We start from the raw sequence: 72089 nt of genomic DNA on the forward strand, positions 1-72089 counted from the left end.
TCCCATGGGCTTTTGAAAGCTTTCCTTCCTGTCTGTGGCTGCCTTTTTGTACCACTGTACCTCTAAGTAGCATCCTTAGAAACCAATCGTGCTCCCTTTTAAAAAAGATGTGTTAAACATAAAAGTAAAAAACTCTGAAATACATATTGATAAGCTAAAAAAAAAAGACAAGGCAGAAAAGTACCTTGCAGGCAGTGTTAAAAAAAAAGTAGTAGAAGAAACCTTTAGATCTGTTTCTTTCATCCAAGCTCCCATTGAAATGACTGAGAAACCTTTCTCATTCATGTCAATGCAAATATGTGACTGTCATGTTTGAATATCAAACAGCTGATTTTCTTTTTCTTTTTTTCATGCCAACAAGAATCAGATGTACTTTACTATTTCTGAGACGTACTGTTAGTACTGTACAGCTACAAAACAACAGGAAAATTAAATTTTGACACTAAACCTAAGGGCCAGATTCTTCCCTCTACTTTATATGACTATTTCTTCTGGTTACTAGAGGAGCAAGGCACTAGCCATCACAAATTGTCTGGTCTGATCACATCAAACACCCAGAACACTGTAGGCGTAGTCCAACCATCAATTGCAGGGAATATGTTTCGAGTCTGAACAACTTTGTTTTTTCTAGCCATATTGGGAACTAAAGCAAGTAATGTTCAAAAGCCATGAGGTTCTGTGTCCTCTCTGTGTTTAAGCCTAAATGCACACTGGGGATTCTGGGTATCTGGGACTCTGATCCAACATTCGCTTGGTGTCAATATGTGCAAGTGACCACAGGAGACACCTTCATAGCCCAGCAGAGATGCATCTGGCATCTGAACTATCTGAGAGCAGTTGAACAGATTTGAGGCATTAGACCAGCTTGCAATGGTCTCTGTAACTGCTGCCTTTCCAGAAGCAGCTGTGAGCCTGTCCACTGCTTGGTACAAAATGCATTTGTCACATGACCTAGGCTGAAAGATGTCAAACAGAGTAAAAATCTCTTGTCTGTAGCTTCAAGCAAAAGGGAGGTAACTGCTTATTTCTCCTTTCCTGATGCTGATGTGAACACGGCATGTACTATTCGTAGGTGGTGACTGATAAGAAATCTGTGGTAGGGCTCCTTAAGTGAGGTGAAGGTTTTTATTGTAACACAAGGCAAGCAAACAATATTAGAGGGATGGTTTTCAGATTGGAGTGCTTGCAGCTATCTTAGCAAAACCTATTAAAACAAAATACTTGGGGAAGGAGGGAGGGAGGAAGTGGATTTCAGCCTAGTCTGTTAGAGGGGTTGAGCAAAGCTCTTCCCTTCCCAAGTGTTGTGAGTGAACCATGGCTCTTTCGGGCTCTTTGGCTGTTTGGAGAACATTGGGCATTACTAAGTTAGGCTATGGGCTAGTCAGGTGGCTATATGGACGATCAGCTGGCAAGAGTCATGACCCAAAATTTTTAGTGAAAGTATATCGCCAGGTAGTATTTCTGATTTTTTTCCTACTTTGGCTCTTTGCGTTTGTAGAATGATTTTGGGGCAGATGAAATGCCACAGTGCACATGACTGAAATGTGTGAAAACTTAATTAACAGAATAATTACACAGTAGAAATGAGATCTTGTCTCAGTGAAAATCTGGCAGGAAGCTTGGGCCCTATGGAGTATGATTCCAAATATTTAGTCAGTGGAAAAGCCATTAGTCACAAAGAAGCTGCATCTGCTGGAAAGAGTTAATCAGGTTGCTAACTTCAGAGAACAAAATATGCCTTAAAATACCCTTCTCTGAGCTTCTCAGGCATGCTGTAAATGAATATATGATTTTTCTCCCATCTACCTGGGTAAATCTTCATAGCTGAATTACCTTCAGTTGATTTATGCCAGTTACACCAACAGAAGATCTGGACAGAACCTAATAGCAGCTGTACATCTAATAGCCCAGCACGTGTATGAAGATGGGGCATTATTCTGCATCAGCCATCCTTTGCAGCCAGGTTGAATAGCAGAAGGATTTGCGGTTTAGTAAATGAATTCCTTTTCTACAGAGTTGAATCTACTTCTTCCCTTGAGTTTCTATGCTGGCAGGCCATGTGTTTCTTCTATGTAGAATATATTTTCTGTGAAAAATATTAAGATAATCAGACATGCAGTGTAATTTTCTTGATATCTGGTTAGAGACACATTGCCTAATCATTTTACTCTTATCAATAAAAATTTGCATCATGCTAGAAATTGATCACCTTGCTTTTTTCTTCCTAGTTTCTTAAATGATTTTATTTTTTGTGTGTTGGACAAATTTAAATCCTATGAATTAATTTAAAAATAAATTAGTTTAGATATTAGTTGCAGTTCATTTTTTAAAGCAGACTGTGGGGTATAGATCTGGTTTTTTAATATTCCTCTTTCATTTTATTTTTCATACAGGGCAATATTTAGGCCACTGAGTTGAAGCAAATCTTGCAGTGTGATTATCTTCTCATTGAAATGCTCTCTATTGTGCCTATTTGTTTGATGTGTTTTTCTTGTACGTTGTATTTCTGATGGCTTTGGGGTAAAATAATCATTATATGTCACCCATACTATCTCTTTTAATCTCCCAAAGATTAAGCATGTTTATTTAAAAACCCCTTTGATAGTGTCTTCAACAACTCAGCTATTTTATAAAATTGGAAATAATGAATCAGTGAGATGCAATTTTGATAATGCCATTTACACAACTCCTATGAGGCTAGCTAGCAAAATAACTGGAGATATGAAAGTCTGACATACATACAGTGAGAATGGGAAAAATATTATAATTTCATGTAGGTTATGAGGTGCTGGAAAAATACAGTCAGCAGAAGAGCAGTTTAGTTAATGAATCACATTCTTCAGGGACTGGTGGATTCAGGAGATGGTTAATGGGATCAGGAATGGTTCCTTTAATCTCTGGGTCACCAATTCAAATCCAATATGGATAGGTGACAGAGGTGTCTGAATGGACAGTCACCAGTGGTGTTCTCTAAACCAAAGACTATATACACTATTGGGGATTCCACAATACTCACCTGCAATTACAGCTCTTGCCTGGTGCTCAGCTGGGTCTAGGCATGCCCCTGGGACACCACTCCTCCTCACTGGTCTGGAGGAAGTTGGTATGATCCTGGGCACCAGGAGCTCTCTTAACACACAGCCATCCCTCTGACATCTGGTAAAGATAGGGCATGCTTTATCCTGCAGGCCTCCCAACCATCAGGTAATCACTCAGTGGTATGAGGATCAATGTTGCCCATCACCAGTCTGGAGTTTCAGACCACAAGAGGGGAATGGGAGGCCCCAGTGCCCCTGTGGTTTGCGGTGTTGAAGATATCCTGAAGGAGGGGTGCAGATGAGGCCATGTGAGTGGAAAGGCACATACAGGGCATCACCTGCCAGTCGGTGCTGCAGCAGGCTACAAGAAGTTGTGCTGTAGAATGGTAGTTTAAACTAAATCTGTAAGGCTGAAGTATACTCAGGTTGTACAGATGAACTGCTTATACCTGGCACTCAGGAATTTAATTATTTTTTTTCTTTCTTTCCCCCCTGTCAGTGCAACATCAGATGGAGACACTCCTGAGTGCCAGTCACAGGTCACACTGTGTGCTTTCCCAAAAAACAGTTCTTGGCAGGAGACATACCAGCTGGCGCAGGACAATGTTTTTTGATGTTCTATACCTTTGTTTTTCTGAAACTTTGTACAGTTTTAGTCTGTAAAACCAAATTATCTGGAATTTGTATAAGACTATGGAAGGAGCCTTTGTTTTTGGGAAGGACAGGGTTCTGTAGCAGCTAAATCAAAGTCTGAAGAGACGGATCTATTTCAGCCATCTGAAACTGTGATTTGGCATATAGTGAGAACAGCTGGGACAGTGGGGGAAATTTCACACAGATCCCATCCTGCTAGCTGTTAAAGCAATTCCATTTGCACTCTGCACGTTGTTTCCTAGAAAATAAACTCACCAAGATACCCAGATTAGCTGGTCTCAGAAAACTGAGGTTATTTTTAAGATAATAGATATTCTTATTCCCAAGGATAAGAAAAAAAAGGAAGAAAAAATGACACTCGGACGAATAGAAAAAGAGGAATTAGATATACCATGATTTAAATACCCCAGTCCTTGCCTTGGTCCAAAAGCTAATAAGCTATCCTCATAGCAGGGAAAAAAAAAAAAAAAAAAAAACAAAAACAAAAAAACCACAAAACTGGCTTGTATTCAGATATATGAAAACATGCAATTTCCAATAAGCGAGACATATCTCGCTGGGCTCTGGGAAGGCTTTCCACAAATGACCTGTGTAATTAAAATCTTCATTGCCTTCTTGGCCCAAGAGAAGTTAATGGCAAAACAGCTGCTAGCATCCAATAACTTTATTTAAGTGTTGTTTATAGGGAAAGATTTAGGTTCCCTTTGGGCACTGAAAATTAAGATATAAATACATGTTAGTCACTATCAACATACATCCTTGTAACACACCACCTTCAGGGATTGAAAGCTAAAGTCACATATTTCAGGTGTCACTGATAAGCATATGTGTTAAAAGAGCAGCCTATCACAGGAATATGTTCCTGCATTTGTATGGAAAATGGGGCCTTCACTTAACAACCAAGTTTTTGGACCTTTCAGTTTTGTTGCTTAAAACATCAAAACATTGACATTTTCAATTATTTTCACTTCAGGGAATTAATACGGACCTTTTTAATTTTTTTTTTTTTTTTTCCATTATAATTTTGTTTTGGAAATGAAGGATTTTAATTTTCTTCTTTCTCCTAGAAATTTTATCTTGTTTCTCCTCTGATAAAAGATTCCCTTTAAGTCAAAGCTTACTTTTAACTAAGTCCTCTTTCACAAGCATTCTTTGCTTTTGGAAAACTTATCAAGCATCAGCCACAGACCTTCATGGTCCCTTTTTCCATTTGGAAACTTGTTCCTAGGGTGAGTTTTGAAACACTATGAGTGGAGAAAGAAAGGAAATTGGAGGAAAGGGAAAATTACATGCCTTTCATTTTTGTAATACATTTAGGGATAGAAAATAAAAAAAAAGTGTAAGGAAAAGGGGAAAAGTAGTTCTCTAAACTGTAGATTTAGTGTGGCTGTTTTACCATGGATTTGAATTTGTGGTTGTTTATTGCTCTGATGGAAAATCTCCAAGTGTTGAAACATTTTATAATGTCTGTTTCTTGCATGCAATCTTTGATGTGTAATAGGTGAACTTCCATTGCTGCCTCTTCTTCCCCGAACTGTTGAGAGGGTCTCACTCTTTCTGCACAGCCACTTGAAGGCTATTCTGAAGATAGTCAAGAAATCTGAAGCCTTCATTATTTCTGAGGACTCTGTATCTTTGCCAAATTTGTCTGAACTCAGTCAAGACATTCAACTTTAAGGAAGGAAAATACAAGCTGACATGCAAGCAGCATGATTCTAGAAGTCACGAGTTTCCATGAGTAAAATGTTTTCATGAGTTAGAATGAAATTAAAATTTCCATTTGAAATGGCATTCAGTGTTTCAATTTCACTTCAGATTTCTTTTAAAATTTAGCCAAAATGTAGTCAAATGCCATGTTATAGTGAGTTATTTTGGGGGGATAGGAGCATTTTCTTCTGTCATAAAGTTCAGCCCATTCTTCTTTCAGAAAGCAGAGAGACAAAGAAATGTTCCTGCCTCCTGTGGCCCCAATGCAGACCTCTTGTTTGGCCTCTCTTGAGTTGACCTTGCATGGTATGGGCTAGCAAGGAACCCCAGCTCAGTGCTCTTGTTGGCACCACTGAGAAGTAGTTTGTGTCTTTTGCCGCAGAGGTCAGAATGTCTCCCCAGACCTAGTGCTGGTCTATAAGCATAGATGGGAATGAGCTGTTTACTACCAGGTAGCAACTAACATTGATGGAGATATACGAAATATCATTTGCTTTTGACTATCACTGAGGAAAACTTAGTTCCTTGTTAATTCAGCTGTACCTTGTAAACCATCTTTTTCAGCATGGATCTTCTCTGTGGTGTAGGCAAAACAAATGAATTCTGAGACAAATCCCTGCTTCTGCCTCTCTACACATAAATGTTCTCCTTGCTCCTTCCCAGCACTGAAGGTTGCTCTGCCAAGAATACAGAAAGTAATAGGATTCACATGACTATCATTCCACAGAGAAAGCCAAAGCAAAGAGCTACTTGACTTATTAGTACCATCACTCCTTATAAAGTAGTAAATTGTTGCAGAGACAAGATGATAAGGAAGTGTATCTAAGACATAGGAGGCAAGTTTAAAGGTCTTCTCTCTTACCAAAGATATAAGCAGGCCTGGCATCTGCTTCAACATCTCTTCCTATGGACACAGATATCAAGCAGTGGATCTTTCATAGTGTCTTAGTAGCTGGCGGCAATGCATCTGTCTCTCGCCTTTTGCTAATTTTCATGTTAGCTTAAACTCTGAAGTAAAGCAGCCTGGTTTTCCTGACACACTTGGTACAAAAGCTTCCCCTGCTGAGGTTCCTGCCAAGACAATACAGGAGACCAACCCACACCAGAGGGATGTTGCAACTGGGCTGGTGAGAAGAGTGATGCCTCTGCTGGGTTGGCATGGACTGCTTTGGGGTGGCTTCCTGAGGCAGCAGAGATGTTAGTAGAGAGGCATCCATGTGCTCGTTGCTCTGGTAGATGGGGGTTATCCTCCTTCCTGCCACTGCAGCTGTCCTCAGTTTGACAAGGGCTGCCAATTTCTGTTTCCCAAGTATACCATGGGAAAATATAATGAGCTAGGAAAGAAAAGAGGGCAGTTTTGGGTTTCACTAAAACACCTGCTCCTTCAGTATCAGAGATGGGCAAAATCATGTGAATGCAATGAGGATTTTATATCAATACATCTATATTAGTATGGATAATTAAAGAAATGACATATGTATGTATATATGAAATTACTTCAGGGTAAGTCTCTTCCACTTAGACCATGAGTTTTTGGCACATGAAAAGAACAAACAGGCATTATGTGGGGCCAGAAAACACAAGCAACCCTTTTAGCACAAGTGTTTCCTTGCAAAGAGGACGTCACCATGGGTGACCTCTTGGGCCCCAGGGTGGAACTGGTCTCCCTCTGCCATTCCAATGCCCTCAGGGTGGGAGGGTTCTTACCAGCCCCAGGTAGTGGGAACATCTGTGCTTCTGCCTCCCTATGCTTGGAAAGGAGGCATGGGTTCTGACATCCAGATTGGCCAGAAAACAGCCAAATCAAGCCTGAGGATAACATAGAAAAGAGAGAAGCATCAGATCCAGACAGTAAGAAGCCTTTGTTGTTCTAGGTATGTATGAGTAACCAGTGGGTGTTAACAAATACACCGAGTGATACAAAAACCCCAATGTTCAAGTGCCTTCCGACATGTAAAATAAATATATCATGGTATTGCCTGTAGTTGTTGGCAACAATAGATGAAAACTGGCTCTCCGTTAAAAGTGTGGTTTCACATAAATCAGAGCATTATGAAAAAGTTAAATTCTTGACTTTTTATGAGGAAAATTCAAATTATAATGATGGAGCATTTATTTTTGATGGGTTATTTAAGGTATTGTAAATGATTGCTATATATTATCTGTGTATGATATTAGGCATATTAAGGTTGTACTATTACAACACTGAATGTCATATAAAACCAAAGTGAAATGATTCAGAGCAAAATATTTTAAAATGGTATTTTACTGATATTTTTTTAAAGAATTAGCAATTGCAGAAAATGGTTATATTAGGAATAGCTTTTGTTCTAACTGGGGACTGGAATTACTGAAATGTATAATAGACTGCAAACAAAAATTTCATTTCCTAGCTGGCTCTGCCCACTGGCTTTTTGACTTATTTTGGACACTGCTGAAACAATCCATGGCAAAGGCAGTAGATAGCTCTAGGAATTTGTGCAGGCTATAGAGTCAGTCGTGGGTTGCTGGTTCAAATCCAGAGAGCCTTCATGGGAACAAAGAAAAGTTGATAGCATGACTTCAGCTGTGTGGTATGAGTTTACCTCCCTGGGTGTAGGTGACAGCAACAGAAATAGCATTAATTAGTCCACTTCGGCATCTCAGCCAAAGTCTGACATGGCAAAGCAGGGAAGCCTACTGTGTTGCAGGCTGAGCTGGGCTTGTTCCATGGATAAAAATATAGGTTCCATGTTCTAGGTCCAATCTAGTTTTTATTAGCACTGTTGCTGTGATGGCAAAGGAAAAGCTAAGAGAGCTGCTTAATAACTAACAAGAATAACAACAAAGCATCAGACTTGGTAATTGGTTAGAGATAGTATCTTGGGAAGACGGGGACAAAAAGCAGTGAACTGTAACCAGCCGCACGATCCAAGGTAACAAGCAGTCAGCACTGGATTAGCAACCACAGCAACATTAATAATTTAACTATAGCATTCACAATAATTCAACCACGCTATCCGGAACACAAAGCTAATGGTGATATAGAGGACGAAGACATAATAAGGTAATATTCCAAAAGTTTGTAAGTGCCTGCACATAAAGGCATCCTCATGGAAGAGACTATGTTTAAATTTTTTGTTCTTGCTTTTTTGTTTCCCGAAGAACATAAAAGGCAAGTGTTTAGTTTTTGGTAGTTGTTTTTTGCTAGCCATGAAGGGAAGATGGGCTGTTTCAGAAGTTCCTATTGACAGCCGACTTACAGAGTGTGACAGGCTGACACATTTTGCTGTCTTTGAAAACTGAATAACAAATAGTTTTGCTATTTACAAGTCAGAAGTGAAGGAATGGATCTGAGCTACAGAGCACCCTCCCAAAATATACAAACCCCTCTCTGCATGCACTGCATGCAAACTGCCTTCATCTTAGTTAACATTAGGTTATATCTCTTATTTACTCATGGAGGTTGAGAAAAAAGTAAAAAGTGAGAACATAGGAATGCCATAACTCAGAACAGACTCTCAAAATTTATTTTATAGCTTGCCTACACACAGAGTTGTACCACTCTACCACTGTGATTAAAATGGTAGAACCTCTCTGTAAGGATCACACTCACTACTTTATCACTAGAGATGTTAGCCTGAATAAAATCCATGATTGTCCTGTGTTGCATTCTCTCATTCTGGGAAGTCAAATTCTTTTCTAGAAGTGACAATGTAAAATGGATGCTGCTCTTACAACAAGGGTGCTTTGTGTACATATTCATAGGCAGAGCTTTTACTTTCGTGACAAAAAAAATGATTTTTACATTACTTTACTCACACTAGCATTAAGGAGTCCATACAGTTAGGAAAAAATGAATTAGATTCGATTGTGGCTCACATGTCCTGATTGAACCACTACTGCAAACTCCTATTGCAGCAACAAATTCTGCTAATTGCATTGCGCAAAATAGCTACACAGCCTGAGCTGAAGGAAAATTTAAACTCCCAAGGAAAAGACATATTTATGAATACATACTGCATACTGCTCTCAACTTCAAGTTTCAGTGGCACACCAAATCAATTCTGGCACAGTTTTGGAGCCCTGTGAATTCACCCTGAGCTGGAAAGTGTGCAGATCCCAAGTGCTCATCAGCTGCTAGGGATATTTATTTTGGTTAGTTTTAAGCACACACTGAAGAAAATGGTTTCTGCTCCCATTGACAGCATCTCTTTGAAAGAACTATATTTATGAAACCCAGTGGAGGCACTAGGGTAGTGGTGGGAGTGGAACTGTAATATTTAGTTTTTACTCAGTTTACATGCAAAAACTATGTCAAGCCAGATTTCCTCCTGTGGGAAGTACATGAGGAAGGATCCAGAGAGTCTGGATCCTAATGTTGTCCCTACATCCCTAAGTACATTTTGACTGCTGTTACTAAACTTATATTGCTCATACCAGGCAGAAGGGTAGCCCAAATCATCCTGGATATAAAGGATGAAAAAAAAAAGGTCAGCCCTGTAGAGGCATCAAAAAGGAATGCTGATTTGTTTGTTCCACAAAAAATGTATGAACTGCACCACTCATCTTTTTGGCCTGAAGCTTCATCTACATAACAATATAGCACTGTCATTAGTAATAGTATTTTTTCTGAGTTAACAGAAATATTAGGCATGTTATTAATACCACCCATTGCACACACTGATGTTAGAAATGATTATTTGTACAGCTTCCCTTCTATCCTTTTTTATATTCTGTTCCAGTTCATATATAAGTGAAACCTATGAGCTTTTCCTGCCTTGAGCTCCTACCTTTGTGTAGTTAGTCTTTAGGTCAGACCTGAAGAAAAGCTGAATAATCATATTCTCAGCAAGAACAAATGCCTGGCTGAACCCAGTAGTTCAAGGTATGAAATCTGGTCACTGAGCATGCAGTGGGCTTTGTGCAACACATATGAAAAGAACATCCTTGCCAGGCGGTGTGTATGTTCCCTTCCATGTCTAAGAGGATGGTCTGGGCCCCCAGCAGACAGGATGGGGGCTCCTGCCTCCCCCTCACTGCTGGGCTGAATTTGGTGCTAACAGCTATGCAGGTACCTGGGAAGGAGTCCTCAGGGGACCCTCAGTATCCCTGTCTACCCAAAGCAGGACACAGACTCTACTAGAGAGCTAAATTGTCAAACAGTGGGTTCATTTGAGTTTCTTTAACTGAAAGAAAAAGAAAGCTACAGAAAAAGTGGTTATGACTGATTTACGTCCTGTCTCCTTAATCTCTTAGTTGTCAATATCGGGCCTGTGTCAGTGATGCACTAACAAACACTTCTCAGTCAGACTGTATTCTTCACGTCCTTTTCTTCATATTTTCTCCTCATTAATGAGGACCTTCCCATGGATGTGCTTGGATGATTCTTCCTTCCCATTCCTGTTTGTCACATCCTCTCCTTTCACTACTTATCTTTGAGGAGCAGAAACCAGTCTTGGCTTGCTACTGAAGAAAAACAGATACAAAGAGGTACCTTCCGCATGTCCCTCTGAGGATCTCATGTAGCAGCCAGTAGAGGAATTGGTGCTAAATTGCCATAACAGAATATCTCAAGGCATGAGCTCCATCCAGCCTCAGCAGGTATTGATAGGCAAAGGCATTCAATAGAAGAAGTCACTGAGGAAAAACTGCAGAATTGATGTTGGCAGGTGACTAGGAAGCCTTAATCCCTTTGGATCAGGACACATCTATGTGATGAAAGGCTCAGGTTTTGGATTATGGAGAAAATTAAGATGCTTGTAAAAATCCCATGATTGTTTCAGAAAAATCCAAAGACATGTAGTTACAGGTATTTTTAGTTGTGAAGATTATCTTCTGAAAACAAGAGCCTTCTTTGTTGTCCTTTTGATACCTGTGATTTTGTTGTGCACATCCTTTCCCAACTGGTTGAGCAGTATTGCTCTGGAATGTCAAACCTGTGGATTTCAAACATACTATGGCACATCCATCTCCAGGATGAATCTCAGTGATAGAAGCAAGGATGTCTTCTGTGATTGTATTGCCATTAATTTAAAATATATTTACTGATTTTGCAAGACCTTAATGAGCTTTATAAAGTTTGCAAAACAATCTAGGATACTCAAAAGAAACCTAGTACAAAAAGAAAATGTTACTTACACAAAATGCTCCAGGATACCATGGATGGAAGAGCCATATTCAGACCACTTACAGTGGTGCACAAGGTGGATTTAGGACTCAACTGTGTGCTGAGCAAGCTAAACTGCTTATTAGCCAGTGCCAGCTGCATCAGAGGCTCTTTTCCTACTTTAATGAGCAAGGGTCCAGCATTACTGTCATATCTACTTCTACTTCTACTTCAATCCTTTGCCTGTCCCTGCAGTATTGTAGTGATATCTTCATATTGTATAAAGCTTATTTAGTAGTGAAGCCACTTTCTCTGGCAATGTTATAGCTTGAAGACTTAGGCTAGGGAAAAAAAATAAAAAACAAACAAACAAAAAAAAAAAAAAAAAAAAAAAAAAAAAAGGAGAGTTTTCCCCAAATAAAGAAAAAGCATTCTTTAGCATTTTAAAGCTTCTGTTTTAGAGGGGATAATCCTACGGGTCTCCTTTTATTTTTTTTTTTCCTTAGCTTTTAATTACTTTTCTCTTAACAGCTCCACATGACAAGACATCATTCTTTCCAGCCCAGGGGGAATGACTGAAGCTCCTGTTTGACTATCCCAGTGCTTTTCTGACAGCTGTACTGCTAACTTTGACTTTTTTCTGTTGTTTTGGTTTGTTTTTTTTTTTTCCTCTGGAGCTCTTGGGACTGGCTAATAGAAGATCTCTGCTGTGAGGCCCACCTATGACATGGCAGGGACATTATTTCTCTCTGGTAAATGAATTATTGCTTGCAACAGGTGAGGATTAGTTGGTGCAGGCAACAGCAAGCTGTGTGTAGTAGTAATTCAACCGACTTTGTGTGTCTTCTATTAGAGGATCTCACCCAGTGATACGTACATAAAGGGGACATGAATTTAATCTCTGGAAAGGAAGTAGAGAAGAAGACTTCTGAGCTTGTGCCAGACAGCAGTGAAATCAAAGTGAGTGCTCAAGTGTCCTATCATTGTCCTTTCCTGTTAGCTCTCGGAGCACAAAGGGACAGCAGTCCTACTGAGAGCCTCTAGGGGCTACTGCAGTTCAATAAATAACAATAACTAAAATGCAAACCTGGTTTTGAGTCTGATAGAGGCTGTGTTAATCTCTGCTGTACTATCTTGGACTTCGGAGGAGTTACATGCAATGGAATTTGGCCCACTGAGCCTCTGCTATCTGCTCTTGCATTACCATGAAGGATAAAGGACAGCAGTGAGTATAGACTATTCTCCTAGGACACAGTGTTTTGTCTTGTTTTCCTGGGGGAAGAATTAGTCTTTTAGTACTCTTTCTTGCTTTGTTCCCTGCTCTCTGATAATATTATAAGAGTAGCATCTTTCTCTCATGCTGGGTTCTGTAGAGAACACTCCAACTTTGTGTACATAACAGTTATTTCACTCTTTGCTAACGCCTTCATGAAATTTGCTTTTATTTGAGTTAATAAGAATCAATGTTTTACTAATTTGCTCTTTAAAGATACCATACACCCTTGATAATTCTCTCCCGCCACATGGGGTTTGGTTCACTGTGAAGTGTTGTATGCAATGTAGGAGGCACAGTGAAAGAGCTTGCATGTGAGAGAAGGGGTGAGCTTGAGTGCAGCATATTTAAGAAACTCAGACTTTAGGAGGAAATCTCTACAGGATATCAAAGCAAATTTCAATCCAAAAAGGTTTCACTGTGTCAATAGATGTAGCACAAGGTCTGCCTGTTGTTTCACAAACAATGAATCTTCTCCAGCCTATAAATAATGTAAAGACAAGTCTCAGGATTTTTAAAAATTTCTGCTAGCTTGAGGCTACCTACCCAGCATGCCTCCTTGTTTACAACTTCCTGTACAAACATATATTGTATTTGTTTTCAGACAGCACATCAGCTTTCCCGACTTCTGGAATTAACCTCTAGTACATATTAGCAGCAGTCTTTTAAGCAGATTTCACAGAGACGTTCAGCACGGTGACTGTGGGGCGAGGGCTGTGCTCCCACGGAGCCAAGAGGAGAGCTCTTGGCGTGAGGTGTGCGGTGCAGCCCCTTCGCCGGACAGTGCTAACAAGGTAGCACAATCAGCTGCCAGGCCCTTGGAAAGCATCTGCGCTTCTGGTAAGCTCCTTAAAAGCCATTTACAAATGTAAAATGAAACTGTGCATTGAGTAAAGGTGCTACTGCACCTTACATAGATCTGGGGATATAAAGAGGGACTACACAAGGGAATGGATTTGCGAAGTTCAATTTTTCTGTTCAAAGGTAGCAAGTATGTTGTCAGTGTGCGAGGGTCTGAACTCCTGACATCTCCATGAGTGCAGGTGAGTGCCCTAATTGCTTGAGACCTCCTTGCATTTCATTTGTCTCTCATCCCACAGTCTGTGTATTCTTTTTCCTGTGCAGATGCAGTAAGCCCAGTGGAGAAAGCCTCTGCTTAGGCTAGCCTGCCTTGCCAAAGTTAGGACCCCTTCCGCACTGTGGAGACATGTACTTGAAGCCTGGCAGGCTGCAGAGGGCACAGACCCCGTGCCTGCTGCTTCCCAACCAGCAGGCTCTTGTAGGAAACGCAGGTCCTTGTCCCTTTTGTGTGGTGCCTGATCCTGTCCCTGTAGCTGAGGGGTACTTTCTGACAAGTATTTGTCTGCATAGTTTTTAGACTCTTATTAGATTGGAAATGATCAGACAGAGGGTGATTTTATGTAGTCAGGAAAACAGAATTCTGGGCATTTCTAGAGCTTACGGAAAGGAAAACAAAATATACAACACTAATGAAGTGTGAGCAGAAAGGGAGCTTTGGATAGCAATTCTGGAGTTAAGCACTTAAAATCCACTTTCTTCCAATTTCAGGCACTTTCACTCTATTGGAATTCTCCTGAAACACATTGTTTCAAAACTGCAGGACATGACGACAAAATAAAATTTGGGTCAAGGACAATTTAGGCTATGGCTCTGTCTACTGCACTTTATGTGAAAAAGTCATAATAATGAAAGGCTTCTGTGTGGGACCTGAGTCTTGGCTACTTCTAAATTTCGCAGAGTTTTATCTTTGTTGTTTGCCTCTTGGTTTTCCTGGAGACTTTTTAAAAATGAGCCACAGGTTTTCAAAACTGAATGCAATTTATTTACAAGCACATTTTGGGGTTAAAGAAGGGACAAATGATTCACTCCAATACACCATAATAGACCAAGACTATGATGAAATATGGTCCACACCAGAGAGTTGGACTGAGTTGGGATCAGTTGAGGAACAACTGCAAATCATAACTATCCATCAGATTTTCAATGCTGTATGGGAAGGAGCATCCACACAGATCTTATCGATGCTCTGACTCTTGTCTGACAGGTGTCCACATCATGAAAGGAACACAACAAACTGCTGAGACAAATTCAGTGACCAGCCACAGAGGGTGAACTCCCCTCTACCTTGCTTCATGCTGATTCACTCAGGACAGAAGGAAAGTAGTTTCTTTCTTGGACAAACTGTATCTGTAGCCGTTGTGCCAGTGACACCGACTTAGAAGCTTTCAGTCTGGCAGTTGCATAATCGTGAAGTGTACCTGCAGAATGTAAGTAAGAAAAAACTTGGAGTTGTATGAATTTAAGAAAGCAATGAGGGGGAGGGAAGGATCACCAAGTCAGCTGTTATTGTTGTCAGGCCCCAGAAGGTGATCTATTCTCAAGCTTTCATTAACTCTCAGAGGTATTCCAGGTGCTCATCTAATCTCCAGGCCCTACATATTCAGGTGAGATATTGCTTCCCTTACGGCCCAAGTCAGGTTTTGTGTTTTACAAATGCTCTACAGGAATATCATTATAAATCCATAGCTGAAAGAGCCTGTGCATCTCAAGTGCTCTTTTGTTTTCCACCACTGAATATGCTGCCAGCAGAGATTTAAAACATTGGCTCTGTAAATGCTTTCATGTCAAGACTAAAGGCAACACTTGTTTAATTCATTCTTTGACCCAACAGTAGCTTTATCTTAGGTTATCACTTGTTAAACTCTCTAGAATGTTTTAAACATGAAGGGCGCTGCTGTGTATATATATCCAATGTACTGTATTTTACTTGTACAAATTTGACAGTAGTGATTCATAAACATCAAAACCATTTCCATCCTGTGCTGCAAATTATGCTTTACTTTAGCTCCATTCACAGGATGTGTAACCCATTCTAGAAAAAAGACAAAAAAATAAAACTGCATTTATCCTCTATCCAATTTGTAATTCCTTTTTGTAGGTCATAAGACCTCACAGATTTTTATATACATACGCTCACGTGTATATATTTTTATATATACATGTGTGTATAAAAGAGTTTTTGTGTGTATCTATAAATAGACATGTATATATAGTTTGAATGCATACATATTTATAAATATAAATATGCACATACATGAGGACAATTGTAGCAATGATGTACACTGTGGTGTAAATGGAGGACTGGATTTATACATCAAATATACTGCAATCTGATTAGAATAACAATTAAGGTTTGCTGTACATCATTCATTGGCAGTGCAAAACCAAAATAATTTACATTACTCTGTGTAAACCCACCAGTTCTGCCAGCATAGGAATTATCACTAAATTGTCAAAAATCTACAATTGTATTTAAAATTAGCATCTGACAGTGACCCCAAGAATTGAGGTCAACAGAATCATTCTGGATTTGCATCACATAACAAGTATCAGAAACTCAAAAGTTTTAGACTATAAGATGTTGCAAGACTAACTTGTTAACGGACTGTGTATTTGCTCCTAACAATGATGTCTACACTATAGGACAGATAACTTTTCACCCAAATACCCCATTCTTGCACTGTAGCCTGATTCCTCCCTCCCTGAATGGCATGACAAGACCTGAGTACTTGCCATCCTTTTGTTGCCTCTTTTTTTTTAAAAACCAAACCAAACCAAACCAAACCAAAACAAAACAATTGGGTCAGATCAGAGAAGGAGCCACAAAATCCTGCAGTAGGTTCAGATTCCCTGGTCCAGACAAAGAGAGGACCAAGGACTGCAATGCAGACAGAGCAGCTCAGCCCTGTGCAGAGGGGTGGGTGCCATTTCAGATAGTTTGGTCTCAACATCCATCTCATCTTCTAGTTATCCACTGTGACATCTGCACCAAATTATTTAACAAGCACATAATATACCAGAATGAAACTACAAACCTCGGTGTCCGTTCAGGGAACATACCACCTGCTAGTTGCTAATACCAGCTTCAAAAAATATATGCTGCAGTCCTTGGCTGACAGGCCAGAGATGGGGAAGCCTACGGCTGCTGGTGGCTGCTGGTGGCTGTGCTGTGCCACAGAAGCTCATGCCACTCTTGTAACCCAGTGCCGATAAGTTAGGACACAGGCACTGACAGCAGCAGACCTCTTTCAGGTACCTTGGCCCTGAGTGATTTCTCAACAAGATATGTTAACAGGAGTAACGTGAAGAAAATACCCTGAGTGAAAGAATAGGACAGCTAAAGCTAAAGCTCCATCAGAAAGGAGATGCTTTAGAAATGTGGGAGACAGCTAGACAAGGTTTAAATTATCTGCTTTGTAACTGCAAGTAATGGTTGCCAGCAGCAAGGGAGATACTTAGAAGAGATCTTTTTTTTACACCTTCTTGTTTTGAAGCACTTTATGGTTTTAATAGTTCTCAGTGCGGGCAGCAAAGCCTAACTATGAAAATACAATATGAACTGCAGAGAGAATATGCCACGTGCAGAATTAACCCTGATGACACATATTTTTCCACAACACAGGAATAAGAAAAGGATAACAGTGAAATACACACAAGTGCAGTTTTCTGAAGCTGAAGACAAGGCTTTGAAATTCTGGGAACTAAGTTTCTTGTGAGGACTTAGTTGTGATGGGTCCAGGACAAAAACCAGGGTGAGCAAGAACGCTGTGCTGAGGCGACTTGTAACTAGCCCTGACTAATAAAAACAACAGAGGATGTTACCTACAGTGGGATTCACCTCCACTAGTCACAGCTGCCAGAAAATTAGATGCCTGGTCTGCACTAATCTCTCCTGTACAATGAGCCACGAGCACAAAAGGCAGCTCCAGAGGTTAATGAGTCCCAGCTATTAGTAAAACAGCTTAAAACATAAAAATCTTGCCTCCCAAAGGTGCAAAACCAAATACCATAGATACCACCTTCTTACTTTTTCCAAAGCTGCAGTAACATGAAATGAATCCCACTTGCAACCCAGGCTGATGGTCATGAGAAAAGGACAGTGCTTTCACACCATGGACATGCTGGAACAGCCAAAATGCTCTGTTATTTATGTGTGGTTGGGGTAGGAGGGAAATAAAACACCTTGTGTTTTGTAAAATACCACAACATCAGGCACTGTCGAAGGTGAAGACAGATGGTGATAAGTGTTTCTGCTAAATCTCTGGTTCTGTGCCATAAAAGTTAAAGGGTTTTAACCACTGAATTAAGTGAGCAAAATATCAAGTCCCAGACAAGTTGGACTGAGGTCAATGATGCACCTGAAATCAGAGAAACTTTCAATTGCTGTCATTTTAGTTCCCTTTTGAGGTCAGAAGGGCATCTGTTTAGATTTACTGCCATAACCCACAACAAAGGAAAATCATAGCTCACACTGAAGAGCAAAAGCACTCTTTCTTTTTTTTTTTTTTTTTTTTAAAAAAAAAGTGTACATTATTTAAGGAAGGATAAATAGAAAGCCTTAAGGCCAGCTGACGTTAATGATTTTCTATTCAATGCATGGAATTGTCCTAAATAAATAAATAAATAAATCGGCCATCAATCCTGTGCTTATTGTTGCATTAATGTCAAACCCATGAAAAGGGTAAGTAAGTAACGTAGTATGCTCCACTAGCACCGAGGCAATGACATCTTTTTTAGAGTGTGAGTAGGAGAAATTATTTCAGACATATATTTTGAATATCTATTTGAAGCTATCACTTTGCAGCGAATAAAATATGTTTTATCCTTGTTAAGTCTGCAATCAAGTCTAGCTCTGTGGCTTAGCAGGCTAATGTTCTCATCGCTTCAACTTCCTTGCTTGGCAGGGGATCAGCGTCTCCTTGCTACTCACGTTGAGCAGGCAAACTTGCAGATTTCAATCCTGCTAGCATTTGTCTCTCAAATAAATGAGCTATAGTGTACCTTTTGGCCTGACAAGGAGACTGTGAATCTGGGAGCCTTTGCCTCAGCCAGTAAGACCTCAGAGAGGGGCTGATGTTCCTTCACCATCAGTGTCATTACAAACAATGTGTCTCCTTAGCAAAATGCTTGAAATACATGCAGAGAACTAAATTAGCCATGGCAAGAACAACAAAAAACCCAGACTATAACCCCTTAGAAAAAATATTCAGATGAATGTTATGGGACTAAATAACACGAATTTGAATGGAATTATCTGGGTTTTTTTTCTATTTCCTTGCAGGTCATACAAGAAGGGAAAACAGAGCTGCACCTTTGATGTAGTTTTAATAAATATTCAAAGTCCTTTTAATTACTGCCTGATTAATTAGTGTGGATGCAAATAAAATGGGGAACAATAGAATGACTTTCTGGGCTTCCTGGAGGGACTGGACTTTGGAAATAGAAGCACTGTATTATACGTAATGCAACTTTCTAAACAGGGGAAAGGAGAAAGCTGAGAAAAGGCGGTGGAAGCCCCTCAAGCACACTACATTTCTAGCTGTGCATGTAGGAGGGTCTACATTAGCACTGCAACCTTCAACCACTGTGATTTGCCAATCACAGTTTTGGAAATAATACTTCCTTGCTCTTTGTGCCCTGAAGGTAGTCTGTGCATTACCCTGCTGCCTGCTTGAGTGAATCCTTTATAGCAAAATAAACCTGGCCATAAGAAACAAAGTTTTCAAGGCAAAACACCCATGAAGAGACTTTTGTTTTTAGCGAGTGTTTAATGCCAGGGTACCTAGCCTATCTTGTACTTTGATCCAGCAGTTGCCCTGTTGTGACCAGTCTTTTTTAGATGCATGACACAATCCTTCTTGCAATTCCCCACAGTACTTCAGAAACACTGCTTCTCCCAAGAAAACAGTCAGGACTCTGTGGTGGCTGGTTTTAAGCTGTTACAGCTGATGAAAATATTTTGGACTGTGTTGGGGAAGAACAACGGAAGGTCTATATGCTGTCTTGAATAAGGCTGATACCTCCAAGTCCATGGATTAGTCATAATTGTTCTCTCCTTCTAGAGGTCCCAGAAAGCCTTTCATTCATATGGACAAAGAGATACATCTTGTTGTTTCACTCCATCTCTCAAGTTACCAGCTGGACAACCATGTGATCTCCACCATAACACAGCGGTAGGGTCCTACTTTCAGTATTTTTCATTCATTATCTCAAAGTTCCCATTGTAGTTATCACTTCATCTGATTCTACGGTTGCAAGATGGTGGTGTGCATCATTGGATTCTATAGCCTGCCAATTTTCTCAGATTTGTATCATTACATGTTATGTGGACCTGCCCTCTCAGTCACAGAGAATCAAGTAGCAATGACTCTAGCACCATGTGGATACACAGCTGTTTCCTGTGATACCACCATCCTCCAATGAATCTAAAATGTGCTGGTCTTAGCAATAGTAGAATTTCCCTAAAACTTAAAAATGTGGACAGTGGTTTGGGTATGTCATGACTCAGTCAAGCCAGCTGAAAGACTGAGGACTGCTGGATGAAGGATAAATCCTCTGAAAATCAGAAAATGGATGTGAACAGTTCAGTTGTCTTTCTGTGTTTCAGTTTCCTGTTTTGTATTTTATAATTTCTAGCAGCAGACAGCTGCTTTAAGTGGCCTGTATGGGGAATTCTGTGTTTCCTCTGCTCCTATTCTCATAGATAGGGCAGCCTCTGCTACTCACTTGATATTCACATTTCTGTTTTGGAAGATGCAGCCCACATCAGTCAAAGCTTGTGAGTGACAGGGAAATGTTCAGAGGAAACAGGATCCTTCTGTTCTGCTACTGCTGGTTAAAAAAGACTCCCCTTCTGATTGTCATTCTAGTGGTCCACAGATTTCTGGGTTGATGATGGGCTATATTTATTATCTGTTGTCTTCTTCTGTGACTCAGCAGCAAAGCAGGCTGAGCTTCACAAACAAAAGTAAAATGACATCAGCAGTTGTCAAATAGAAAAAGACAAAGCTGACAAAGGCATTTTGCTTTAATGCTTCTAAGCGGATATTGCAAATAACAGAGTACACACACGCACACAGAAGAATATTCAGCATGGAATATTAAAACGGTTGCCAGCATCCGCATCTTGGAGAAAGAAAAGTTGGTACCTGCATCAACACCAACTCGTATTTTTTAAGTTCAGCTGATGAAAGATGGGCCCAGCAGTGTCTGCAGCAGCTGCAGCAGCTGATCCAGTGAGCCCTAGCATCGGGACAGAGCTGACAGCTGGCAGCCAGGCAGCCTGCACTGACGTATGGCATCAGCCTTGCAAAATATATCAGTAGCACATGGGGATGGATGGTGCCTGCCCTTCCTGCCATGCTAGGCACTTCTCTGCTATCACAGCTAGTTTCTGCATTACCAGTACTGAGGGAACAGGAATGGGTAAAGGCAGGGTAGTCGTGGATTTCTAACTGTGCTACTCTGTGTATGATCGCCGAGCTTCTATCAATGACTGAGTCTCCCATGTTATCCACATACACGCTTGCCCACTGATGTTAAGCTCGGGGGAGACCATATCCCAGGCTTTTTTTGGAGCAGCACTGGAAGCACTGCTGAACATGGGGCACCACTTGGCACAGTGAAAACAATCCAGTAAATTTCTCATCAGCACCTGATAATTTTCTTTATCTTTCTCTAGTTTTCTATGTGACTCCAAGAATCAAGAAGCTGATTCTTCCCATCGATCAGCTTTCTGCTATAATCAGGTACCTAGTTTGGCATTTCCTTATCTGATCAGTTCACCAATTATTTTCCCTTGTACAGAAGGATGAGTAAATGAGGACCACTCAGATGAGAACTGATTGGAGTTTGTTCCTCAAACAGAGCCCAAATCAAACCTTTTTCTGAGGCTCAGTCAATGTAGCCCAGCTTTAAAAGATAGGTCCTCACATATTCTTTCCTCCCCACCACAGCTCTAACCAGAAAGAAAAAGGACCTGAAACACAGCAAGAAAGATTTTTTGCTCTGAGTTTATATTCCTTCACCCCTGCTTCTCTTTCTGCCTCTCCTAGATTCCCTTGATCAAGAGTCTCTTGATCTTACAGTTCTGAAAATCATCTCACCAAGTTTCAAACATATCCAATCATTCACAACTTCTCCTTTTGAGAAATGTGTCGAGTTTCTTTTGCATGTTTATTTCTGATCATCTTTGCAGATATGTTTAAGAGCTTCCCTACATTAACATCTCTACTCTTCACCTTGCTTCAGAAGATTCCCTTTTCTTTTCAAAACTAGATGCCAGATTTTTTTTAATCTCAGGAGTGAAAGCGACTTTTTACCTCTGTTTTTTTTAATATCTGGGAGGAAGCATTGTCAGTTTTGAAGCCACCAGCTCACGGTATTTTCTGCTTGAACAGAAATTTAAGCATAGCCAAAGCATGTATTTTGCACCTTAGCTAATATACCAGTTCTCTAAGGGTAAGAGGCTCAACAGGTAAATTGACATGGGTATTATTGAAATCAGCTATCTAAGTTACACCAGCTGAGACTCTGACTGGAAAAATCAAAAGAAATCCTCTCTGGAAAGTAAGTACAGTCACCAACTGACTTTAAGCTACTTTTCTTGTTGGTGTGCACTTTCTGCTTGAGGATGTCAAAGACTGTTTTCTTGAATCTTCTCTGTACTTTTTTGTGATCCTCTTTGTGCTGCTTGGGTTTAAATTCTCCATCACTCAACATATTCACTTTTCTTGCATCTTGACTTTCAGACTGGTTGCTGAGCTGATCTCTATATGGAAGCTGGTTGACACATACTATGGCTGTCACTAAGCAAGACGGAGTGGTCACTTTTTCTGCTTAAGTGGTTTTTCATACTTCAGCAAGTGTCCTGTTCATTTTTGGAGGGCCTTCTAGCACTGCTTCATTTCCTACACAAAATAGCTGCTGCAGTTGAGTAGGCTGAAGGGATCCATGTCTATTTCTCTTCCACGTTGACCTTTACTCATGCTTTCTTCCTCCATATCCCTTCAATAATGACTGAGTCAGGTGGTAGAGTATTGAATGTCCCAACAAATAAAGTGGTGACTTCTTGATTTCATTGCATCTTCCATAATGAATAGTATGCTTCTCTCATGTAGGTGGGAAGGTGTGCACCAGTGCTGCCTGGCCAGAGTGTTGCTGGGAAATGTAGTTTGGCTGAGGGGCAAAGTCCCCAACAAAGACTGGGAAGGGGAGACACTTGAGACCTTCCGAGTGCTGTGATGGCCCTTCAGAATGTAAGTATTTCATCTAGTTTCGTGGCTTGCTGGCTCAGGTTTTATATGAAAAATTGAAATGTTCTGTGGAAAGCAGAACCATTTCATGAAAAATTCACTGCCACTGAAAGATTCACTCTCTGTTGCAAAACAGTTTGATGTAAAACTTTTCAGTTGGTTCCAATTAGGACAAATGTAGAGCTCTCTCTGTGCTATCCTGGGGCTCAGAAGGCAACCTAGCTGTTGTCCTGTATCTTCAGTAACAATAAATGTTTGATCAGCTTGTGTGCTCAATATATAGGCTTGAGAGGAGGGAAACAAGGACTAGTTTGCTGAAAATCCCCTTGAATCCTTCTCAGAAATGGTATGACTTGTCATTCTTTAGGCCAGGGATGAAGTTTTTTCTTCTTGCCCGTTTCTTCCTTGGATGTTTACATTGCACAAAGCTATGTGTTTGTTCACTCATTTATCTGAAGGTTTTCAACCTTATTTCCAATTCTGGCATTGCACTAGGGAGTCGCCTGTTTGTTTTAAGTGATATTTTTCACTGAGATGGATTAAAGTATTCAAATACTCTTCAGCTGATGTGCCTCTAAACAAAACACTGTAATAATTACTGAGGAGATATACTGTAAAGAATAATTATCCCAGTTTCAGTGCAAGAGAGAAAACTGAGACTACCAGTTGCTGCATGGACAACCTCAGCTGAAGGGTCACCACAAGACACCATAGTTGGTTTGGGAAGTTTTAACTGCACATACATTAGTGTCTCTTTCAGCAGAATACATGTCTTTCAATCCTCAGGACTTCGAGAGTCAGTGGGCATCTTATCCCTGCCCATCTCCCTTGTTTTCTACCCAATTACTGGAATATGGGCAACATTTGGTGGGGGTGGCACAGAAACCCTATGGCTGCTTTCATCATTCTGTCAAAGGGAGGGAAATAATCAAAGAGCTGTAGCAAGAAAACAAATGGTCAAATAACTGTTGAAGCAGGAGGTTCCAACTCGCTGGAGCTCAGCTTATTACAGGCCATATGCCTGAATGGCTCCTCTCACCGAGTGCTGCACCCGGCTATGGAAACAAGTGTGAAAGTGCCTGTGGTTCATCAGGCCTGATTTGCTGTAACTATGTGCAACTGCTGAGAGCACAGAAAATAAGAAACTGAATAGGCTGTGGGGAAAACAGGAGTGAGAATCCTTTACAAAATGCAACATTAATATACATATAATTCCCAAATATTTATGTAAAGATGTTAACGGGCAATAATAATTCTTTTCCCAAACTCACAGCAGATGCTCTTCTTTTAGTACACAGGCTATACTCATAAATGATGCAGCTTAACATAAATAGGAAAACAAATTTATATGCTCTTCTACTTTATTTTTAAATATCATGGGGTTGAATTAATAGTTACTCTTGACAGATATCACTAGCTTACGCCCTTTCAGCTATGCCTGATGTTTTCAGGGCTTGCTGTGTAATGAGGGACTAGGCACATGACTCAGCTCCTGAATGATGGATGTGTTAAAGAGACTGAATGACAGAGCTGGCAGAATAAGGAAAACAGAAAGGGTAGAAGAAGTCTGTTTTTAACCTGGCATTTCAGTTATCTTTACTTGGCAGAGATCCTCCCAAGAGCGCTGAAGGCTCAGGCCCCAGCCAACCATTTCATTTAGCTGTTAGGAAATGTTAATTGTAAAACAAAGGCAAGTGACCATCAGCAACCAAGAGCTTGCTGTGCAGCTGCCATATTCCCCATCCTCTTTGCAGAGTACTACTTTTCTCACAGGGCTTAGCTGTTTAACAACTTTTTCTGGAAGACATGTTCCTGCTAAAGTGGCTTCACTAATTTGGAGAAAGCATTTGTATTCCAAAAAATGAGACATGCACATTTTGTTATTCTGGAGGAGGTAATCCACTCTAAGTTCATACCATGTCCTTAATTCAAAAGGGCTTCCCTAAAGAAGCTGGTGATGCTTCTCTCAGCACCTCTTCTGTATTTTTATGGCTAGATTGTACAGCTCTGTGGCCTTTTTTTCCTACAGAATGGGGTTATGTCATCTGTCTAGTAGCTCTCTGCACACATAATTCACAACACTATCCATAATTCAGTACAGTTACACCAGTCCACCCACATCTCATAAAAACGATGATGACAAGCTCTGTTTCATTCCATTTATACTCCCCCTTCTATGTGAGACACTCCTGTCCTACCTTTGAAACCTTTCACCTTTATTTTCAACTTTGGTGGCCTTTACCTCCCCTTTTGTATTGCCCACTTGAAAGCTTTTTTACTTGGGTTGTGTGTCTTGCTTAACTTTCCAAGCAGCACATCAGGTAAGGATGCACTTTATAACTAAAATGAGCTGTGCTGACAGCTCTGCTCTGTCTCTGTTCTAGTTTGAAACGCTGTTACATGAAATGCTAGGAAGGTGTCTAGACATGGTGCAGGGTAGGCACTGCATACACACTGTTAGCAGATATTACTAATCCCTCAGTGCCAGTTGCTGTCTTCCTCCATGTTAGTTCAGAGGAAAAAAAGGTTGTGTGACAATGTTTTCATCTGCACAGGATGGTTTTAACAGCTTTTCTTTTCTTGTAACGATAAGAAAAACTAGATATGGAAAGTCTGTTTCTTAGAAATTAAAAAAATCAACTTACCAGTTTTTTTTTAAATTTTCCATTCTTTGACTCTGTGTTGCATAAGGGTCCATTAATTATCCTGCCGTCTCTGAACATGGCTCCAAAGAACAGGGTGACCACCTTTTTCAATAAAATTGCAGATTTACAATTTTCCAGCTCAGTGAATTGCTAGTGTTTAAATATATTGAAAGGCCAGTGCTAGGCTGCTCTGCCTCCTTGTGTGGCATTTTACTGGGAAGAGGGTGCTAGAAGGGTGGATGAGGAGAGAAACAAGAAGGGTAGAGAAAAAAAACAGTGCAGAAAGATATGATGGCAAGAAAATACTGCAGAAACAGAAGGGATTAGAGTGCCTGGAGAGATTTGAGGTTCAGAGGTGGCCCTTGGTGCCTCCTCAAGCCTCATATTGCTGCCAAGTGGGAGTGAGGGACATTACTGGGACCCCAGACAGGGCAAGGTTGGTCACTCCTAAGAGTTATGGTCCGTCACTCTGAATATGAGATGAGGACCAAACTGGTCTAACTGCCTTCTGCTTCCTTGCCCATTGACTTGCCAAGGGGATATCATGAGAACGTGACACAAACTTTGCACTGTGCCTCAAATCCATGTAGGTTTGACATGGTCATGAGGAGATGTGGGATGATTCATGCTTCCTGTCAGCTCTGCTTAGTTGGGAAGGGGAGAGGTGAGTACATGCAGGATTTTCCTGCTGTTGTCTGCTATTGAAAATTTGTTTTCTCCATCTGCAAAATTGCATGTTCTTCTGGCAACAGAGAAGGCAGGAAGAAAAAGAGTGGGGAAACAAGGTAAAGTGACTGAAATGATAAAATTACTGGTAATCGAAATAAAAAATATCAGAAGAAAGAAGGATGGGGGCTAGTGACAAAGGCAGAGCTGGGGGTTTCATTTTAGTGCTTGCAGCTTGTGATCCTGACATATAACTAAGGAACCTCTTGTGGCTCCCTTGCTTGAGTATGACAAAGAGCCTGTCTTACAGACACAAAATAATAAAACATCCAGCTCCTAAAACTCAGTCTCTCCTCTCAGTTCTTACTTTGATGTTCATGTTCCCGAGGGCACCTGGGGACCGCTGGAATCGGACACTGTGGGTGGAGGGAGTAGCGCTGCAATCTCCTGCTAACAAACAGTTCAGCTGAGTCCTAGGAGACCAATTTAGAGGTGAGAAAGGACTTTGGGTACATGGATAATCTGTGGGAAACAGTGCCTGGCTATTGCCTGGTTTAACACATGGGTGGACCAGCCCAGGCACACGCCTCCTGCCTGGCCTGCTGCTAGGGATAGCAGGGCTGTGCCCAGCACAAACTCCCTGCCACAGACTCTCCACCCATTTTGTTAAAAGAGCTCCAGAGACAGGAGGGAGGCCCAAAGGCCTTTAAATATTAGCTCCCTGATTTTCTTTGGCTGTTTTTGAAACAAAGCTTCTGCAATAGCAGCCAGGAGGCTTTCAAGGCTCTCCTCTTGCTTTGCAGGAAATGTTACTGGAAACTCACCCTGGCTTCCAGGTTGCCCACATTGAATTCTGCTGTGTGTGAGGCTGAAAGAGGAGATACCCATTTCCCCTGGACAAAGGCTTCCACGAGCCTCTGAGGGAAGTAATACTGATGAAATAGCATCCTTCCCTTCCCCCTCTTCTCATCATTGTCCTTTTTCCTAACACATCACACTGCACACACATAGGCCTGTTCATGCCTGTGCCAAGAGGTGCTGGTTGAAGATTGGTTTTTGGATAGCTTGTGTCCAGGTCTTGGGAGACCTGGATGCGTGTCTCACTTGGGGTGCAAACTTTCTATAAGTTTGGCATGTAGGGTAAAAAAGATGTTGCCTCACCACAGATGACTATACTGTATATCTGAGATGGTCATTTCTTTTTCCCTCCAGAAGCTAGAAATGAAGAGAAATGGACACATCAAGAGTACAGTGCATTAGACTTTATTCCTATCTTAGGATAAGATAAATATCCCCCAAAGAGAACTGGCCACCTCAGGGTGACCATTTGTAGTGGGCATCTATTTTATGGATAGCTACCTTTAACCAAATAAATTCTACCTACATCCCATTCTGTGTTTTAGTTTATCCTTTATAATGCGAAGATGGCAGAGTCATCTTCCTTTTGCAGAGATGTTGTGAGACTTAAATCCAGAAATGCTTGTACGGCATCTACATGGAGAGGTGAGAACGGCATGGGAATGCCTCTCAAACTGTGAAAATGATGGGCTGCTCTCCCAGAGACTGCCAGGGAGGAATTCCTCTGGCTGTGGCACCTCCGTTCAATACCTTGTTCATAAGGAACCCAGAGAGTCACCTCTGTGGCCTCATCTTCTTCCTGCTTTGTTAGAAACATGCATAGGTCATGAAGTAGATGGTTTGTTGTGGCAAATGCAACACTGAAATCTCAGCCTTTCTGGATGCTGAAGTTCCTCAAGAGAAGGAACCCATATGTTGGCAGAAAGTAGAGATACTGTGAAATCATTGTCAAGGGAGACAATGGAAAGGGTGCTTGATGTAAAATATCTTTTTGATTCCTTTTTATTGAGATTGCCTCACTTCCATTACATTTATCTCTATCACATACACAGAAAATCTAGGGTTCCAGCAAAACTATATATTTTTTCAGTTTGTGTTATAAGCAGGAGGTTTTAATTTTGCCAAAAAGTAATGTGTTTACTGAAACCCTTTTTAAAAAAACATTTATTGTCTTAATACAAAGAAGCTGTCCAGAAATACTTTTTTTTTTTTTTCACATGATACATTAAGAAATTAGTTTTGCTACTTGTTTTGGTGGGATCAGGAGTTCATTCAAATAAGTGAGCATGTCTGTTCAAACATTATATTTTGCTCTAAAACCTTATCCATGAAAGTCATCCCGTTGACCATATTCTTCATTATTAAGATTCTAGCCTTTTTCCTGATTTTTAAATTTTTAATCAGTCACAGTCTCCTGTTCCCACATTCTTCACATAAACATGGCAATAAATAGTTGTTTACAAGGCACAAGAATATATCACAAAAATTAACACAAGGCTAGGGCTCTGATGATGTTTGCTTACATTGCTGTGGAAGAATATGCATGCCATGCTTACTGGGAAAATTTACCTTCAGAAAAAGATAACTGTTTGCAACTTGCAGATACAAACCAAATTTATTTCTTCAATCCATTTTAGTATATTTTCCAAATACACTAACAAGTATGCTCTCCTGAATTACTCTGGTGGATTTGAAAGAATGTTTTCCTTCCCTTCTCCTCCCACAGGTGCACACACATGCACACACACTCACACACAAGTGTCAGCACACAGAAAATCCATCAAACATTTTAATACCAGTGTCAGGCTTCACAGCTCAAAGTTATTTTCTGTGTAAGGAGATTAGGACTTTGACCAACTTTCTCTGGCATATGGAGAATGTGAAGTACAATAAAGCATGCTAAAGACTAGAGACCACATAAAAGTACATCAGCAGCTAATTGCTATGCGTGCCATACAGCTGCAAATGAAACACAGCAAGATACCAAGAGACATGAACAGATTCCGTTACATAGGATTATAGTGATGGTCTGAGAACAAAACTGGAAATTTAGACCTCAAAAAAAAAAAAAACCAAACCCAGTTGGCAGTCCTATGGAGTTTTAACAGTTTTGTAGCTGGAAGGGTCTTCCTGTAATTCTTTGCTATAACAGAGCTGCATCTCCCTCAGGTTGAAAACAAAGACTCCTGCCTGCTTTCAGAACTCAGACTAGCAGCAGTGATAAGTATTTACCTCCTGCAGGATCCTCCACATTTTTTCATAGCTACTGTGCATTGGAAGAGCACAAAGTAGAAGGGAGCCAAAGCTGGGCACTGCTGTAGAGCAGGGTACTGTGCACAAAGAGGCTCTTCATGCTTTGTGTCCTCACAGCAGTCAACGTATCAGATCCATCGTGTTTTTCTGTACATAAAGGGTGCTCTTGCCCACTCGTCACCAGGCAGCAGGGGAAGCAATAGAGCTGGAGCCCTTTGGTGTTCACACAGCCCAGGTCTCCAGAGCTGACACTGCCCTTCTTCCAGAGATGGCTGTGGCTGGCCCTAAAGCACTCTTTCCAGCTTCCTACAATCTGCAGGAGTCACTTCACAAACCTTCAGACATTCAGGTGCCACCCAAATGGGGCTCCATCTTGCTCAGTTAAGAGGGTTTCTTGTTTTAATAAAATGATGTGTAAGGCCCTGCTGTAATCTTATTTCTTGTGAAGGTGAGATGTATGTGTCTTTAGGTAAAGAAAAGAATATCATAGGCAATGATGTTAGTATACAAAGAAACTAAAGTAATACTCCACAATTCCCTCACAAGTACAGGCTGCTCTGCAATGCGCTTTCATAGCAGTGTGGGCCAAGCCTTCTCATGTGGGAGGACAGTAGAGAGGTTCTTCAAAAGATTTTTCAGATAAACCACTCCTGTGTGTCTTTTGAGGATGACTAATTGAAAGTGGACAGTTGTCAGAGAGAGATACAATTACTTTATTTTTGCTAAATATACACTTTACAATAGTGTTAGATTTTAGTGTTGTTTTTTTTCTATTTGTGGGTTTTGTTTTGTTTTGTTTTGCTTTGTTTTTCCCCACAGTTGACAAAGGTTATTTGTCAAAAATGTGGCTAATTAAGCCATTTCCATTCCCCCATCTCCCTTGCACAGACAGCAAAACATACTGAGTTTCCAAACAGGAAAAATATTTAGCATCCTAAAAATGAGCTTTAGGTTGCTTTGAAGAATTCAGAAGCCTGTTGTCCTGCAGCATTACTGAGATACATGTGCTGTGTCTGGCATGTTATATATTATAGTGCCTTGTCCAAAAATAAAAATACCTTATAAATAGAGCATCAGAGGGATAAATAACATTTTTGTTTGGAAGACTACTCTTGTATTGAAAATATTTTTGACCCCAGTAGAAATAGGAAGTGAGACTAATTGAACAAAACAGCTTTTAAAGCATAAATTTTAACATTAGCAGCATAAAATAGAACCCCTTTTGTGTTTTGTCTCCTAAAGCTGTTGGCACACTGCATGATCCTTTTTCACAACACAGCCTCATGCAGCCTCAGCCCACAGACTTTCCTAGTTCAAACTTTGCAACCGGACTTCGAACAATAAAATATGCTCCTCTGCATGTTCTGGTTAGCACCCACAGTGGCTGAGCGCTCAGCCCACCCACCATCATGAAATCATGCCGGGTTTTTCCAAACACTGCTCCAGAGCCTACAGGTGGTTGCTTTGCTGCAGGGAGACTGCTCACTCTGTGAGATGCTATTCAAGGTGACTACGAATGGCAGAATTGCCTCTGAGCCATAACAGCCCACAATCTGATGTATACATCGTACACCGTGGAAGGGACCAACGGGTGCTATGAATTGCTCATAAGGCTTTGGAGCAGTTGATGCTACCTTGGAAATATGTTTAGGGCAGCTGAGATTTGAATCTGCCTCCAGTTCGGGGAGGAAGCAGCTGCTGGTTTCAGGCTCATTGGATGTCAGTAGAGGGGTTCCTCTCATTTGTAATTACCACTCATTTGTAATTATATAATAATTGCAATATAATAATTATATATATATCTATATTAAGTAACATAAAGTAGTAAATGACATTTCCAAGCTCCTGTGGATATAATTTCAAAATAATTTAAAGGACATGAAACAAAAATATAAGCCTGGTTTGCTTTTTTTGTTTTTGTTTTTGTTTTTTTTTTTTTTTTCCCAGTACAAATGTGGCTCTGCAAGCAGCTCTCAGGTGGCTACAAGTTAAATTTTGTGTCTCTCTGGAGTAAGAAGGCAATTTCACTGCAGTTGTGTTTTGCGAAGACAGGGTGGCTGTAAAAATCTTCGCTTATTCATGTTAGTCACAGAAGTTATAACTGCATTACTGGAAGACTCAACAGAGGCAGATTGCTGATGTTTTCAAGTAATGCTATCTCCTCTTCATATTTATTGTCATACCAGACAAGGTTTTATTGGTGTCACATAGATATTTGCTAATAACATGCAAAAAGATTTTCTTTCTGGGAGACTCTGGATTTAGATAGTCTGAATTTCTTTTTTAGATTTTATTTTTGTTGGATCTTATTAAATATTTCCTTGTAATTATTAACACACCTCATTCTAGCATACTGATTATTATCTCTTCTCTTTTTACCACACTGAACTTTTTAATTCTTTTGAACTGCTTGGTAGAGTTTTATATTTCTCCTCTTTCACCAGGTGGGTTACAGCTATGCTTGTATTTTCTCTTTATAATTTTTTTTCATGCTGCTAAGTAAATCTAGGAAATTGGATGAACTGTTATTCCATTTCCAGGAAGAAGAGCTGACTGAGCCCAGCACACTGGTCTGCAAAGCTGAAAGGGGCCTCCTCCCACTGGGATGCTCACATGCTCATGCACTCCCACACTCTCAAAATGGAGAAGTGGTCAAAATGGAGAAAAGGATGATGATAATCTGTGGAGGCAGTTCAGATGTTTCATAGCAGTCCCTGGACACAGACAGCAAGGTGGAGCTGCGCCAAGTCAAGACACCTACAGTTTTTTACAAGCAATCTTACCCTAACATACCAGCACTCCTGTGCTTCTGTTTTGACCTGCTGGAGTATGTATAATCGATGTAGGGTCTGAGAAAGTCATCTGACATCAGCATAAGTAAAATATTAAGCTCTCTCAGTTTCCAGCACATGATTTTTAAGACATTTTAATCCCTTCCCTTTCAAGTGTGGATTTACTGGGGAGGTCAAGGGATCATTAACACTTCTGCTCCTCTACCACCATTAACACGGGCCAGCAAGGACTGGTGCTGTTGGGTACTATGATTTCATTCACGCACATATTTCTTTTTATTTTTTTTCATTCAGCTAAATTAATCATCTTATTTCTTCAATAGTATTTGAAGTTTATAAATTGTCCTTAATCTAAATATAATCAGTTCAAAGCCCCGGTAAAAGACTACTGTTTCCAGCCCTTGTGGAGGTCCTAGGGGGAAAAAAGGATGTTTGCCCACCATTGTCTTGCTTCCTATTGCAAGGACTAGAGCCACAAGGGAGAAGCTGCTTCAGCCTGCTGCAGCAATGACTGTACATCACTCTGTGGGCACTAGAGAGGGGCAAGGACATGATTAGGTAGCCATCACTCTGTGGGCACTAGAGAGGGGTAAGGACATGATTAAGCAGCCTCATAATGCAAATTAACAGAACAGACAGAACTAAAATGAGATAACTGGCACCATCTCAAACATGGTAAAGCAAGGATGGTTCCTCTGCCTGCTGTAAAGGCAGGGTGATACTCAACCACATAACCCTCTTTGAAAATCATTCAAGGATGCAGAGTTTTATATAACCAAATACCCCTCTGTGTGTAAATAATCTCATTTAGTCACTGTCATTTTATGGTTATGTACACAAAGACAGAAGGATATGACATGTTTTGCATGGGACACAAAATTAAGCTACCAAAAAGTGCCATGTGTGTCTATTCTTTTCTCTTTTCTTAAGGGTAAGCTTATTGGCCTTATAGATGGAAGAAATGAGTTTCAGAGGTCTTCTGGGTATATTGAATCTCTTGCTCTCTGGAAATGGGAAAAAAAAAACAAAACAAAACAAAACACAACCCATGTACACAGAATAGATGAAGTCAGAAAGAAAGTGACTCCTGTTAAGTACTTCAAGGCAATAGAAGCTGAAATTATGACCATATGATGTGCAGTGAGTGCAGTGATACAGGAGAAAATGTTACATCACCACAACATTAATTACTTAATGTCACAAAGCTGGTGATATGAAGACTACTTACTGTAGGTGGTCAAAGTTGAGTATAGTCAGGCTGGTGTAGCACTCTGAACTCCAAATATCAATTTGACATTCTGCCTCAGGTTAAATTTTTTTTTTTTTTTTTCCTCCCTTCCTGAGAATGTCTGGTTTCTTTTTTATTCTTATTTTTTGCTTCCTTCACAGTGCCTTGTTTTCCCCCAGACTAACCCTCCTGGGACAGACTAAGCTGGAAAAACTTCAGTTTGGTGCTATTTTACTCTGCTTTACTTAGCCTCATAAAGTTGCTTTAGAGACAGTCACTTTCTGGTGTGTGAGAACAAGATGTCACGAGGCACATAGTAGAATAGTAAACCCAGGCTTTGATCAATTGCCAGAAATGGCGGTGGGGAGAGAGAAAAAGGGGGGAGCTTTTTAAAAATATATATACAGGAGTAAACAGAAGTGAAAGATACTACAGCTCAAAGAAAATATTATATTTCAGGTCAGAGGAAACCTACTAGAGTCTTTCTCTAGAGAATACAAGTCCCTCTCCCCCTGACTCAGCCATGGAAACTAGCTACCAGCCCTGTTTAGTGACATACAAAAGCTAAAACATTCTATGTGATCATTATTTTCACGCAAAGCCAGGGTTACCTGGCCTTCCATGTAGCTAGTTCTGGGACATCTCAGATCTTCTGCTCCCAAAATTCCCAGCCCTTAGCAGTCATCTTCAAGAAAAAGCTGAACAGATCCCTGGCAATTTGCTGAGCTGCTGTGGTCATGGTTTGGGGGCGGTCCAGCACTTGCTGACATATATCAGTCACTTACACTTGTCTCATACCAAAGTCCCTCACAGAAGTCCCTTCTTCATGCAAATGGGATTGGAGGAAAGAACATACATGCTTTTTCCCTTCTTTCTGTCTTTTAAATGTGACCTCTTGTCTTCTGCTCAGGTTTATTTATATACACTGGCACATTGAAAAAGTGACTGGCTATGTTAAGTACTGTGCTTTGATTTTAGTGGTTTGTGTAGCGTCCAAAAAACATGAATAAAATACATTAAAAAAATGCTGGAAATTGACATTACATCTATGTTGATGTGCATTTCAGTTGCCAAGAAAAGAGCAGTTTGGCTGAAGGATCCAACAAAATCTGCTTAGTGGGTCTTCCTTGGCGAGAGACCACAACGCAGACTGCTTTCATACAGTACTCTCTTAATCACTGTAAAGAGGTTTCAGAGACATTAATAATAACTAGTGCAGTTGTTACACCCACGCACAGTGACTCAGCCACACCGATGAGGCCCAGGGAGAGTCTTTACCTGTGTGGGCCACACAGACACATGCCAATATTTAGTCCAATAAAGTTGTCTTTCCAGCAGTATGAATTATAATCTTGGAGGTAGATGATGACAGGGCCTGTCAAATAATCCCCTAGACTGAGACACAGCCCAATATATAACAACATCTCACTAGAGTCACATTAAAGGCTGCAGTGGAAACCTCATGCTCTCTGCTTCTCTCTCAAATATTGCAACATTGATTAAAACCAAATAATACATAGTCCCAGCGTCACGCTGTGCTGCACTGAGAGAGAACTCTGAGAGTAATAAGAGCCCATTTGGTTTAAATGAATTTTCAGACAGTCTTTCCCAAGCACAGGGTTGAGGCAGCTGGCTGTTAATCAGACGCGATGCAGGCAGGAGGTGATCAGGCAGTGCTGAAGGAGTTTTGAGCTTCTGCTGGTCACAATAAACAGGCATCCGGATAGCCCTGGTACTACTGACTCTGTGGTGGCAAGGTAGACACCCATCCACAGTTTTGGATCTTCTTAGCCTTTTATTTAGCTTATATTTTCTGGGTCATCTCATCCCCTATTTCTGACATAAAAGAGCAGTGATTGTTATTTGATTAACCTTTCTGGGAAGGGGGGAGTGCTCAGGAATACACTGGCCAAAAGTGTTTTGTCAGATACAGATTAGCAAATAATTCAGTGGCCATTACAGAGCAAGTTGCATCCAGCAATCAGAGTTGACTGTGGATCATCTCCTGTTTCTAGCTCATTTGATGGGAAAGCTCTTATCAACTTCGATGGCACAGGATCAAGCTTGATACACCCAGCAGACTGTGGAAGCCTTGGACTAGCATGCAGGGCAGAATTGAGCCAACTGTAACATTAGCTATGGAAATTAAAGCCTTCTACCAAGAAAACCAGAGCTAAATTGAAGACAATTAGGAAGCATTTGCTCTCTTCTTCCTACCTGCAATACGTCAGGAGACCAGCCTCTGAATGAATTAATTTTGTGTCCAAGACCAAGTAAGCCAAGAAGCAACTTTGGAGAGGAAGAGGAAAAGGCAGGCCCTGTTTCACTAACCTGATCTCCTTCTATGACAAGATGACCCACTTAGTGGATGAGGGGAAGCCTGTGGATGTTGTTTACCTGGACATTAGTGAAGCCTTTGATACTGTTTCCCACAGTATTCTTCTGGAGAAAGTGGCTGTTCAAGGTTTGGCGAGGCATACTCTTCACTGGGTAAAACACTGGCTAGATGGCCAAGCCCAAAGAGTGGTAGTGAATTGAGTTAAAACCAGTTGGAGGCCAGTCACAAGTGGTGCTCCCCAGGGCTCAGTACTGGCACCAGTTCTGTTTAATAGCTTAATCAATGATCTGGACGAGGGGATCGAGTGCAACTTCAGTAAGTTTTCAGGTGAAACCAAGTTGGGTAGGAGTATTAATCTGCTTGTGGGTAGGAAGGCTCCACGGAGGGATCTGGACAGGCTGGATTGATGGGCCAAGGCCAACTGTATGGGATTCAACAAGTATGAGTGCCGAATCCTGCACTTGGGTCACAACAACCCCATGGAGCGCTACAGGCTTGGGGCAGAGTGGTTGTAGAGCTGCCAAGTGGAAAAGGACATGGAGATGTTGGTCGACAGCTGGTAGAATATGAGCCAGAAGTGTTCCCAGGTGGCCAAGAAGGACAACAGCATCCTGGCTTGTATCAGAAACAGCATGGCCAGCAGGACTAGGGAAGTGATTGTGCCCCTGTACTTGACACCGGCGAGGCCCCACCTCAAATACTTTGTTCAGTTTGGGGTCCTTCACTACAAAGGAAGACACTGAGGTGCTGGAGCATGTCCAAAGAAAAGCATCAAAGCTGGTGAAGGGTCTGGAGCATAAGTCTTATGAGAAGTGGCTGTGAGGCTGTGAGAACTGGGCTTGTTTAGTCTGGACCAAAGGAGACATGAGGGAGACCTTATCACTCTCTACAACTGCCTGAAAGGATGTTGTATCAAGGTGGGTGTTGGTCTCTTTTCCCACATAACAAGTGATAAGACAAGAGGAAATGGCCTCAAGTTGTGTTGGGGAGGTTTAGACTGGATATTAGGAACAATTTCTTCACTGAAAAGGCTCTCAAGCATTGGAATAGGCTGCCCAGTGAAGTGGTTGAGTCACCATCCCTGGAGGTATTTAAAAGACCTGCAGATGTGGTGCTTAAGGACATGCTTTAGTGGTGAACTTGGCAATGTTAGGTTAAGGGTTGGACTTGATCTTAAAGGTATTTCCTAACCTGAATGATTCTGTGATTCTATTCTATAAAAAGCAGGAGAAACTTCTCCTTTTCTGCCCTTCAAGGGCTCTTCCTATGCAGAAGGGGCACAGAACTGACTCTTGTGGGGCAGCACAATGTTAGCAGGCTTACCTAAAGTTTTCTTTGCAGTTTCTTTCTCTAATCTCTCCACCCCCAGCTGAAATCACACATAAATGATCACAGGATCATGGGGAGGGGATAAATTCACAAGAAAGTGTGCAATACCATGTGCAACTGAAAATTGAAAGAATTGGTTTGGGTTTTTTTTATACTGAGGAAGTCAAACAGAAGCTGGACTTGACATATTGTTTAAAGTTCTAGTCATTTTCTTAATCTGCAGGAAAGCACAAGTAGCTTCAATAGTCCGAATAATTTTCAGAACAGAATTCACATCATCAGACTTGTGCTATCCATCTCAAAGTTGTATTAGCTCACTCCCACAATTTTTGCCATGAGTTAGGCTACTTCTTCAAATTCATAGTGTTCACTGTTGTCACTGTTTGCATTTTACAAAGCTAATCAGAGCATTTACAGAGTGACTGGATAAGAACAGTGTTTCAATAGCCAGCCTCCTATATGCATGCATATAGCCTAAAATAAACTATCAACTCACTTATTATTTTAAATTCCAGGCTATTTGCCAGAAAAGTAGCATGCAGTATATATGATAAAGTGTGTGGGTGTCTGCATTTATGGAATGTGGGTGTGCAAAGATCTAGTGAATAATTTTTTCAAATCTTTATATATTTATTGAAATTGGCATCTTCAGTTAGTTTGCTTGGATGCAAGTTGCCTGCTTTTCAAAATCCTATTTCTCATGTGTCGTTTGCTTTGTGTGATCCATCAGAAGCCACACCGCAGAGGTTCCAAAGGAGCCTCTGTGGCACAAATGGCATGATGCCTTATTTTGTATGGAAGTCTCTCTTCAGTGTCCAGACTGAAGTTACTGTTCTTCAGTCATCAAGGCTACCCCAACTCAACTAGAAGAGTTGTAAAATAAGAAACAGAAACAAAAGGCTCAGTCTATAGGCTTTTTTTAATACGCTAGAAAGGAAGAACAAGTAAATCAGTAAAAGGTTAGAAAGCAAAAGGGAGTGGAGAGGGAGGGAGAAGAGTCTACTATGATCAACAGTATACAGAAGGAAGTATTGCTGTTGTGAGATCAGCAGTCAGTTATCAGATAAAGATAATGACAGAACTATACTAGAGCCACATAAGGTCAGAGAAAACCCATTGTAATGATTATACATTACAGTAAGAGTCAAGGACACGGCAAGAGAAATAGAACAACTGGTTGCAAGTCCAAATATTAGAAGGGTGATCAAAGACCATGGTGGGACTGCTCTAGGATGAGGGCATGCAAAGCAGAGATTGTGCATTGTGTGGAATAACAGTGATATGGCAGTTTAATGATAATACAGCTGTAGAACAGGTTTAGATTAAAAGTCAGTGTTGAAAAACATTAAAAGTAATATCACTAAAATGGTGGTAGAGGGCTAATTTTTATTTTTCTTGCATTCATTTATATCATCACTTTGTTTTAAGTGCAAACCTCTCTAGTAAACACTAGGAGAAATAATTTTGAAATATCTACCATTTTGGGACATAGATACTACACAGATGTATAATTGTCAATAGAGTCAAATGACTGTTTACAACAATAAAAATTTAAATAGTTTACTTGGGCATGTAGTCCATTTCCTTTCTGTCCATGAATCTTCTTGAACTGTCTATGATGTTACCTACCTTATTCTTCATTTTAACTTATTTTAATTTCCAAAAAACTATAGGTTGTTTGTGAACAGCATTTTCTAGGTTTTCAAAAATAAAAATCAAAATCAAACTGGTTTGTATTTAATGTGTTAGTCACATGGTATTTTTATGCCTCTACTGGATAATTATATCTCTGAGAATGTGTTTGGTGCAAACTTCAGGGATTCCAAATCCGCTATCAGTAAATACTTAAAATATTGACTGATTTGAAGTACATTCTTACCAGGAAATCTTTCTGCCAGAATACTTATAGGAAACAAACATAAAATGGATACAAACACTGCCAAAATGTATTTATTTAAAAACCTGAAGAAATCTTTGTCAGTTCTTTTCAGATATCTGCAATAGTTCATGATCTTCAGCCAACTGAAGCAAAATCCCTATGCTAGTTCTTTATTTGAGGACATTAACCAAAGCCTTGCAAATCACTGTAGTGCTTCATTTTTCTTTTTTTAAATTTATCTCTGTGCAAAGGAAGGCACCAAGGGCAATTTCCCTTTGATCCCCTCTCTGCCACATCTAACAGGGATTCACAGGGGATTTCAGTATCTAAGTTTTTATGTGCTCCTCTGCCTTTCCCCCTCCACCAGAGAAGGGTAAAGCCCCCACATATGACATCAGCATTGAGGATGACCTTATAATGAGTGGGATAATGTAGGTAAAATGGCCTTTTCAACAGCTGCTGTTCCAACTGAAGATCCTGCTCCTCTTGATGGCTTATCAATGCTGTAGCTCCTCCACTTACTTCAGGCATGGTGAGATGGGATAGTTACATGGCACATCTGGCTGCCATTGACAGAGAGGGGCCTCAGAACCCCTGTACCAGTACAGACCTGTGAGTGGAGCACTTTTAGTTGTGCAAGTCCAGAGGAAGAGTAGAGAACTCTGAAGTTTTTGGTTAGCTAAATAAAGAATCCCAGCCTATTAGCAACCTTCATACCTGCTTAAGGGGGGCAAGCAAACCAATAGAAGTGCCAACTAGAAAGTCATTATTTCTAATTCTCTGGAGATCAACCAGTTGCCAAACATCACTGTGGCAAATCATCCCTGTTATCTAAAGCATAGAATGTAAAGAGGCTGGCAAGCCCCCTGAGCTGCACAGGACAATGCAAAGCTACATCGGTCCAGATGGGATGAGTCCACAAGCTCAGTCAATTGGGTGCTACTCTTTCTATTGCAAAAAGCACACTTTCTGTCCTCCTCTCATTGATACTATAGTGAAAAAAAAAAAAAAAAAAAAAAAAAAAATTACAATGGGCTTGTGTGTTGAGATCTTCAGGCAAAATTTGTCTGCCAGTTCTACTGGTGTCCCTGTTTGTAGTGACTTATTACAGCACCAAAGCTGAGTGCAAAATTCAGCACTGCAGAAGCAACATGTGCCTACTGTCATAGGTACAGCTTCTGTCCCTCTTTCTGGCTCGTGTACTGCTTTTCAAAAGAAATCAGTGGAATCAGGACATAATGTGACTCAGATCTTTTCTTTCTTGTGACAGAATAATAATTTGCTTAGAAGCAAAATGGTGTCAACATCTGAACTTAGCAATGTGAAAGAAATCAACCTCCTTCTCCCTATGGAAACATGAATGTGTTGAAAGTTTTTTGTACTTTTTAAGCATAAATCATAGTGGAAAATAAACTGATAAGGAACACATTCATTAGGTACCTTCAGACTTTTATTGATTCTAGTCTAATAGTATGCTAATCACTAGGCAGGACTTTTAGGGGGCATTAACTTTTAGGGATAGTTTACTATTTTAGTCTATTTCCCTAGATGAAAGATATTTCTATAGCAGCTATTCTTAGAAGCTTTTATGGGGTAGAGGGAGTGAACCACCAGTAGAGGAGTGACTCACCACAACACTACCAACTGACAACAAAAACTGTCTTTTGCTTTGCAGATTAGGGACTCAGCTGCAGAAAAAAACCCTATGTATTTGAGAACCAGACACTGCGCGTGATGTTTCAATATTAAAACCATATGGGATGGGTGTGCAACCGATAACCAGTGACAGACAGACATCTGAAACTACTCCTTTCTAGGTCTATATCTCTCCACATCATTTGCCTACCAACACAATTTCTCATTGCTTCTGCATCTTTCTTTATCATCTCTGCAACATGTTTGCCTTTGATTATTTTCCTCTTTTGTTGTTCTATGGCTTGAAATTTGTTAAGTAAAAGGTAGCTAAAGGGACTGGTAGCAGCCTGCAAAACTTGCCATTTCTAGGTCTCTGGCTACGATCCAGGCAGGTCAGTGGCAACTGAAAGTCATTACCACCTCATGCCTGCTTGGTGACCTCAGTGACATTAATTGCTGGACTGGCCACAGTGGCAATCTCAGCAGAGAAAACACCCACTCTGCTGAAATCAGGCCATCCTTTCCCCTGCAGAGTCAAGATTGTGTCAGGGCTGCCTCCAGAAGGTCACAAAAAAAAAAAAAAAAAAAAAAAAAGACACCTTCATCTTCCTCATCCATTTATTTATGTTAAAATGACTCATTATTCTTATTTTACACATTACACACAAAGGTAGCATGAGAGCTGAGGCTGTGCTGTCATGTGTTTAAATACTCTGCAAGTGACTTACTAATAAGCATTACTGTATAGGTAACTAAATAAACTAAATAAGTATGGGTATAAAGCACAGAGTTCTTTCACTAACACAGCTCAGAGCTTATTGGGGTGACACATATTATCTTGCTATCTAGATGACTGGTTAGCTTGATGCGTCCAGGGAAACAGTGAAGAAAAATCTCCACATCTCATGCTGTAGCCGGCCTGAAGACTGATCATAGCTGTCTCCAGGAGAGCTGCTTTCACCTTTCTTTCTTGCCTCCTGTGTTATTTGTGGCCTGTCAAGACCAGGAACTGTTTTTTCCTCTGGTCACATCTGGTGATGTCTCCCTCCCTCCCTCCTTCCTTCTTTTTACTCTGCTGACTACTTCGTGAATCGTTTTCTTAGTGTAAGGGCAAACCTCACACCCCCTAGGAGAACTTATGCTAGCACTAGAAAATTAAGTTTTCAATTTTAAAGGAGAACCATGCTGTCAAATTTCCATTAATATTTTATCCTTTTCAGTGCTGTGACAAATCTTGCCATGTTCTCTAGTTTGGAGGAGGGGCACGGGAATATTTTGGGGGTTTTGTTTTTGCAATTTTTAATGTTTTTTTGTTGTTTTTTTGTTTTGGGCTTTTTTCCCCAAGAAATCTCAGCTGCCAATATGAGAGTTTTGCCTTTCTTTCTTTTACTTTCTTGAAATCAGAGAAGAGCATGAAAATATGATCTCTGTAGGTAAAAACAATCAAAGAGAAAGCAAATTAAAAAATAAACCATTATTTAAGTCAAAAAAAGGTGGCAGTGTCTGAAACTACATCAGGGATATTTGGACCCTGCCTCGACATTTTGCTGTGCTTGGGAATGGCAATACAAGTTTATATCAGATTAACCACGATTTAAAGGTCTTTCTATTTAAACCCACAAATCACAATTAAACTGAATTTTATTCCCAGAATAATGTCATCTAAGTCATCTTGGTTAAATCTTTCATATTCATTGTCTTGGGATATTAACTTTTTATAAAAATTAAATTAATTTACTTATAAATAGTTCCCATAAAAGACCAAGTCACAAACATTCAAACTTAGATATCTAAATCTGAACTTTCAATGCTGGAAAACCTTGCCTCATAGCTGTATAGCCTTAAAGAAGGGAGACAATATTTTTATTTAAAACTCCATTAGTTCACATCACTGGGGGAACATGTTCCTGACTGGGGTGTGTGAGCTGACATACTGGCTAGAGGCAAGAGACACCTCAGTCCCTGGTCTGAGTGATGCTCTGATGAATGGTGTTCCTGCAGATTTGAGTCACAGAAACAGGCTCGGGCTCAGGCCCCATCTCATAATCATTGACAGAAGGTCCAAAGCAGAGAGAAGGAGGCAATTTACAAAGTGAAAGAACATCTCATGCCACCAATTAAAATCCAGGATAAATCATATCCTGCAAACTTTCATCAGACTGCCAGGGCAAACTGAACAGATCCATTCCTCTGCTATGATGTCTCTTGATTCCCCAAGGCTCCTGCAGTAGAGGCACACTTTCAAACTTTGGTCATCTAATACAGGTACACAGGTCCTCTGTGTATTCAACAGGGAAAAATTCAGAGTGCATAAGTAAGGAACATCTGTTTTTCTCTTGAGTAAACAAAGCTTTTTAGCATGAACACAGATCTAGTGGGTCAAACTGAAGAGTCAGATAAGCCACCACTTCGTCTTTGACATAGCCAAAAGCAGATGTTTAGGGAAGAGCAGAAGAGTAGGACATTCATATCTAAATCTTCTTCTTTGGTTACTTTTCATCCATCACCAACATATACATCACACGGACTTCCTGATGTGTCTGTGGTTTGTATGAGTTTAGAGAGCCCATTATTTTGCCAGTCTCTCTTGGAACCCAGGTAAGTATTCAGTTTCTACAATAACTGAGGCCGGGATTTTTACAGTTTAACTATAAGAATATTTTCATGGGACATCACAGAAAGTGCAGATATCGGTGGGAGAAAACTTAGGAGACATAAGTGAACTTGGAAACCAGAGCACAATGCAAGCAGAGCAAGATCTGTTTAGTCCTTTGCCTGCTACTGAGGTGCACTCACATCCTTTTGCTGCATGAGCAGCATGCTGATACCAACATGGAAACGTCCCTGAAGTAGATGCCTATGTTGAAGGTCCCGAGCTGATTAAGTACAAAGACCAGATGCCACCTATAGCCCATGAAATTTTTGGATTTGGACAGCTTAAGGGTATTTCTTATCATGGTTATTATCAACAGACAGGACTAAGTGTCAGGAATCCAGCCTAAGTGGCCTCAGAGCTGCACAGTATCTAAATGCTGAAGAGTTTGGGCTGGAGATGTCATTCAATCACTAACAGCCTACTGAGCAATTTGGCAGCACTCCATAGATTACACTCTTTTTTTCTCCTTAGAATTGTAGATACTTACGTGGAAAAACTTCTCAAATGTGAACATTAATAAGCTCAATTTGAGGTCACATCTGCGCCATGATCACTTTTATCAATTCCTGGCATTGCACATCAAATCTGAACTCAGTTTGCCATGAATTGTCAGCAACAAATTCAGTTGGTTGCAGCAACTTGTGCTGTGACTTGGGTCACTGTATTATGCATAGACTCAGCATGAAGGGGCCTCATGTTATCTGCTGCAAAATCATTTTTCACAGATACAGTATAATGATTTTGTGGAAAATACGATACCCAATTACAGGTTATAGAAAAGCTTTAGTAACCCTTTGAACCTTGTCAAGATAAGCATTCACTCTAGTTACTCTAGTATTAAAAAGTGTCACTCCTCATAATAATATGTTTCTAGTTATTCTTCTGTTAAAAAAACCCAAAACAAAACAAAACAAAAACAAACAAAATCCAAAAAACATTATCCAGTAATGGATTTCAAAGATCTTTAAGGCAGTATACTCTGAAGCTACTAAAAAAATTTGCAATTGGAGGATGGCTTCTGTAGTTTGTGGAAAGGCTTGCAGTGAAGAAGAAACATCATTTGGATGCATATCTGTAGACTAGACTGTCTTGAGCCATGGGCAGGGTAGGCAGCCACTTAGGGTGGCAGCATGCTAGGATTTTACCTATGCTGACAAATTTTGTCTCTGCCAATGGCTCCTGTGTCAGAGCCATTGACAGCCACGCTGGCTTCTACTCTTGAGGAAGAAGCTGGACTATGAGCTGTGGAAACAGTAAAGTGACTCTTGGCAGAGTCCCCATGCCAACTTATGGCAATTTTTATCTCTAGCTCCAGGGTAGCAGCAGCTGAGGCAGGCTTTTTCCCTGAGTCCTTACCCCTCTTCACAGAATCACAGACTTGTTGAGTTTGGAAGGGACTTGTGGAGGTCATCATGTCCAACACCCTTGCACAAGCAGGGCCACTTAAAGCCAGTTACCAAGGACTGTGTCCAGATAGTTTTTTAATATCTCTAGGGAGGGAGACTCCGTAATCTCCCTGGGCAATCTACTTCAGTGTTCAGTCATCTTCACAGTAGAAAAAGTGTTTCCTGATGTTCAGACAGAGCCTCCTGTGTTTCAGTTTGTGCCCATTGCTTTTTCTCTTCCACACCAGAATTTGCCCAGGGCTGGTCTGATTTTGTGTCCTTCAGTTGTGAGGTGGATAATTCAAGGTTCTCTGCATAGCCCTGTGCTAACTTGGCAGTCCATGGCCAGAAACTAGCTCCAGCCTTTCAATTGCTTTGAGATTGTGAACTTGAACTACACAATAAAAATTACAATTAAATATAGTGCATAGAGATTCAGGTGAATATAAACAGATCCAGATAAATGTCATTGTCTTCTTTCTTCATCTAGCTAGCTTGTTTCTGAGAAAACTCCTCCAGAATATAAAGGGCAAGTAAAAGCCATTTGAGTTATATTCAGTTTACAAATTAAGTTGTTTTTATCCTATTTTTCAAGCCCTCATTTATATCTGATTAGCTAATGTCACCCAAGAGCCAGACCATTTGTTTAACACTAACTGCTTCCGAAACATTTCTGTTAGTATCCTTTAAAAAAACTAATGTCAGCTCTATAATGAAACAAAGGGTTATTATCATTCACAGTTGTGTAACTACTTGCTCTGTAGCTTATGGAGACAAAATTTCCTTTTTTCTACATCAACAGCTTAAGAAAAACTCTAATAATGTTCAAATACTTAAAAATACAGATAGGTTTTTCTTACCCTTGCCTTTTCAAAATCCATTAAAAGATCAGAAAGATTTGTTTAGACTTGATCTTTGTCCCATAAATTCCAAGGAGCAACAATAAGCAAATAATTCACAGTAATTAACTGAGATTTTATACTAGTGCACATAATAAACTATGTATGCCAGGAAGGTGTGATTTGCTCCTTAAATCTATCTGTAGGAAGTGCTAAACATTCCTCCAGATATTTCAAAAGTAATTCAGAAAGCTGTATGCTTAAAAACAGAAAAAAAAAAACTTGCACTTTTTCTGTATCATCAGATTCACTCAACAGCAGACCCAGTGCTCATTCCTTTTCTATGCTATCTTCATATGGTTTCAACTGATTTGCTTCAGACTTGAGAAAGAGTAAAAACCCATGTATCTGGACAGGACCCCGAGGAAAGGACCACATGGGTGCACCATGCCAGGATACCAACAATAATATCTTGATTTGGTACTCTGGTCTCCAGCCAACATCACCTCTGCCCTGCCTCGGGTGAAAGGCTGCACCTTCACTTTTCAGGGTACAGACCCTTTCCTCCTCACAGGGCTGTGTGAGGAGGTTGGGCCAACATTCCCTGTTGTGATGCCTTCCCAGCCAGACCTGTAACACCAGCAGCACAAACAGTCATGTCAGTAAGGCAACCTGCCTGTGGGGAAATAGCCCACCAGAAGAAACACAAGTCTGTAAGAGCCCTGCCCAACAAGGAAGCCAGCACTTGGCCCACTCAAGTCATCTAAGATATACAGCTGTATTTAAAGGTAGCTTTCACAGACTTACAGAGGAATACTGATCATTTTCTGCCTGTAAGTTTAGATAACAAGTTCAAACTCCCCAATGCATTTTAGCATATACTGTAGGCAAGTTTGATGGGATCTCAGCTAATTAATTGAGATTTAGTGTTTTTCTAACACTGGGGTGGACATTCAACCTTATTCCCCCCCAATTAGAATAGCGGTAGTGAAGGAAGGCATAATAACCTCAGAATTAATTGGATTTTGCAGCAGGCTTTGACAAGCTGTCCAACACATATTCATACGGTCCACTCTGCTTTTACAAGCTAAAGCCACAGACTGCAATTTATTGCTGCTTCTTGAGTTTGAAATTAGAAAGAGTATTAATGTTGGAAGGAAAATATATTAGCAGAAACACTTGCTGGAGCTGAGAGATCTGCCTTTTGGCTGAGATCAATAATCAGAAAGCCCAAGGCTGATCTTTATCAGAATACGGAATGAATGCCTAGGAGAATGGATAATAAGTGCTGTCCAGAGATTTAATTCCCTTCCTACAACCATGTGAAAAATGTAGCCACTGGGTCCCACAAAATTATAGGCTTCATTTAGATGAAAACTTCAGTTTGCTTTTATTTAACTGGCAATAAAATTTTTGAAGCACTAAAAGCTGGAAACTGCTGCTGTACCTTTCAGCTGCAGGCATAACGTGGCTTGTCTTCACTGAATGAGATAGTTGTTGAAGGGACTTCGCTTCCTGAGGTGTTTCTATAGCACCTGACACCTGATGGTTCCCAACCCCGACAGAGGACAGTAGTTGCTTCTCTGGTGCACCAGTTAAGTAACCATAATTCATGGTGATATCTGGAACATTAAGACTCCACGAGTATCTCATTGGAGCAACAAGCAAAGGCTATGCATCCATGGCCATGTGGATTCTTCACTATTAGACCTGGATGAGTAGCTATATATTTTGACTCCCTTGCAAATAGGATGAAGGAAAGGGAATCACTGCCTACCGGCTTTCTTGCTGGGAGATCCTAGAGGATGAACTCAAGGAATTTCCCCCTTTCCTGTTGTGTCCCCCTGAGCTCAGAGCCATCACACCCTCATATGCCAAGGGAAGTGGGATGTCTGTGACCGATGACACCTCTAGAAGGCAGGGGCAACTTATCTGACTAGGAGGTTCACGCCCACGTGCAGTGTTAGATTTGCCATGTATTCATTTGGATGCGTCTGTATGACCAGTCAAAGAAAACAGATCATGACTGAGTACAGTCAGTATACATGTCTGAACAGAAGGACTTGGACTTGGCTTTCTGATGCTGACCACACTACAGCCACCCACATGTTTCTGTCAGCTAGAGACTGGATTTTCATAATGTGCTCTTTATTACATATATGGTCTCACTCTGAAGTGGCAAGCAAGGCAGAGAAGGTTCACTTGAGGAATCTACATTGTTTATGACCTTTAAAATTGAAGGGACTTGCTAGACATGTACATTCAGTAACAGGCCATTGAAGCCAACAGTTTCTCCTTCAGTCATCCCAAAGTGCTGGAGTCTGTATACCTTTCTGCTGGACAGACTTTGGCACAGCTTCTAACAAATAAACCTAGAGCAACTGTAAATGTATCAGGAAAATGGAGAGGCATTCTTGACTTGGTGAGAAAACCTTGCAGAGGGCATTCAGATAACATACTCAATTTATTACCTATGATTTTTTAATGTTTTTTTCATGCAATGTATCCAGGGAGAAAGAATAGATAATATTTCAGTAGTTCAAACAAAGTAAAGAATATGTATATAGACTGACTACCCATGCTTGGAGCATTCAGATAGTGAGTCAAAATTAGCAAGTGACAAAATGAGTAACGTGGGATGGGTCAGAGGATTAGGTAACATCCTCAGAGGAGCGGGCCACTCAGGATTCAGTGTGGTGTACAAGTGCTCAATAATGTTTGTACAGACTGAATAAGGATGATGTGCAATTCACAATGCACAAACAGGAGGGGGGGGGGGGGCGAGGGGAAACAAAACACACTTGATTTAAGAGCGTAGGCAGATCTGTTAGCTGAGCTTGCAGAGAGCAGGCCTGATGATCTTGTTATAATCACAGAGAACAAGTCTCTGTTTGGAATCATAGTTAGCTACTGGCATGCACATTCACTCCACAGTATCCCGACATAAATGGGATCCTGAGGAAGTGTTTTTTTGAGAGGATGATAGATCACTACAGACCTCTTCCTGATCTGAATTGCTGAGTTCATGGTAACTCAAGGCTGACATCTGATGAGCGGCTGCATTCATGGAAGCGCCCTGAAAGTCTGTGTACAGCCTGCGCAAATACAGTGCCAGGCATCGCTGCCTCCTGGTGTGCCTCTGGTGAGCCACCCGGCTCCCAGACCCGGGAGCAAGCATGCCTTTACAGCCCATAAACCCGGGTCACTGCACGTAATCTCTCCTAGTCAGCACTGAGGCTTGCTGAGGAGACAATAAGGCGGAAGTTACATTTTCTGTAGCATATTAGGGGTCAAAACCTTTAAGCTGAGCAGCTCTAGGAAGCACCCAATTTAATTAAAAGGATATATAGAGAGAAAGGAAAAGACATAGTGAAGAAAATCTACCCAAGTACAAATCCAGCTCAAGATTTAGGACTCAGAGTAAGAGATGATTTCAGCCCTCTCTATTCGATCACATGTGGTTTTGCAGTTAAAAAAAAAAAAAAAAAAAAAAAAAGAAAAAAAGCACCTCTAAAAATCAGTGTTTATTTGAGACCAAAGCAATTGTTTAAATTAGTAATTTATTTGCATTCTAACAGGTGGGTTGTGAGCTGACTAGTGCCTGAGGGAACTGAGCCCCTGAAAAGCCCTGCCAGTATTCAGGATCCTCCCATCTATTCAGGATTCAACCTAATTCTCTCACCCTCTTGTATACTGAGGTATCGGAGACTTTCTAGTTTTTTCAGCATCTCAGTAACAAGTAGTAATGATATATGGAAGAACAATATCACTGCCTATAGAACAACTAGTGAGTTAAAGGCAATGATACACTGTCAGTGCTGGGTTGTGCTATTTCAGTATTATCTCACTCAAACACTGTCAGTGCAGACCAGCAAATGCAAATCTTAACAAACATGACAAAAATAGAAAGAAATTAAGTTCCTCTTAGAAAGAACACAGCTACAGGAGAAACTAATAAGTGCATTTGCTATGAAGTAACTATTTTATTTCAATACAAATTAAAGGGACACAGAAAATGCATTAGTAAGCTTCATGTTATATTTCTTGTGTATGTAAGTGTTGGATTTTAGATCAAAGCTAATTGTTTCTGTTTTTTTTGTTTTTTTTTTTTAAATACTTGAGTGCTTTTTAGTGGAAGTGCACTAACATTGATATTTTCTATAGCAGAGATGAGTAGCACTGCTAAGTGGATAATAAATGCTTTGCTCTGTATTAGAACCCTAAGTAGCAGCTAATTTACAGGCTTTCAGAAAAAGTAGGGCAAAAAAATGGAACAAAGTTAATTCATTTTTTTTGCCACAGTGCAATTTTAATTTTGCTGCCCATCTGGGATTTTGCTCTGCTTTGAACCAGAGCTGTACAAATCAATGAGAACTGTTTTATAACTTGTTAATTGTTCTGTCTACCTATACACATACATAACAGAGGAAAAAAAACAGAGTGATCAGTGGTTAATTACATTACAATTACTCTTACGTGTTATATGATTTAATCTCTTACAATTATCCTGATATTTGTCAGGAAATTCATGTGCACTTAGATAATATCTTTCATGAAAAATTGATCGTTAACTGGAGCATATTGTGTAATTTTCTTATTCTAAGAATAACTTTCATTATTTCATGCAATTTCTTATTAAGCTCTGAAGTTTTGGGGAAATACTAATTTTCAGTCATATTTAGCTGGGGACCATACAGTATTACTTTTAAATTTTAGTATGTTACAAGATGATCATTAAAATTTTATAGAAAATGTAATGCCCTTTAATATGAAGTCAACTATCAATAGGTATTGAAGCCTACTGATATCAAAAAGTCTTGCTATCTCTAGGTCTTGATTTGTACCAATATCAAAAAATGTGAGACTGAAGGAAATTAATGCCTATTGAGATGAGAAGTTATCAGTGACTATTGATAGACATTGATGCAGTAATAACCTATTGATATAAACATCTTTTGATAGGTGTCAAAATTGATAAATCACAATGCCTATCTACATCAAAAGGTCTCACTATCTACAGGTTTTGATTCCTACTGGTGTCAGAAAGTTTCTTGAGACCAAAGTGTTTGGATTCCTATTGAGATTGAAAGGTATTGATGCCTATGAACATAAAAAAGTCTTGTTACCTACAGATCTCAATGGTTACTTATATGAAAAGTAGTCTCTAGATCAATAGGTGTAGATGCCTCTTGAGCTCAAAAGGTATTGATATCTATCAGTAGACATTGATATCCATCCATAGGTGTAGATATTGGTAGGTATGAATGACTAATGATACTGAAAAGTCTCCCTGTTGATATATGTTGGTGCTAACAATATCAAAATCAGTTTCAAGACCAATAGGAATAGACACCAGTTAAGATAGAAAGCTATACTCACCTACCTCAACTGGCCAGTACCTATAGATTTCAAAGTCTATCAATAGGTGTCCAAATCCATAGACATTAATGCCCACAGATATTGAAAGATCTTACTACTGATAGGTCACGGTGTCTAGTGATATCAAGAAATTTCTTGAGACTGATAGATGTAGATACCTATTGAGATCATAAAGTATCAATGCCTATCACTGGTATTGATATTAATGCTTACAGGTATGTCTTAAAATTGATAGACATGGGTACCTGTTGATATCAAACAGTCTCACTATCTATAGATCTTGATGTCTACTGGTATGACAATTAGTCTTGAGATGGATAGGTATAGTCACCTATTGAGATCAGAAGGTGCCTATGCCTTCTGATCTGTATCTATCTATCTATAACTACTGGCATCTGTGCCTAAAAATAGATGTCTGAATTTATAGGCATTAACACCTATTGATATCCAAAGGTCTTGCTACTGATAGGTTTCAATGTCTACCAATATAAAAACCAGTCTTAACTCTGACAGGTATAGAAGCCTATCAAGTTTGAAAGGTATCAGTGCCTATCAATAGGTATCAAAATTGTTTGACATCAGTGCCTATGAATTTCAGGTGTTGGCTCTCTGCTGTTCTTGCGTCCTACTGATATCAAAGAATTTCTTGAGACCAATAGTATAGATGCTTCTCAAGACAGACAGGTATCAAATCCTTATCTTCAATAAAATCAGATTCATTGAAATGTATGGGTTCTACTAAAATTAAATTGATTGTAAGTAAATATGACTTGGTAAAACCCTTTTTGATCTATCAGCTGGTGGTGATTTGAAGATGATTCAAAGAGCAAATCCAGATAAATTACATGCATTTGTATAGTTCCTGTAATTAATATAGGCTTTGTGGTAGACTGAAGAGCTTTCTCTAACTGCCCTGAGAAGACAAATCAGACATTTGAATGGCAAAAACCCTTCATAAATATAGAAGCATTCTGAGGTGCCCAAAACCATATGGGTATTGGAAATGGCTTGAATTTATACATACTGCAGTCAGGTGTGAAATTGTCTACTCTACTTTGCCTGTTTGTTCCTATTTAGAAATTTACAGGTAATGGTGCATCTCATTTCCCCTGGAGGGCTGAGAAGTGCTGCCTTCTGTGTCTGGCTGTGCTGTTTAAAGATGTCTTCACTGTTCCTGGCAATACAGTGGCAAAATGTAATTTAATTACCTGCAATGGCTCTAGTATCCTAGGACTACTTTTGTTAGCACTGCATCATACTGCATGATGCAACAGAGATGTACCTTCAAAGTCAGAATGGCAAATATAAAAATTCTCCACTACTTCCCTTATTTCTCTTACTCTTCTTCAACTCATTTCTCATTATGTACAAAACTGAAAATTTTAAATTATATTTTACTTAAATTAGTGTTCAAGACACTCTTATTTTAGATAATTTTGCCTTTGGCCTACCCTAAAAATAATAAATATCTTAAGTAGTGTTTTGTACTGATTCAACTAAATCAATGTAAAGGTACTGGCAGTGGACATATAAATAATTAAAAACTGGTTGAAGGTAGATAGAATTATTGCATTATGGCTCAAGTTCACTATGTCTATTCGTCAGCAAAGTGAGAACAGGTCATATGAGCAGTTTTCCTCTAGTCAGTGCTGTCGCTGAAATTTCAGGCAAACCATCTGACTTTGCAGTGGAGCAGATGAGGAGTGCTCACACAAGCACCACAGTCAGTGCTGCTCTGGGAGCAGTAACATCCAGCACAGACTTGGTAGCAGTCAGGTGAAAGGAAGGCCAGTGGTTACATATAAAAATGACACAACCACTTCTACAACAAACCTCTAACCCCAGTTTCTGCTGCATTGCATTTTCTCACAGGCCATGAGCACGAAGGTGAATGGTTGCTTCAACTCAGCTGATAAGCACTTACTCACTACTCTACAGCAATTTATTGTGAGCCTGGGTTCTTGACCACAAGTCTGAGGTGTAACTGTTGTTTAAAATACTTACCGAATACCAATCTCTTCATGCTGACCACCTTGAGGAAGGAGTGTAGTTGTTAACAGATTACAGATTTAAGAGAGTGCATAAAAAAAAGAAAAAAAAATTATTTCCAAGGGATTTTCACTCCCAGACCTTTCTAGACACCCTGGTGGCTCCTGCCATCCTTCCCCAGCACCCTCTGCTCCCTTCCTTGGCCCAAGCCCCTGGAATAAGTTACCATTCCTTTGGCAATATGTGCCTGAGTACACATATATACACTGCTTATAGTTCATTGATCTTTGGCCAGGACCCTACATCTCTGCTTGGTGTTCCTACTCCAGACTTTGGGAATTGTAGGGGAATAAGGGAAGGTTAATCAATCTTTAAAATAAACACACATAATGGATCATGAATCTGCAACCAAAATGTCAGCCATAAGATAAAAGAGACATTTTCAAAAGCAAGGGTAACAGATTTCTTCTTAGTGCTTTTAATTAGACATCATTTTCATGGGTCAGTCAAGAAAAATGGGAAAGAAGAAAACTCCTACCCTCTCTGTAGTCAAAACATAAGAGAACCAGGAACATGAGAGAAGGAAGGATTAGAGGTTTCTTCAAAGTAAATGGCACCTGTGAAGAGCCTGAGATTGGAAAAAAAGTCATGCAATACAACAGATTTGAAAAAATCGTTCTCTTAAGAGAAAGACACAATGTTCAAGCACCACATTTTAACTCTTTTTCACTATTAATGACATTTTAAAAGTTTGGAGGATAGACTGACAATTAGAGGCAAAAAGTAATATAAAGCATAAAATGTTTAGAATTAAAAAGTTCTTTTTATTTCTTTTATGTATGTCTGCTGTATGGAGTCAGCTTTTTTCAGAAATAACTTATAAACAAACCAGCAAACATTATTGCAGTTAAAGCAAGTTTTGTTCTAGCATTTAAAGAAATTTGGGGAGATTTCCAATACATCTTTTAAATAACAGGGGTTCTGTTTTTCTGTCTCATCTTTTTTCCTGGCTAAAATTATTAATGGATAAATACTAGGTTTTCTAGTTTATTCTTTTTGTAAACCTTGGAGAAACATGCCACAGTTGCATGTAAATCACTTCCTTTTGGTTAAAGGCCCAGATTGATAAGTATATTTTCTGAACTGCAGATGACAAAAAAAAAAAAAAAAATCAGAGGATTAATGCCTTATTCTCAATTCACAATGTGCACAGTGAAGAAAATTGTCTCAATTGAATGTCAATGGCAAAACTCCATTGACCTCAACAGGCCAAGATTTCAGTCCTTGTTCTTTGCCATTTTTCTGATAGGAACATTCAAATATCTATATCTTTTGATACAAGGCCAATCTCAGAACATCATGCATATGTGAACATCAAATAGGAAAGGGGAACAATTATGTTTGCTAACTAAGCAAGCATTTAGAAATGGAGTCAATGTTTTTGGACATTTTTCATAACGCTGTTCCTTATTAGCTAAAAGCAACTTTCTTCTATTGCTCTGAATATTTTCGTCTCCTGTGTGTCAGGGCTGAAAATCTATACTGAGCCTTAGCTCTCAAGGTTGTTGTCTCAGATCTGGTCAAGATCAGCAGCGACTGAACACCATCACCATTTGACAGCTGTTTGCAGTCTGTGTGAAATGCCTGATGGGTTCAGTGCAGTACCAGGGAGCTGCTGTCTACATTATGAAAAGTATGACCAGAAATGACATTAATTAACAACTCTGGGAGTTTCCAGGCAGCCAAGGACTGAGTAAGGTGTAGATGATGGAATTACTCTTGCACCTCTGGGGTAGCCCCTTCTGGCCAGAAGTGTGGCTCATGGGTGATTCCAGTGTTGAAATCTTGCACTGAACTAACACAACCCGGTGAAGGATTTTATTCTCCAAGGATGCCAGCCCAGCACTTCTCATCTCCACTAGAAATATAGTGAGTTGCACACAAAGAAACGGAGGAGAATAATTTTTCCTCATTGTCCCAGCAGTTTGGCTGGGCATTATTTGACTTTACAATGCGGCCAGTGGGCATGAGCACTGAACTCTCCGCAATGGAGGTAAATTAAGTGAAAAACTCATTTTAAAAAGTAGCACATTAAACTAAGAAAATGCATTTATAAATCTTTCCCCTGAGCTCTGGAGCAGCCTTCCTGGGCCTGGCACAGCCTCATTGTAATGGATGGCTGCACAGCTGCCTGGCAAAAATTGCAAGCCCTCCCTCTTGTATGTGTGCAGAACAGGAGAGAAGCCACAGACTGACCTGATAGCTGCTGACACCACTGCTATAAATGTGCAACTGACTTCTCTCAGCTTTCTTTGTTGTCTCAAACTGCTGAATGATTTTTTCAAATAAATTTCACACTATGCTTCAGAGAACTCATTCAGCTCATTTGACTTTATTTATTAATTTCTTGCTAACAGAAGTGACAGAGATGAATAACTCAATATGTATAGGAAAAAAAATACAAAATTAAATTCTAAAGGAAAGGAAAAAAAAAGCTATTGTTTCCTTGATCCTGCTGGCAAATCTAGAGGGAAGTGAACAGTCTTGCCTTTGGATGACAGCTGAAAGAGGGGTTCTCATGACAGAGCAAGTTCTTCATTTGTGCAATGTGCCATTCACCTGCCTGGGCACACAGCCGAAGACATCACTACCTTGAAAGTTCCTCTAACATTCAACTTCTGTGATTCATCTAAATTTCATATTGTAATAAACCCTCCCTAGACACACTAGCATCACTAGATTAGAGTATTTTACATATATATTTGTTATCTTGGGGAGAGAATTAGTATTTTCTAGTCAATGTAATTTACATGAATGCAAGATATCTTCCAGTGTGCAATATTCACAGAGAACGTATCTGAAGCTAATAATAGCTATGAACTTTACTTATTTGTTATCTCCTAGAGGTAGATTACGTTTTCTAATAATAGGAATAAGAAAAGATCCACAGTCCTGGAATTGTGTTTCAACATAATACCCTTGATAAACGTTATTCAGGTCCCAATTTACTTAGTCACTGTAAGCAGGTAGCTCAGCACTGATGACGTAACACTGCAGTCTATCAAGTCTCTGCTCCCCATGCTTCATCCCTGTGGAGCGGTGACTGCTGGGAATCCTTCATTTACTCACTCAAAGGAAGAGGAAACTATTGTTTAGCCTAACAAAATCTGCTGCAGCTGTGACTAACACCATGTCCAGTCTACACAGAGATCAGAGCTTATACCATGATGTCTAGGTTATACTGTAAAAAAACAAAACAAAACAAAACAAAACAAAACAAAACAAAACAAAACAAAACAAAAACAACAAAAAAAAACACCAAAACAACAAAAAACCAAACCCACAACAAAATAAACCCACACCAAAAAAAAAAAAAAAAAAAAACAAAAAAACAAAAAACCAAAACCAAGCCCAAACCAGAAAGTTTGTTATAAAAAGGAAAAGCCTGGATAGAATGCGGGACTCCCCTTCCCAGCATCTTCCTTTTGTTTCTTCCCATTTCTTTCCTGCTGCCTGTGCTGTTCCCGAACTTTCCTGTTTTCCTGTTTGGATCTTCTCTCACTCTCATCTTGCAGCTACCACTGGTACCACTTATGTTACTGAGGAGGCCAGTGATTTTTGGTCACTTGAATGCCATGCCTCCTCAACATTGTACCTCAAAGCTGAGGCCCCCTCTGCTACACCTAGGTGTGGAGCATTTCTTCTTCTGCACTTCTGAATTTTATACTTAAACAGGATCCTGTCAGCTCTATTGACTTACATCTTTTCTGAGACATTTTGAACCGAATGCTCCACTGGGTACAGGAGAATTATTGTCAGTCCCATCAGGCTGTTATTACAGCCAAATAATCGTCACAGGCAAGTCAGAGGTGTTGGTCTGATTCCCCAGGGATTCCACTAATGGGCAGGGATCAAAGGGAGCTCCCAGGTCCACCAGTGCAGAATGAAGACCCTCAGAGGGACATTAAAAGTGTTCAGCAGTGGACACAAATCCTGTCCAACTATAGCCATTGCTTTTTACCTCTGACTGTGGAACAGGGTAGGGAGGGAAAGGAGAGGGTCACACACTACTTTTAAGGTGTCTGTGAAACCCAATTAAGGAAAGCTAAGCCCATGTCTTCCCTATGGGAAATTTCTTAAAGGGTTTGCAAATTTACAAAACCACCAGTAGTGCTGGATTGCATCTCTCTAGGATACAAACCCATAATTTAATTTATTTGTAATGGTCATTGTGTTACGACAGTTTTGTGAACAAAGGGAGTCAAAGTGTACCACTTTTGGTACTGATGCATGTGTTAGAGCCCCTGAGTACATGACCACTTCTTTCATTGTTTTGAAGGCCTTGATGCTATCTTTCCTTCTTACTTTTATTTCTTTTATTACTATCTTCCAAAGGAGGAAAAACCCACAAATTATCCAAGCACTTAGATATCTTTAGATGTTACAGTTCAATAGCAGTTTACTGCCATTTTGGTAAATTGTGCTCAGCAGTGAGCCACAATTAAATAAAATCTTCGTTCTAAATGTCTCTAAGATAAGGGTGTAGATTTACTCTCTTCAGAATACTCTATATCTTTATTAAATGAACATATCAATACAGCATAAAAAGATTGGGTCCTCAAGCAGACTTTGAAGGATGGCTACATTTATTTTGCTCTCTTCCTCATATGACTACCAGAAATGCCTAGAGCAAGATTCTATTCCTGGTAAATATTGGGCAAATTGGGAGCTTTCTCCTTTTGCAGACTCTTGATAGGAAAGAGATGAACCTCCACCTTATAGTAGCATGACCATTTTGATTGTGTTGGAGAAGCTGGGAGAAAAAGACCATGCAGGTGGTGCTCATAATTTTGCCAGCACTGTCTGGTATGAACAGAAATCACTGTAGAGGAAATCTACCCCAGTCTCTGCTCCCAAATTCTGTCTTTTTTGTGTGCGTGTGTGTCTGGGCAGTAGCTCAAGCATCAGCACACACTGGCTGACCTCTGGCTAAAGCTGGATGCTGCACCTCCCTCCCTGCAGAGATAGGCAGCTCTCCAAGGAGCCTGCCTTTATCACTCAGAAGGCAAGCCCAGCTGAGTGCAGGGGAGACCAGCAATGCCTTTTATCATGAATGTCCGCCATCAGGGCATGCAGGGGAAGATAAAGTGAGAAGCATAGGCCTGAGATTTGCTGCTCCAACACAATTCTTCGCCCACAGCAGCTCAAGCTGCCACTTCTTATCCCCTGATGCTTTCCCAGAAAACCTGATGAGCTGTCTGTGCACAGGGCAGGGCAAAATGCAAATAGGCTCCATATGTATTTCCCAATAGGGTTTTTGTGACTGATATCCATATACCGCTTTAAAAAATAAAAAAAAAAAAAATCCCAGCACCATTTAATTGGTTCCATAGGAAAACAACAGGTTAGATAACCAGTCTAGCCAGATTCTGAGTACACCCTGCAAAGTGCAGAGTACCTCCAACTACAGAGGGGTCACCCTAGAGCCTCAGGGTGACAGGAGATGATTTGTGTATTTAACACCTCCAAGAATAGGGTCCATCCTCACCTGCCTCCCATCATGGCCATCATCCCCAACAGGTGCTACCCTGGCAAGCTCAGTGCTTTGGAGGAGCTCAGGAGTTAGACCTGTGTGAGACAACGCAGGCACCAGTGTTTCAACACTGCCAGTTTGATATAATCTAATTACAGCTGCGACGAGCAACTGCTGGGCTGTGTGGTGTTCTGCAAAGTAAAGAGCTCCTGACAAAAAGACATAATTTTCACACAAACCAGAAAAATGAAGAGTTGCCTTCCAGATAGCTCTAGCTGACTGTAGGGAACACCAAAGTGAGCAGCCTATTTATTATATTACATCTGACATTATGAGAGCCTGTGTAATGTAATTATCCATAAAAGTCCCAACAGTCTGCCAATTGTTCCTCACAGGTGTACTTGTTTTTAAGACAGCTTTCCTAGACATCCATTACTTACAGCCTCCTCCTTGCCTTTATCTGTTCTCTGAATGTTATTAGGAAGAGATCTTTTGCCATGAATAGCTAAATGAAAAAATTTTGGAACACTGAACAAGATCTTGTTTTAAAAATATAGATGTAGTGTTATTGTTACTATGGGTGGGTTTTTTTATTTATTTAATTCTCTGTTTAGATAGGACATTTGATGAATATATAACTTATCTTCCTCATTGGTGTGGTGGAATGGAAAAGTTATTTTCTGGGCTGTGGGCCGTACTCTGGTCCCAGGGAACCACTGGGGGCCTGGGGTTTATTCCATTGATCTCTGTAACTTTACTGAGGAGTACAAGGAGCTGTGCATCTACAAAGAAAGAGGGATCTTACCAGCAAGATTTGGCAGTATGCCCACTTAGGGTCCAAAACCTCTGATTTACAGAACAGGGGCATTGCTCTTGGAAAATGAATACCAGGACAGAAGATTATGATCAGCCACAGACTGAGGTGGTAAAGACTCAAAATGGTCCCCATTTAAAGAGGTGTTGGATAGTGAGAATGTTTAGGAATTTATGAGTAGCACGTTGTTGGTTTATGCTGCTTTCAGACTGGCTTTTTGATCCTTTTTATGAATTGCAGATTTTAATGAAGGCTAGAAAAAATAGAAAGAAATAAGGAGGACCTTTAACAAGAAATACTGAATGGTGTATGACACCTTACCTGTAAATATATCAGCTGCATTGCTGTGGATTTCCTATGGAACTATTTGTGAGGTGTTGCCAAATTCTACGTGTTTCACTGAGTCCATTATTAATATCCTCCCAAGGAAATACATAATCATAAACTCACTGAAGAAGGGATGGTCAACTGCTTTTGTAGATAGCTCTAATTAACCTCTAAGCTTTAGGAGATTAGAAGGTTTCCACAGTTATGAGGAAAAGGTCCTACTTGCATACATACAGTGAAATTAGTTGCATACCTTGTAAAGCACATTTTCTTGGTTTGGACTTCTTCAGAAAGACAAGGTACAACTAGATCATGAAATATTTACTTGTTAGAATTATATCATATTCCATAACTTTGAGTGTGTCTACAACATTTCATAACGCTGATGGTGGCTGAAAAGAGTTTCCACAGACTAATTTCCAGGATCTGCAGTCTTAATTCAGCTCTCCTGCTTGAGAAATTAATAGAGAAATATTGATTTGTAATCCCAGCCTCTTTATGATTGATAGATGGCTTCCTTGAAATTAACATTCTACCATGCTGTTTGAGCTCAGGTGGCTTTATCCTGTGACTGGTAACACCATCTGAAACGTCTCAGTCATGTTGATTGACCTGCACTGCATGCCTTAGATTGGTCCTCTTGAGAGGAGGTAGATTTGTGTTGCAGTTCAGCGATAGCCTTTGGTCTGCATTCATAAAGAGATTTGGGTAAGACTTAGGAGCCCAGCACTCAGTTGTGTGTGGCTCAGTCTACATGTGAAATCCTTAAAGCCTCAGCTAAACTGACTAGATTTTCCATGGGATATTTATCCAATCTTTACAACAAAGCCACTCTAATCCCCAGTATGCGGTTGAGCTCATCTGACTTAAATGTGATAGTTCATACAGTTGCACATGCATACGTGCAGGCAGGAGGAGGCCTGCCTCTATCACTTCTGTGTGCACGGCGTAAGTCACAAAACACCCAAGAATGAAAGTACACCTAGCTCAGGATGTGCTGGTGGTTAGAGCATTTTTATGAGGAGAAAGGCACCACCATTACATCCTCTACATAATTTCTGGCTTTTCCTGTTACCAGTCCTGCTCCTCGCCTCAGTATGCTGACTTTGTGGATATAATTCTTAGACAACAAACTCTTTGTATCCCATAAGAAGCCTATACATTTAACTTGGAATCATGAATCTTTTCAGGCTGCCAGGAACGTAAAAGTATTCCTAAAACTGCATTGCACAGAAACAGTAAAGATTCTATACTGTCAATGGCAAAAGTTATGTCAGAACCTTATTGGAAGCTCCTGCCTCCTAATCATGACATTTGCAATGAGTGGAAAGAATTTCTAAACAAGGGTGGTTTTAACTAGGTATGTTTTTAAAAGGTATTATGAGAATATTTTAATGAACCTATTTTGGAAGACTGATGTAAGCATGGAAAGTGTAGTATTCCCACATAGTATCAGGTGAAGATGAGCTTTAGTCTTTCCCTTCATTGTAGGTACAATTTTCCCAGCTAGAGTTTTAGTGTCCCACCTAGCACTCCTTACAACACTGTCCATCCAATCCTAGAGACACACTTGGGAACACAGGAATCACAGGAAGAAAGGGATTCACTTTCCAAAGGGAGGTGATAGCTCTGGAAAATTTATCAGTCTGTTTGCTTGGCAGTAGGGTGGGGAGGAAGGAACACATATGTAGCTGTATGAGAAAATACAAACCTAAACATATTAGATCCTCTGCTCTCCACAACCAGGTTACTGTGGCACTATGAGGTGACACAATCAAGGAAGTTATTCAGTTAAAGATGAGTACCCTGATTTACCAAAATGAAAATATTACCTTTGCCCTGATAACATCCAATGCAGATTCATCATTATTTGAACTCCAGTGATTCAACTGTCTGCCCAAGTGCAACGTCATTAGGCAGCGAAGATTCAAATCCATCTGGCTGTGGCAGAGGGAGATTTGTTTGAGGTCACTGGGATTTACACTGGCCCTGATGAGACCTACGGGTTATACATTAATTGATCATATTCATCCAGCTGTGCCACATCCTAAACCAGATGGACTTCCCAGAATGCACAGGCCTTGGTACACACTGAGTTAAACAGGGGGCAGTAGTCAACCTCCTTTGAATCCATGCTCTGCTTTCCAATTGTGTTTCTTCTTATTAAACATATATAAAGAGAGGAATCAAATGCTTTTTGCTTCACATTGTGTCGTGTCCTTGTAAACCCCACATGCTATGTGTGCTGTGCTTTCATGATGTAAGAGGACTCTGGGTAAGATTACTTTCTGAAAGCAGTATTGGCACCAGCAAAGCCCCGCTTTTGACTGAAAGAAAACACAGCAAAAGAAAATGATATCGAGGGAGGAAATCTCCCAGCAACAACTATGGGACCTAAAGCGTACTGCTATCTCACAACATGTATGCTTCTCTTGCGCTGTTGTGTGCTAATCCTTAACAGTATTTTATAAAAGGAATTATAGCTAAGCATGAGCAAATTTTAAGAATAACTCAACTGGTTCAGAATCTCATTATATTCATTTAACTAGATTTCAATTTTATTCAAACTCCATGCCAAAAAGGACCCAAACCAAAGCTTCAGGCAGCCTTGAAAAACCCTTAAAAACACAAGAACGTGGAAGTTACAAAACAAAAATTGATCTAAATGGCAACATTGCATCCATCTATTTTATCCCCAAGCATTTCAAAGGCAGTTCTGTGTAGTACATAAGAAATAATAAATTGACTTAAGAACAGGGCTTGACTCATATACTTGGCAGCTGTCTTGCCCTAGCCAAATGACCCCATGGTTTTTCCCATCTCACCCTTTGCCAGCCTCATCAACACATACCGACAGCCTTCTGGGGCTGGAAATATATATTTTCATGTACCTGCCCTCTGTCCATAAGTTCATTACTAGATGAGTGTCAACCCTTAGTTCCTGTAAGACCTCTTTTTTCCTCATGGCTATGGAAAAGAAGAGACAATACAAGAGCATAGGAAACATGAGATCAAATAGTCATTCAGCAGAGTTAGAGGAAGGGTAGAAGCTAAGTCCAGGAACTCATAAGTTTATGGGAAAAAATTTTTTTCTAGTTCTCTGTGAGTTGTTATGTACAGAACAAGATCATAGGAAACGGGTTTTCCAGGAGGAGTCAGGAAAACAGGAGTGGCCATGCTAGGAGACACGCTGGTGATGTTAGCAACTGAAAGGAAGAGATAGATGACAGGGAGAAAGAAACTAGCAGGTAGGGAGAAATCTATTTGCAGATAAACCATCTAGTTTGGGAGATTATGAATCTGACTTCTTTCAAAGATCTACTGTTTTGAGCAACCCATGTGTTTTATTTCACTAGGTTTTCTGTTTTCCAGGGTTGGTCAGGGGATGTCTGTTCACTTCTTTTGTGTTCTGAGAAATTCCCCTTGTTAAAAGTACCCAAAGTTTATAACTGACTGCAACATAGTTCACACACTTGAAGATGGATGAAACTGAAAGAAGAGACATAGCTATGGAGAGAAAAATATTGTATTGAAGGTTGATAACAAGGAAATACACTGTCACTGTGAATGTCTGCCTGTATAACAGCAATGCTCAGCAAAGGATCCATATTTGGTGTCTCCCAAGGCTTTGCAGGTAAGCCATCTGAAAAGCTGACTTGAAGGAGCAGCTCTATCTTCTCCTGCCAAGGCCAGGAGATGCTGTTATAATATCTAGTATTCTTCCTGGAATATTTATGAGGAGATTGGGAAGATTGATTTGGCCACTGAGGATAGATATGTGAGCATCTGCTGTAATGGCAGTAAAAAGAATTAGACTCATCAGGAATAGTGATTCATAATGATAGTGACGGTGTTTGCTCTTTGAATATAAAGAATCTACTAGGCCCTTAAATCTAAGAATAACTTACACTACTACATGCAAGAAAATCTTCCCTTTTTCCATAGTAAAAGTTGCAGTCAGGAAAGATCCCAAATATGTGTGTGCTTCTGAATACAGGGGTAAATGGATGATCATTCATTGCAGTATGTGCTTCGCTAATCATCTCATACAAACAAAAGAGCATGACATCACATTTACAAAGACACTTGAGAAACTCTCACTGTCTGAAACAGTGTAGATGAAGAAACTTGATGTGCAGATCAGGCAAAAGGTAAGAACTCACTAGTCAGTCAACACCAGTTGCTTCAGAACTGGCCCTAACTGGACTTTAGGTTCCCAGGGAATGAGGAGAGATGAAACAGGCAAGGTGGATGTCCTCTCCTCCACCTGGGACCCAGGGAGATGTAGCCTGAACATGATTTCTTTTTGTGTGTTCCATTAAGGAAAAATGCTGTTCATTAACTGTCTTTCCATCCTTTCTGAAATATGTCCAGAAAGTCATCTTAACATCCTAAGCAAGGATTGCTCACAGTCACGATGAAGGCACTCAGACTGGGTGAATCCCTGTGCCCTCAACCTCTGCCCCTCAGGTGAATCAGTAACACAAGCATTTTTTAAGTAGGATTCTCTGTGCCTTCAGTTAACAGCCCTTCACATTTTCCAGGAATAAGGAGTCCTAAGGAAAAGTACTATAGATCTTAATAGAAATAAAACCAACACTGTATTCTTAAAATTAGAACTTAAATTACTATTTAAGATACTGAACCAAAGATCTAATTCTCCATAAAATTCTACTGAAGAGCTTGAATAAAACTGTAGAGAAGATTTCCTGTTTAACTGCAGAGAAACTCACCATAAATGGGTGCAATGGAGCTCTCTGAAGACAGTTAATTGAGCCCTCCCTCCTCTTTTAGTCTGCATATTCTCTGGTTGAGCCCATGCATGCAGCTGAAAGAACAGCTCCTGGAGTACCATCCTGATCTAAAAATGAATCTCTGCATGGTCATGCGCTCTGTTATAGCCAGAGCAGCATGCTTGCGACAAGTGTTGTATATGGGGTGTTTAAGAATATGGCTGCAAAAGATTAGCAGCAAGCAGGTGCTTGCTTAAAATGAGATAGATGGGGGAAACAAATTAAAATGAAAGTTTTCAAAGACCATTGAAAAACCTCCTCCTTCTAAGGAAACTCTGCCCACATTAGCAGTTTAAAAAAACCCCATGCTTATTTTTGTCAACACTGACAACCTTCCTCGGTTGTGTAGTAGTTTCTTTCTCAAGTAGTCAGGTGCTGCCTGCAGAGTGCAGTCCTACTCATCAGGAGCAAAGCTGACAAAATCTGCCTTTCATCTTGGCACGTTCAGCATATCGCAGAGTTTATACTGTATATTTGGTGAGTCAAGCATCCATGCTGCCAAGTCTCCATGTGTAAATGCAGGCCTACCCACGCTGGCACAGTATAGCAGAAGGGGTTCCCAGTCTTATTTATTGGAAAAGCATGTTTATTAAACAACTATGCTTCAAAATACAACTGCCTTTTTCTTTTCTCTCTTTTTTCCCCATGGCCTCCTAGGATCTCTCTGGCACAAAGAATTCCACTGCAATTACAGCCAACAACTGCAACTCAGCCTGCAGTCCAGATATAGACTTCACACCCCTCCGGAGCAATTGCTCATAATTTCAGGGGTTTAAGGAATTTCAAGAATTGCCTGCAAAGAGATAAATCTTATAGAAATATTGCTTGTTCACCACCTGAGACATAGGGACTGTACTTTCTATTTTAATGCTCATAAAACATGTACAAGGGCTGGGGCATTTTTGACACATAAATCTCAGATGCTGAAAGTTCACTCCTGTTCCGCTGCCTCTCACAGTTATTTCAGGCAATGTGCCACTCCCAATGTTTCTAGAACTGTAATGGCACTCTTCCCCCTGGAAAAGCCCATAGGATTCCTATTATACAGACTTTGGAAGTTAAACTCCTTTTGTTGCTTCTTGATTCTTTTCTTAAGGATCAGGTGCCACTTTGCTTGACAGTCAATCAGAAATCATATTAAAAAAAAAAAAATGTTTTAGAGATAGGTACATGATATGTCCTAGACAAATAGATGGTGTCCATTAATCTTGGGCTCCTGTGAATCCTTATTTTAGAACAAGAGACAGCATGTACTCCTGGTGTATATTCAGTATGAGCTAAATTGTCACGGGCACTGAAAAGGGTTCACTGTGTGATCATGGTAATCTGTTTCCTGGCTCCTGTCTACTCCTGGGTGAGGAACAGCGGGGGTGAGTCTGGGGGGGGTCACTTGCAGCCCTGCATGACTCCTGCTCCGAGAGACCGTGCTGAACACCTGCCAAACCCTGGTGTTTCTCTGCCCGTAGGAAGCTGTGTGAAAATGCAGAAGAGGAAAAATCCTTCCCTCTCCTATTGTCATATGCAAGAAGGTGTTTCACATAAAACAGTGAAGAAATATGGATCTGGCCTTTTATTTACTGGCAGCTTCAGAGCATGAGCCAGAACAATCCCTGATACAACTCCATTGGCTTCAGCAGACTTCACCAGAGGTCACACTGTGCCATTAAGAGTTGAAAAAAGACAAGATATGCAGTCCTGTTTCTTTCCAGCCCATAAAACCAGTCTTTCTTTCCTGCCTTCATTTTATCCAAGATCTATCAAGAATACTGAGTTCTATCTTTGTTTTTGCTGAAAGATTAGTGAAGTGGAAAAAGCGCTTTCTTTAATTGCAGGGATAAAGGGGCTTAATCTATAATAGAAAGCTAGTGCTTCCCACTTAGTTTCCACATATTTTAATCCAATGGGTACTAACCAAAGAAAACTCAGCTTGTTCAAGATGTTTCAAAAAACCTCCTTCCCTTCACATTTGCTTATATTTAGTCTTCATGGTACAAGTTATTCAAGTGCTGTGACATACTCAGCACTGTCCTATCTGAGCACCTTCTGAAGTACATCGAACAACATGATTAACATTTCCACAGGCTGTTTGGTTTTTTGTCTTTTTCAGGACAGGTGTATGTGGAAGAATATCTTATTTTCTCCTTTGTTTGAAAAATTTATATGTGTCTGAGAGGAAGGGAGGTAAAAGAAGAACATTTTGCACTAGGTAAATGAATGTAAGCTCAGGTGTGGTGGACTAAATGATCACAGCCCTCAAGCCATTCCCTCAGTACTGTCTAAGAAGGGACTGTCTGCTGGATATCTCTTGCTCCTTGAATAGACGACCTGAGAGAGGGAATGTACTGCAGTCTCCCTCCTTCTTCTTCCAAATTAGCATTAGTTAACAAAGATCTGTTACACTCTATTATACATTAAACCCAGAGATATACTGACCATGATAACATGGCATTACCATGGGTGATGTTTTCTGGCTCTTTTAAGCATAAAGTAAGAAGTCATTTAGACATACTTTTCCAAACACATTTTACAGAAGTTATATATTAATGAGCTTTTTGTGTTGTTTCAGTCCCTTCAGATTTTTCCACCTACAGACCAAAGTACCATCAAGAGTATTTTCTGGTCAGGTAGAGCTTAGTGACCCTCCCAAGTCATGCGGTTGGCTGGGAATTTCAATCTGGTAAAATAACACAGTTTATGTAATGCTTGCCTGTCTCATGTGTGCCACGTAAACTATTTCCTTACAGAAGCAAGCAACCGAATAACAAATGACAAAACATAGTTCAACTCTACCGACAATCATGCTGAAATCTGAACTAGGTGACATGGTGTGTGTCTACCGACATCTACATCAGAGTGGTAATGGGGAGGGGAGGAAAGACTGTCTGTGGTTTTAAACTCCTGAGGCTAAATACTGTACAAATATACCTTGGAGTCAACAAACCTTCATGTGTTGTACATCTGTGCTGAATTTGCTTCACAATATCCCGTTTCCCAGATTTCACGGGGGCAGATGGTGGAAGAGATCTCCCTGGAAGCAGCATGTTCTCCCCCCCGAGAGGGATGCCCTTATGTCTCTCAGATGTGAACTGTCTGGTTGATTAACAAGCAGTGTGGCTGGACTTGGGAGAGTTCAGGTTTGCTTCTCTTGCCTGCAGAGCAGGAGTTTACTAGGGCAGGGCTGTTAAACCAGGACTGTCAGAGATGTTTAGAGCAGGTGGTGAAAGTGAATGGAGGGGTGGGGAAGAAAAGAGGATGCTACATCCCCTGAGGTGACAACCTCTTACATGTGGTGTGCTTGCCTGGCATGGCAGTGTGGATGCCAGTGCCTGGAGCTGCGGGGAGGTGCTCTGTCTCCTTGGTCCTCACTGCCTCCTAGGCTTACCGATGCGATGTGGCCTCTCCAGGTTGTTCAAAACACCCCATGATGCCTGGCAGAGAACCTGGTACAAAGTCTTGTTCTCTGCAAAGACTTATTTCTCCCTGGGTAAGGAAAATTCATTCAGTTCAGAGCTGGGGCCGTTTTCATGGCTTTTAGCAAACATATGGTGCTTCAGTATTGCTGATAAATGTATTAAATGAGAGGACATTGCTTTTAGAGGGCAAGTGGCTATTTTACTCAAATGCTACTTACATGTGAGTCTTAATCCAGAAAGATGTTCTGAACCAATTCTAGCATAATACTTTTTTTCCTTCCTTTCCCCAACCCAGCATTTATATACACAAAGTGCATGAAAGACAGTGATGTGATTTGATTTATGCTGCTACCTGTTTTTATCACTGATTGTCTATTTGCTTTAACTTTACATAAACACCAGTGTCTGGGATACTTTATGTTATATATATAGGAGATTCACTGGCCATTTTACCTGACTCAAGGATATTGGAGAACCAGAAGAATATCCCAAAGTAATATGTCCACCTCAGAGGGAGATTTTTAAGAGTGATAACAGGTAGTTCTGCAGCAGGATCCATGCCTGCTTTTCCTACAGAGAAAGGAGAAGCAAATGAGACAGTTCTGGGGCTGCAGGTGAAGCCTAACGGTCCTCTCCACCCCATGGTGCCATGTGGGGGTGGGACCAACAGTTATTTGTGGGAAAATTTCAGCTGTGACAAGAGCTGAGGAGAGGAGATTAAAAGGCTTCAAGGATATAAACCTAAGAGGTCCTTGTAAGTAAAATGTAGAACTGGTTTTTTTTGGGGTACGTTAAGAAGCAGGTTAAAAAAAAATATGCACTGATATAAATGGATTTTTACTGAGGCTGCTTGAAGCCTGCAGATGAAGATGCAAACCCCTGCAATCTGAGCCCAGTGGGACCACTCTAGAAAGCGTGTGTGAAACCAACACAGGATTTCACAAGGCTATAATTGGAACTGCTACCAGAAAGTCTTCACTCAGACCTGTCAGTATTTACAGGGATATTTCTAGTAAACTGCCTGCAGACCTCAGCTGTATGACAAATGCTACAAAATGAAAAAAAATAATTTCTTGGTTCTTTTTCAGGATGCTGGAAAGGTATTTGAAAAAAAATTTAATAGTCATATTAACTTGATATATTTCAGAACATTAATGCAAGAGACTTCTTTTTCAAATAGATTCATAATATTTATAATAACCCTTATGCTATGCTGCTTGTTGCCACCCACGTGAAGGAGATGCCATACAATACTGTCTGATATTATTTACTTAGCTGTAGAAATTTTGGCTAGGTATTGTGTAGAAAATGAGAGGAATCAGCTGTGTGATGCTGATATATTACCTCCTCCTGCAGCTTCAAATGGTTACAGCTCTTGTGTTGCACCCCAGGAGTGACTTCATTAGAGTAGGTGAATGCTTTCCTGTGTATTAGGATGTGTTTGTAACACATTCCTTGGAAGTAAAGATACTGGATGGATTTCTAATGGGACATTTAGTATAGCTCGCTGGCGCATTGGAGACGGCTTCATTTACTGTACACTACTTCGTTGGGTAACCCCTTTTGCCAAGCCCCAACTGGCAGCAACAAGGACCAGGTTCTGCATCTAGATATCCACTTTTAACATCATCTTGAGACACCATCCAAAACCAGAGAGGAAGAAAATGAAGCTGTCAGAACAGTTAGTGAGCAATATATTCCCTGCTCACAAGCAGTGAATCAAACAGGCTTATTCAAACACCACATGTTGGGGGAAAGAACAAAAAGAGAGAAGAGAAATAGAACAATACATAGAAACAATCTACAATTGGTCCCTTTGCTTACTGTCTGCTCCACTCCTTCCTACTCAGAGTAGATGAATAATAATTCAAATTGTCCTTCTTTTAGCTTGTTGCTGCTTATTGCCTTCCCCAACTAGACCCATCACTTGCTGACCTGTATAGATGTTGAACTGTCCAAATTTAGATGCTGGGTAAGACCTTTTGAGGAAAATCCCAGCTGACCGTGAAGGGTCCAGCTCCTCTCCAGGGGCCTGCTCTGCTGTTGTTTCCACTTCTTGCCAGGAATATGAAAACAGACAGCCCATGAACAGCCCATTTAAAGAATGGAGCTTCCTTAAAAGTAGGGTCCTTCCTTGTTTCCCAAGTTCCTTTATGCTGATTCTTTGATCTGCAGCATTAGATCTGGGTGTCTGGTCAAGCTCTGTAACACTTAATTGGTTTCAATGAAAATGTCATAAGAAATGTCTTAGGGCTCAGGGTTAACAGTATCTCTCAAAAATTTACTAAACTGTATGGGATCAAGACCTAAAACTAGTTCTAATCTTCAAAAGTTGTCACTTGCATTTAATGTATTAAGTTCTGAAATTTTCTGTGTCTGAATCTTCTCATACTCCAGCTGGCAATGTTCACTGCTGAGGGAACAATCTTGCTGTTATGTGCAGGAGTTTCAAACTTAGAGTCCTCTCTTAATCCTATTCATTGATTCCAGTCCACACATTGATATTTGTTGCAGAACATGATCTTTTGATTGATATTAAACAGAGTTGTGTGGGGGTTTTTTATAGGTAAGAACATGGTAGAAATATTAGTCATTGTCTAACTAAACTGTAATGTTAAATATGCATTTTAATAATCTCTTTCCTGTGATATGTTGACTTCATATTCCTTCATATTTTTACAAAAATGATTTTTCTACAATCTGTGCGGCTAGGCTGAAAAACATGGATATAGAACTTGGTTACATATTCTCTCAACATAAAACCAGCAATAAAATGTGTAGTGAAGACTGAGATGGACTATATATAACAGGCAGAAAAGAAAACCTTATCCTGCTGAATACAAAGTTAGCTTTATAATTGATTTAATTTGAGGCAGGATATCAGTCAAGGTGTGTACATGCCTCAGGTCCTGCTCACAGGAACATGTCTTTATGTGTGCACCCCCCTACACCTACTTCTCTTTCTTATCCTGGTTTTCCCATCAGCAAAATCCAATATTTTGAGTACTGATGAGACCTGAGAGTCCATGAGTTCCAAAACGCAAGCTCCAAGTAAAGGACTGTCTGATAGCTGTTAGAGTTGTACTTTCCACTGCTAGAAGTCACTGTTTCCAGCAGAAAACTCTAGTATCCAAATGCACTTGGAAGTCAGATCCCCAGTAGGATCAGTATAGCTTTATTAAAGTTGAATATAACCATACTTATACCAGCAGCTCATCTGATTGATTAGCTCTCACCTTGCAAGATCGCAAGAATGTGAGTGGAAGGAAGTGTTTTACAGTGCTCTCTTAAGAAATTAGAGAAAAATTCAGTATTAAAGCATCAATGGATGACAATGTATGATGTTGACTGTGCATGAAGGTTTCAGAACTTGCAACAACCTGTGCTGAGCACTCAGAGCAGTTGTAGGAGGCCTATTCATTTGGACTGTAATCTAGACCTGAATGAAATCTTTTTTTTTTTTTTTTGGCCAGCCAGAGATCTCAAAACTGGAGATCTGCCATATCTTAATTGAGCTCACTGTACAATCATCTGGGCTACAACTGAATTGGGCAAGATGAGACTTGAAATGGGAATAAACTCCTTCCCAAAGAGGTCAGCTATGGCAGTAAAAATTCTTGCTGGCTTTCTGGTACTTAGGTATCCTTTCCCTGTGAATGGGCACTTTCAAATAAAATTCCTTACCTTAAGAAATTCCCAGACGTCTCTACTTTGACATGCAAATGTCAAATATAGCAGGAGGTACTGAGTCCTTTAAGATTTACTGTCTTCAACAGCTTTGATGGTGCCTACGTTGGACAGAGCTGTTGGTGGAAAGATTTACTCTGGGAAGGAAATTAATACCACACAAAACAAGGAAAGACCTTGCTCTTGGAATGTTTTTTTTTTTTTTTTTTCTCTTTAAACCAGAAGAAATCTCACCTAAAGACCAAGACATTTAGAGGTTTTAGAATTTATTAGGTGTAAGGAAATAACCTTGACAAAACTTGGGGTTTTTTTGTGTCAATACCTTGAGCAAGAGCAGATTCAGACAAATGTAGCAGGCAGTACTGAAGAAGGGGGAAAGATTTAAGAAGGCTAGGAAGCTGCTCTCTTGTAATGATGAGCTAATTCAATAGCCCATCAAGCATCCTGGTACAAGTATACAGCTCTCTATCATATAATCCAGATGGCAACCAAAAGCAAAACAAAATATTTCAATTAATGTACCACTAATGGTAACATGAAGTCCTTGTCTTGTCTGGACTTACCCTTTAGCAAATTATATGCATAAATAAATAATGGCTGGCCTTCAAGTTCTTAATAAAACTAGTTGTGCTCTGTATGGGAAGATGAGATCTTTCCTTTCACAGTATTTTCCTCCTTCACCTTTATCAATTTACTAAGTCCATCACATCATGCTTTCTCTGTGACCCTCAAATTAGTTCTGTATTGTTTTGCTGGTAGTCTAGATAACAAATCTC

General features: G+C 40.2%; 1 long non-coding RNA gene across 6 annotated transcripts; it reads left to right on the forward strand.

The window, feature by feature from the left end:
* Positions 1 to 12626: 12626 nt before the first annotated feature.
* Positions 12627 to 32192, forward strand: LOC116965930. Of its 6 annotated transcripts, none has more exons than XR_004409817.2 (10): positions 12627 to 12712; positions 13365 to 13600; positions 13745 to 13803; positions 14826 to 15048; positions 19684 to 19794; positions 21303 to 21369; positions 22741 to 22878; positions 26111 to 26184; positions 26575 to 26678; positions 31838 to 32192. It is a non-coding gene; the product is annotated as an uncharacterized LOC116965930 (long non-coding RNA). The 6 variants fall into 6 exon arrangements; XR_004409818.2 differs by lacking the exon at positions 31838 to 32192 and adding an exon at positions 26990 to 27112; XR_004409819.2 differs by lacking the exon at positions 26575 to 26678.
* The last annotated feature ends 39897 nt before the right edge of the window (positions 32193 to 72089 follow it).

This window comes from Tyto alba, unplaced genomic scaffold (genome assembly GCF_018691265.1).
Source record: "Tyto alba isolate M040663 unplaced genomic scaffold, T.alba_DEE_v4.0 Super-Scaffold_22, whole genome shotgun sequence".
In the NCBI taxonomy this organism is placed as follows: Eukaryota; Metazoa; Chordata; class Aves; order Strigiformes; family Tytonidae; genus Tyto; species Tyto alba.